This window comes from Nicotiana tabacum, chromosome 21, assembly GCF_000715075.1.
Source record: "Nicotiana tabacum cultivar K326 chromosome 21, ASM71507v2, whole genome shotgun sequence".
Lineage (NCBI taxonomy): Eukaryota > Viridiplantae > Streptophyta > Magnoliopsida > Solanales > Solanaceae > Nicotiana > Nicotiana tabacum.
The window spans coordinates 58,078,372-58,150,460 of NC_134100.1; the positions used below are offsets into that span (position 1 = coordinate 58,078,372).

Below are 72,089 nucleotides of genomic sequence, written 5' to 3' on the forward strand. Positions count from 1 at the left end.
TAGCTGCTTTGGTGTCCGCATACTTTGACTCTCCTCCTTTATTGTCTTAGTTTTATTTATACTGTTCTACCCTCCTAGACAATGTTTCAGACCATATTATTGTATAGATGCTCATGTACTCAGTGAGACCCGGATTTTGAAAATTCTGTGTTGAGTTTCGACGTTTCCTTCCAGTTATTATGAGATTTTATTTACTTAAGCCTATTTCAGCATGTTTTAAATTAAAGATGCCTGTTAAATTGTGAGTTGTCGGCTTGCCTAATATCGCGTTAGGCGATATCACGACATGTGAGATTTGGGTCGTGACAATATAAGGATAAGAATAATTTAATTTTTAAGAAGAGATAAATAATAATGAGAGAAGTCATACTATATGGATCAGATACACATCTTTGAAAATATTATAATAGATAAAACTAAAACAAAAAATATGGACAATTGACATAATTTTAAGAAATAAATTAAAAATATAATAATTATATATTTTAAATTTTTATGTATTTAATTTCAATAAAAAATTAAAAGTCAAATTTTCATATAAATTAAAATAATTCTATAAAATTTCATAGTAGGAAAAATAATATAGAAAGAGGGGTAGAGATAGTGTGATAAAATTTGTACTTTGAATTGATTAAAAAAAAATTATATCTCTTGCTCAATTATTTCAAGGTTTGAGAATCGAGATGTATGATGCATGTAGTTTGGATTTAAATAATTTTAAAGCGATTCTCAAATGAGAATGATCATGGTCATGCAGTTCGATTGGATCAATGGTAAAGCAACTCCAATGATGTTGTAAGGGAGTTAATTCAATCATAAATGTACTTGAAAATAATGGAACTGATGGTAAGTTATACATCAATGTATTTTATGGGTTAATATTTTAATGTATGAAGCTTCTTAGAGATCAGCTGAATTAAATGTTAATTGTGTTATCTTACTGTGTAACAAATTATCTAAGAATTTATAATTTGCTTATATCTTAGTTTTTTGAAAGCAATACATATACTTTTTAGTTTTTCCTATTAATGCTGCAGTTGTTATGCTACAATAAATAGGAATGAGAGTATGGATTTTCTCTAATGGGTCAGGTATGGTCTGTAACTTTTTAGTCCATTGTTAATATTTATGTTCTCACAAATTATTTGTGTAATTTGATTGAGCGGTTATTGGTGTCGATATATACGTGTGAATTAGAATAAAAATAGATTTATACAGGGTGAACATATAAATGAATATAATGCACTATTTGAGGTTGTTATTTACACAAAATACAGCGAATTATAAAAAATTAAATATAAAATTTATTTAATTAATAATTACCAATCAAGATGTAAGAACTCATCTTCTTTTAAGACATGTGCACGTTAGAAGAGAAATATTAAAAGTACGTTAAAAGTTTATTTAATTAAGAATATGTTGATTCTTATAAAATGAATTGCTAAATAAAATTAAAACTCATAAAGTCGTAGAGCTTTATCGAATATTCTTACTTACAAATAGTGACCTGAACAACCGTCTATGTTCCAAAGATGTCATTTAAATTGTTAAAAGCAAAGTGACTTAAATTGTGTGGTTAAAATTGAAGTGACATCACAATTATTAAGCAAATTTCGATCCAACTGTTCTATATGTTGGTAACTCTCAAAAGTAAGAATATTTTAGTTGTCAATAAACCATCATATATGTATATTAGTTTGTCTTTCAATATTAAAATACTGAACGTAATAAATAGTGTAACTTTAAGTTAGCAAAAGTAGTTGTTGTTGCGAGAGGTACTTCTGTTGAGATAATAATAGAATATATTTTTGTAATTTAAATTAAGATATTACTATATACATTCTTATTATTTATTACTCCGTATAGTGTTAATTATTTTTGAATTATATTATATTTTTGTTTGTTTGTATTAATGACTATATGTGGGGTTATAATATTTGAGTTACTGCCAATAGTTATTTATATAATTTATTTTTTCTAATTTATAAAATTTAGCAAGATCACAATATTATCCGCGCATAGTAGCGGGTACTAATACTAATAGGAAATAAAAAGACAAGCAATCCAGGCGTCAGAATGGAACTCCAGAATCAGCCCACGAGGGTCGGTGTTTTTGCTAAGTTTAAAGGAGCAAATTCTTATTTCTAGATTCACTTTGTCTTGTGCTTACTCCAAGTTAAATGATAATATTTTAATATTCTCCTTTTTCTTTGATTTTTTGTTTTGTTTATTTTAATCAACATATTTTAGATTAATTCCATTGTTTTTCTTTCGATTTAACGGTTAGATCATTTATTTTTTTAAGATTAAAACGTCAGAATATGAATGCATATCTGAATATCAAAATATGTATTAAGATTAAGATATTTGAATCTGAATACACATTTAAATATCAAGTTGTGTATTAAGATCTGAATATTAAATAATTAAGACTATTTATTTTTTTAACATCTGAATATATAAAATTTATCTTTATTTAAAAATTAATAAACATAAAATTCAACTAAAATATTAATTAATCTAATATTCTATCAATAATATCTATATACATGATAATTGGTGGTGGTGATAGCTAACGGAGGTGCCTGTGAGTGCCGACTAAAGGCGGTGGTCGTTTATAATTGTGGGTGGTGCTGGCTATGGTTATTGATGGTGATGGGGTGGTTGGTTTGTGGTAGTTGAGGTGGGTGAGTGTGTGGTTATGGTTAAGGATGATGCTGGTGGGGGTGGTATTAGTGATGACGGATATGGTTGAGGATGGTGGTGGCGGCAATTAGTAATGATTGTGGATGATAACATCTTCATAAAATTAAGTCTTGGTTATAAATCTTAATCATACAGACCTTTTCAGATCATTAAGTGTCTGTGAAGTAAAATAAACAAACACACTTAATGATTAAGATCTGAATGATGAAGATTCAGACTTTAAAATCAAACGCCTTAATGTCTAAGATCTGAATGATTAAGATTCAGACCTACATTAAGTTCAAACAAACGAGGCCTTAGTGTTATTTTGAGATCAGCAACACTTTAAGATTCATGGTGTTAAACCAAGTGAAGTTTTTAAATTAAAAGAATTGAGGTGTTTGTGTTTACCCGTAAAATGAATTGAGTTAAATTTGTACGTAGTTCTAAGGGTATGTGGTATAACTTGGCACGAATCGTAAGAATTAATAGAAATATCAAGTGTTGACTATATAGAATGAAAAATAAGCAAAATTCGGAAGAATGTGATTTATAGATTAAGCAAGATAAATCTATTGATAAAGCTAAAAAAGGATAACTCTTTAATGGCGGAGTGTATGATATCTCAGTTATAATGTATGCTAAAATTTGGTCCTTTCAAAATTAATAATCATCCCCTTTATAGTGGAGGAATCCTAGTTTAGATATAATTAAAAATATATAGTGGGAGACCAATGATAAATCAGCTTTTCCATAGTTCCTGTCAGGATTCTCTCCTCTAGTGGGATTGCAACGGCTCTTGTCTATGAGCTCGATATTGATTCGAGCTTGGTATAAACTCGAGCTCTCGATCTTGACTCGAGCTCTCGATCTCGACTCGAGCTCGATTCTGACCCGACTTCTTATATTGATTCGGGGTCAGTGTTGGTCGGTTCCTGCCTCATAAGCTCGATAACTTTACTTTGTATCATAGTTCGATTTGGATTCGAGCTCGATAATGATATCAAGCTCGACATTGATCGGTTTCTAGGGCTCAAAACTTGGTGACCTGACTTCGGACCTCAACTTGATTATGAAGATGCTTCTCCGATCCAGTACATTACCATTTCGACCAGTTCGTACAAAGGACTAACCGGTTTTTACCGTATACAGTTTGTTTGAAACATTTTCAAGAGAAAATTTCTTTGATTGAAAATTGTCTTGATGTACTTCATTTTAAGAAGTTTTTTGAGAACCAGAACAGAACTTTTCAAGAAACGAGTACGAACACTTTTTCTCCAACTAATTATCATTTTTTTAGTCTCGCACTATCAATAAATTTGATTTCGTCCTTGTATTATTTGTCTAAACGCATTTAATCTTAATTTAATTGAGATATACGCTTTTAATCCATCTGCTTGCGATTTTTAACCAATTTAATGAATTACTAAATATTACACCATATAATTATCCATGTATTATGATAAAGTTTTACTATTACTTCATACTCGAGATTAATATAATTCTAAAAATATATTTCCTAATTCATGAGGGCTTCTGGTTTCCCTATCATCAAGTCTAACAACTTTCTTGGCCTTCCAAAGCTAAGTAGGTGTCCGCCCCCATACAAGATCGAATTAATACTAGATAAATAAGAATTAAATGCGCAAAAAACATAAAACTTAATTAACTAAATATTAATTACTTACATATCACAAAGATGAAAAGTGCTAGTATATCCTTTTTTATAAGTATTTTCCAAAATATCTCCCCAAAAAGCTATCCTAGTTGCCATAATTTTCATCTTGACCTGATGAATGGAAAACTGTTTTTCAAAGAATAAAAAGAGAGAAAATTTTCAAAATAGACATGAAAATGGACTGACCCTTGGCTTATTAGCCATCTATTTGCTGTTATTACCTTCCGTGCCTTCATGCATTTCTTAAAGTGGACCCCACTATCCCAATTCATCATATCATGGGGCCCACATGGTAGAGTGCTCAACTCCAAGTCTCCAATTATCTCCATCTCCTTGTAAAAAATATGGCAATATGCTATGGTCCCTTGCTCTCTCTGTATATATTTGTCTTTTAGTGCACCTATATATCATGTCAACATCAATGGCGGCCAACAATCTGCATCTTTCACTAACATAACTTTTTTATTCTAGTATTTATATATAGTACCAAAAAAAACAAGAGGCTAAAATAATACTAGTAGTAAAAATCTATTCTTTTTCTTTTGTTGGTGTACTTCAATTGGGTGGATAATAGTGGAGACTAACTTTCTAGAAAAGTGAAATAAAATACTAATTTAAAATAAAAGAGCATTGCTTTCAGTAACTGTTTTAAGATGCTTAAACTACAATTATTATTACAGTACATGTGAATTGTTATATCCCACATGGAGAGTGGTGGCGTTTCCTATTTTTGATCTTTTTAAGGATTTTTTTCAAGATTCGCATAAAATTGTCTATCTCTGGCTTTAATGAGTGGAGAATCTGTGTTTGTGTCTCATTTCAGCTTAGAATGAGGTTTTGAGCTCTATTTTTGGGTGAAAATTTGGGTCTTTGGTTGCTTGGTTTGACTTCTTATGTAAAATTGAGTTCAAGGTAATTCGTCTTGTTTCTGTGAATCCAGTGAAAGATTGTTGTTTTTTGTGTTTGGGAGCTTACTATAAGAGCTGGGATTTGCACCATACTCAACGTTTGGAGTTTTAATTTGCTTGAAGAATCTTGGTTAGAATTTCTGATTTTTGGTTTGATAATTTGGACTAACTTTGTAAATTTTCATATGATATGTTTTGAGTTAGAAAAGGGTGAAAGTTGAATTTCTTGTCCTTTTCTTTTGGGGGGTTATCTTAGTAGTTAGAATTGAAAAAACTGACCTGATAATGATGAAAAGTTTCAAGCTTTGTAGTTCTTGAAAGTGGGAAACAAAAAGTCGGATATAGAAGAATTTATTTGAAGGGTCGGATTGAACTTTTGTGGTGGTGATGGAGAAACAGATTAGCTTTCGTGGGGTGATGGAGAAACAGAAGAGTTTTCGAAACGGGACGATTGAGAAACAGAAGAGCTTTAGAGGGTTGATGGAGAAACAGAAAAGCTTTAGGATAGCAATGGAGAGGCAGCTGAGCTTTGGTGGTGGTGAGAGGAAAAGGGGTAAGGAATCACCAGGAAAAAGAGGGGATTCTCCACTTCACTTGGCAGTTAGAGCAGGTAACCTAGGGAAGGTGAAAGAAATTGTGCAGAAGCTTGATAATAGCAAAGGCATCAGTGATTTGTTATCTAAGCAAAACCAGGAGGGTGAGACTGCTTTGTACGTTGCGGCGGAGAATGGCCATACCTTGGTTGTTGCAGAGTTGTTAAAACATTTAGACCTTCAGACGGCTTCCATTCTGGCGAGAAATGGTTATGATGCATTCCATGTTGCAGCAAAGCAGGGTCATCTTGGTGAGTCTTCGTGCCCACAGAAAAAGATAAAAAGAGAACATTCTCCTTCCTTGGTTTTGAGTCAATGATTCCTTCTAGTACAGATTGTAATCCTCGTGAGATAATGCGTATGTTTTATTGGTACGATGCACTTGACACTGGTTGATTTTCACATGCTACCTATTGCTTCTGTTAGCCCCCCATTTAGAGCAACTTGCATCCTTGATTTTTTCTTCTAAAACCTTTAAATTAAGCCTGCTCTAGTGCAGATTACTTGTAGCTTTAGTAAAATACTAGATAACTTATCTTAAAAAAATGTTTCCATTTGAAGACTTGGCATATAAAACATGTTCTTCCATAATAGAAAATTAGAGGACAAGACTAAGTTCAGAGCAACCAAAGCTAACTTTCCTGCATTCGGCCACTATCAAATTATGAAAATATTGGGCTGTTAATATCATATTGCGATATTATAGCAGATAGATGCTGAAGGATGCTAATCTGTATTTTCCTTTCATCTGAGTGCAAAACTTTCGCTTGGAGGGGGGCGGTCCAAGTTATTCAAGATTAGTAGTGCAAAGTTTCTCGGCCATTTGATGTAGGATTACTTAGTTCTATTTCTCGGTAGGGGTGGGAAGGTATATAAGTCAGTGTAGTGTGACACAGTGGAACGACTGCTGTATATATCCTGTTAATACATGAAATAGAAAAGCAGCAGTTTTGAAATTTAAAATTAAGAAAGCTGTTAAGAGATAACTATGCAATTATGTCACCGAACAAAATCGTCCTAGGAGAGGGTGAATTTAGCATCTGCACAAATCATGAATTACCTGAAGTGAGCATTTTGTAGATACATAAGGACCTATAGAATAGTGTGTCTTGTGGTGGCATAGAAGTTGAAAGGGTTTGAGTTGGAATTACTTTTATCCATATCTGTAGGAGTCAAAATGGCTTGAACGAGAATCCATCCTGCAAAGATTGTCCAGATCCTTAAAATAAGTTGTACCTTTAGATCAACTACTTGAAACTCTATTGATACAATCATTCCGTAAACCTTTTTCCCAATAAAAAAATTTGAAGCTAAAAATAGTAAAAATATTAATTGAGTTAAAAGTGATACATGTCTATCCCTTAAAAATGATTTCTTGTTAAGAGAAAATAAATAAAAAAATGTCAGAAACCTGAAACAATGATTACTTGTTTAAAGAAATATATAGTTGTTTGATTGGAGAAACATCACAAAAAGTGGATAGTTTATTTTTCTGCAGGAATTAAAATTAAAGATAAATCTTATGGAATGGACATGATGTATCCTTCTGAAACTATTGTTTACACTAGCCCATGAAGTGCAGGATTTTTTCATTCTTTGGGGGCTTTGCGAATCATTTTCATTTAGGTTTCCACAACTATTCTTCTACTCACCAACAAATTCCCAAAATTTGTCAGCTTAACACTTCTTTTGCTGCTTCCTAGTCCTGATTGTCACACCCAATTAGCCATGTCGTTCATGGATGTTACTGCTTTCTGGAGCCAAATGATGCTAAGATTCCTGGCGTCATAACTAGAATCACATCCAATTACGATGTCAACCAACACTGAGTGCAATGAATAACGATGTTTCTTGCCGTCCCTTGTTCACTTAAAAATTGGTTATGATAATTCTTCGTTTCTTCTCTACTGAAACTTGAGGAAATCCTTTTTCTTCGTCCTCGTTTTTAAGTTTCCTATCTATTTGAGTATCTGAATAAAGCGTGAACCTGATAAACTGCCTTGTGAAACTAGACCGGGTTGATCTTGAGCAGCTTGTCAATAGCTTAGCTCCTCAACCCCCCCTCAATAAGTGCTGTATTTTCAGTACAGCTTAGTTTTGATGAACGTTTTTGATCTTTAAGGTTCCTTGCCAAGGGGGTAGCCTCACGATCAGTGGAGTTGGAATGGACCATGGGGGATCAGGGTTCAAATCCTACCAGAGGCAAAAAAAGTTAGATGATTTCTTTCCATCTTTTTAAGGTGGATAGAGTGACCCGATACCTTTATTGGTAGGACCAGGTATCCGTGGATTAATCAAGATGTGCACGAGCTGGGTCATGTTCTACCTTTATCATAAAAGAACGAAGAATTGAACTTTAAGATTACTTGAGCTTGACGATTAAGCTTATTTACTTCATGAGAAAAAGACTCATTAAGCTTAACACTGTTACTCACAGTTTTGAGTTAGGCCATCACTAGTATGATTTAGTTTGTGCTTAGCCTCTATTGTTTAAGTATATCAAAGCTTACAAACTTGTGATGACAAGTGAAATAAATTTAAATTCTTGATTCTGGATCGCTTGTTATTTTCTGAAGCTTGTTCTGAGTAACAATTGTTAAATTGGAATTAGAATTAGAATGCTTCTTTCTTATTTCTACTCTCTAAAAATATTTTCTGGGATTACATTGCAGAGGTACTGAAGGAACTGTTGCATTCATTTCCAAATCTAGTGATGACAACGGATTTGTCCAATTCTACAGCCTTACATACAGCAGCTGCTCAGGGACACCTTGATGTAATGAATCTCCTTCTGGAGATTGACTCAAACCTTGCGAAGATAGCTCGTAACAATGGCAAGACTATTCTTCATACAGCTGCAAGAATGGGACACTTGGAAATAGTTAAATCTCTTCTGAGCAAAGATCCTGAGATTGACTTTAGAACGGATAAAAAAGGCCAAAGTGCCCTGCACATGTCTGTAAAGGGTCAAAATGTTGATATTGTGCTTGAATTAATCAAACCGAATCCTGCTGTATTGGCTTTGGAAGATAACAAAGGAAACAGAGCACTTCATGTTGCAACTATAAAGGGACGGCAGCAGGTTGGTCTCAGTTTATTAACTATTATTTCTTGTAAACTAGTGACTTCCAGAAAGTTTTAAGGTGAACTAGTGATATGTGCTTTATATGTCGACGTCAAATGTATCTGAATTTAGGCAGAACTGTTCATTTTGTTAATCACATTGAAAATTACAACTTCTGTGAAGAAAGAAAAAGTGGTGGGTGAGTTTATGGAGGAAAACTTTTTGTTGTATCGTGGAGATGGTTGCAGATGCTGGATAAGCCTGATATCTGCAAGCTAAGCTAATTTACACAGCTGGTAATTTTGATGCCCCCTGAAAACAAGAAAGCTGACACTAGTTACTGCTTATAAGGACGAAGAGTTTCTTGCTTAGGGGTCGTTTGGTAGGGCACTATAAGAATATTGCAGAATACAGTGTATTAGTAATGCAGGGATTAGTAATGCATGGGTTAGTAATGCAAGCATTAGTTATGCAGATATTATCTCTTATAAACTGTTTGGTGTGGTGTATTAAAAATTATAATGGATTGCATAATTTTTAAGAAAAATAGTTGTTTACAAAAATGCCCTCCATATTCTCTAGCTTTAAGGGACTTTAAGGACAATTTTGTCTTTAACCATACTAATGCATGCATTAATAGCCTTGGTATTACTAATGTCATGGTTTTCTATGCATTACTTATACATAGGCTAATACCAAGTATGATGTATAACTAATGCAAGTATTAGTTATGCATAGGTTGAAAAAATGTACCAAACAAGGTATTAGTAAAGCACAAAGCTAATGCTTGTATTATTTTTTCTAATACCTCCTACCAAATGACCCTTTACTTTCTTAGGATTGACATTTTCTCGGTACTTTGTTTTTTACCCATGAAACTCCTAAAAAAGGTTACAGTTTTTTGAAACTATGCAAACTCAGTTTTTCAAATCTTTTAGAAACTAAAAAATCCAAATCGTTAGTTTATGAGTTTTAGAAAGATTTCAAAACTGAGTTTGGAAGTCTTAAAAAAAGGTTCTCTTTTTCAAGATTAGCTCCAACAAACACTTGCTGCAAAAGCACAAAGACTGAGTTTGCATACTCAAAAATGCAAAAACTTCAAACAAGCAGCACCTAAGAATCAAAGCTACTCGCTTAGAGAAAAAAGGAAAAAAAGATCAAATTACTCAGAGTTTTAGAAATTTATGTGTGAATCTGATGTTCCTCAGGTTTACGTGAGAATTCTTTTGCTTTTGACATAGATTTTGTACCTAGGTTCTTCCATTGACTATATATGCATGCTCAGTATAGTAACCCAATGTCTTATTTAGTGTACTCTGTTTTTAGCATTCATGTTAAGATCTTATAACTGGGTTCTTTCATCGAATACATATGCATGCTCAATATAGGAACCAGACATCTTATTCTGTGCATTCTCTTTTTAGCATTCATCTTGAAACTTAACTACGTATAATTGCAGATGGTACAATGTCTAATATCAATCGAGGGCATTGACCTCAACGCTGTCAATAAGGCTGGAGAAACCGCTCTTGATATTGCAGAAAAGTCTGGATCTCTGCAGCTCGTTTCCATTTTAAAGGAGGCAGGAGCTACCCATTCTAAAGATCACGGGAGACCTCCCAATGCTGCGAAGCAACTCAAGCAGACTGTCAGTGACATAAGGCATGATGTGGAGTCCCAACTCCAACACAGCCGTCAAACTGGCTTCAAAGTGCGGAAAATTGCAAAGAATGTGAAAAAGCTCCACATTAGTGGTCTTAACAATGCCATCAACAACGCGACAGTTGTTGCTGTCCTTATTGCTACTGTAGCTTTTGCTGCCATCTTCACTGTACCTGGCCAATACGTTGAGGACAAAACAGATGGGGTTTCACTCGGTGAAGCACACATAGCTAGGAAAGCGGCATTCATAATCTTCTTCTTGTTTGACAGTATGGCCTTGTTTATTTCCATTGCTGTTGTCGTAGTACAAACTTCTGTGGTTGTGATTGAACAAAAGGCAAAGAAGCAACTCATGTTTTGGATAAACAAGCTCATGTGGGCAGCTTGCCTCTCTATTTCAATTTCCTTTATTTCACTCACATATGTGGTGGTTGGAGACAAGGAAAGAGGGCTCGCTATCTATGCAACTGTCATTGGTAGCACCATAATGCTCACTACTATTGGTTCCATGTGCTATTGTGTGGTTCGACATAGGCTAGAAGAGTCGAAGATGAGGAGCATAAGGAGGGCTGAGACTCATTCACGTTCATACTCGATGTCCGTGGCATCAGATACAGAGCTTTACAGTGAAAGCTACAAGAGGATGTATGCAGTATAGGAAGAAATAAAAGTCAGCTAAATTTCTGCCCCAAGGTATCAATCCTGGAGATGTGTAAATAGCATTATGAGTGAATATATGCAGATTCTAAACCCTCAAGTCTGATGAACTTGTAGCAATGGCATCAGATAACAAATTGTGTGAGGAACAGAAGGGTCTATGCAGTTAGGAACAGATGAGGAGAAACTTTAAATAGAGTGCAATAATGACGAGGCGATCCACATCTGCACAATTCTCTAACTGCTGCAGCCACTAAATTGCTTACCATCTGAGGTGACATATATGCTTGGAAGTTCAAGATGAAACTTTAGCAAATCCTTCCCATGAATTTAATAGGTTGAAGGCAAACTATCATGGAGTTTACTACCTACCTACAATTACTACTACCAGACTGCGACTGGATGACAAGAAGGTGCAGATGGCTGATATTCAGTTGCTTTTGCCTATACATAATCCACTCCTTAGAAAAATGTACTAAACAAAATTTGTTATTATATAATTCATCATATCTATTTCCTGTGGTAATGAAGTTCCATCTTTTTCCAGCTTTTATTTGTTAGGAATTTTATGTCGGCTTCACGAAAAGCATCAATAGTGAGCTAGTTCCATAGTTTCCTTCTTCCTGATCCACAGTAACCTACTTCTGGATATCAGGTTTTGATTGCTGCGAAAATAAGGCATCAGAAGAACACTATATTATGTGATTCCGAAAAGCTTAACCAAAAATCAAATTTACAATACAAAATTGGTAACACTAAAGTCTTTTCTCAAGTCTTTTGTGCTCAACTATAACAAACAAATTGTCCTCTTGGTGAAGCACAAACAGATTTCCAGTGATCACAACGGAAAATTGATCATAAGTCTTCAGTCAAAGATAAGTATTATAAACAGTATTTAGGACCTGATTCTAACAAAAAATGGATGAGCAAATCTTATACTTTTTGGCAGCATTCTCTGAGCCGGAAAACAAGCTTTTATACTAATTGTGTATGAGTATTTACATCAAGATCCTATCAAGTATTGACAGCAACGAAAATCCAAACTGGTTGGAATCCTCTGGTGATGCAATTGTATTTGTAGCTTCTTAGGTTTTCATGTAGCTATCAAGGAACCCGAATGTTTTGATGGTCTTTCATCTTATTCGAGGTACTGCCAACATGTTTTAGTGCAGACCTATGATGGGAGCTTCCTTGGTTACTCCTACTGTTCTTTGAGTTCACGCAAACTGCATCAGGTGTGAAGCTGTGGCGCACATGTACTTGATGTGTTCTGGCCTCAGTTGACTGACTCGCTTTAATACTGATCATCAAAACTACCTCCTTGTCTTTTGTATCCTCAGACCACCAGCTTTGAGGAATGCCATCAACAGAATCTCCTAATGACTGGCTATCCTCATGACGAACTAAGATCTCAGCGGCTTGATCAGGTTTGACAATGCCAGCCGCAGGTGTGACCTGAATCAGAGAATCATTAGGTGGCATTTCTTTCAGTAAAGGCCCATTTTCAGTTCCAGAAAAGTTTATGTTAAAGCGAAGGAGACTGACAAAGCATTAGATAGATTAAGAATCAACTAAGAGAAAATGGACTTGCTTGGCTGGTCAGATTTGATTAATGCTTTCTCCATCAGTTTTCTTTCTAACTATGTGCATATCAGAATGAAGGGACACCCTTTCATCCAAGTTCTCTATTTTAGTCTCTTTTAGTAACATCTTAACTACCTAACATATCCTGTATGACTAGAGAAGAGGTAATACTGTTCAATATTTCCATGAGCATCCATTTGTTGCTTCATGTAGGATGAGAAAGTATAAACCCAAATTAAGAGCATCTAGGAAATGAAGTATCACCTCAAGCCACCTGGGAAAACCAAAGGAACCTCTGGGATGATACTCTTATGCTTGCCCATCCTCTTTGGCAGTGGACTGACCACAGCAGGTCAACTGGAAGAGAACTTTGTCTTCTCTACTTCTGTTGGAAATTTTTAAGCTGAATGTGTCCTGATTCTGAATAACAATTTGGGTGGTGCTAACATCTGTCTCTGGGATATAATGTAGTTCTTCCAGTATAGACTTGATTCTATCATTGTTCTGGAAAATATTCCCAAACTCTTGTCTCCTTACTGATCTATCAATATGAGCAAGTTCAACATCAAACTTGCACCTTACAGGTTTATGATCACTTTCTGTTACTTCCATGCAACCCTCGTACCTATCACGTACCAGAGAAGTTTCAAGGTGGAGCGAGAAAAGTAAATATGAAGAACGCCCCGGAAAAAAAAAAGACCTACTGTATAATGGAGGCAACAACAGGGCACCCTAAACTGCACTCCACGGTAGTACTTGACCGGTTGTCTCGATACAATACTCGATCACACCAAGCTGGAATTCGTTTCTTTTCTCCAGAATCATATCCTAAAGTGGAAAAAGGAAAGTATTGTCAACGCTTTTGGTTAGCTCATGCATTATGTAGGACTATTCAAAAAGCACAATCTTAAATTGGTCCTTGAAACAAACCCTTGTCATCATTATCCTTAACAAAATGAAAGAAAAAAAAGTTCAGTCACATTCTATATCATTACAAATATGCCTCACCTCCTAATCCTGGTTTCCCCCTTTCAAACTTGTAAGTTGGAGGAAATTTGATGATTGCTTCGCGCATTCCTTGGAAAACTTTTCCAGATTTCATTTCTGCTCTTAATTGATCTCTCTCTCGAAGCCAATCAAAGCTTCTTTGCGAGACAAAGTCCCTTGCTTCGTCATAAGATATCCCGAAAAGACGATAATTGAAATCACCAAAGAAAATCACCATGTCAGCTTCAGCAAGGTCAAGCTTTCCCTCAGCAGAATTAATTGCTGCAGCCTGTTGTAGATGAGAAGGTGTCACTTGAACTGAATTAGACTGTAAAATCACTTGAAAAACAGAATAGGAATTGCACATTCATACATTTGTACCACGAAGCATTTGAGCAGCAGATGAAACGCCAACTGCAAGAGAGAGGACCCATGACAAGCCAGAAGAGTAAAGCAGCCATAGTAAATATGTGGAGAAGACAACAGTGCAATAGAAAAACAGGTATCGCAGCATACCAGCAGCATTGTTGAGAAGGTTAGAAGACCGAGTGAAGGACATTGTTCGATATATATGGTCAAAATCAGCATTGCGACGATTTACTGCTTCCAAATGAGCGGCCAAGTGACAGTTTACAAAGCACATTATTCGATCAAATACTCTTAACCTCAGACCAACGCCACCCTGCATTGTAAGTGTGTAACATGACCGAATTATGCAAGCCATTTCATTGTTCCCCTTATAAAGGCAAGAAATAATAATTTAGTAGAGCAAGCAGCTTTATGTCTTGAGCATCAGTGGTATGAGTTCTAGAGTAAACAAACCAACATGGCCCAGCGTTATCGAGAAAAGGTTTTGTTTCCTTAGTCTTTCTTGTGCACTTGTTTTAGTCTATTTAGTCTATCTGAGTGGGTTTGGTTGGCAGGGTCAGGGTCTTTCGCATTCTTAACTAAAAAAGAGTAAGAGGGTGGTTCCCTCAATTGTGGCATCGCCTTCATCATCCCTCGGACAGGTTGATGAGCTTTTGGACAATTCGATATGAGCGAACTCCAGAAGCATCAGACTGTCTGTTATTTTTTATACAAGTTAAACAATATCAGGGAGAAAGGTACCTTGTTACCAATTGCACGTCCTAAACCGCATGCAACTGCTCCAACATCAAGGTCTCCAACATGTTTTCTGAGAGATTTTCTCACCCTGAGTTAAATATTATTGATGCAGAAAATGAGTAAAAAAGTACAAATAGGTTTAGAGCTTGAGGGAGAACTATTTCACCCCAATTCAGCTAGAAATATGATGCTTTATGAAAGGATGCAGTCCTTAGGATGTATAGTTGGGACTTCAGCTTAAAAAGAGAAAACAGATCACTAAAAGATACATTCACAAGCTCTTACCAGATAGCAATAAGCAATGCAGCTAGTTGCCTTGATCCTACACGTTCGAAAGTTGATCCTTCATCCAATGCCTTCCCTATTGCGTCCTGCCACCATTGCCCCATTGCACTTCCTTCCAATCCTACCTACAGTTTGACATGAGTGGTAATGCTGTGCACATGACACAAGACTAGGAAAGTATCAGGCTACACTATCCGCATGTGCGCCAGATTATGTATTCCCTAATATCAATACTATCATAGCAAAAGTCAACAAATGATTGACTTGGAAATATCAAAAGTGATGCAAAGTGAGTAAACCTACACCATTTCTTTCAAATTGAAGTCAGGCATTAAAGACATTTAGTACACAACTTCTTTAGTCAGTAATTGTTTTATAAAATGCACAAGTTCCTTCTGTGGATCTGGAAATTTTACTCACCAATCAGACACAGGAAAATACATCTATGGTAGAGCATCTTAGTGTTAGCTATTTTGTGCCCTCCAATCTCTTGATCATGTTTCAGGGATTAGCTGAGCAAGTAGAGACACAGCGTCAAGGAGAAAGATCAACGAAAGCGCAGAACTACTTGTAGATTGCAACACCTTATCATTCTCTCATGAAAGTAAAGCCTGTTAACTCTTTAAGCTACCAGGATTCTTGACTTCTTTTCTTCTAAATAACAGACTGATCAAGTTCTCTATTTTTTTTTTGTTTCCGGGTCCATTTTCGCCAAATGGCACAACTACTAGTTGCATACGGCTTTAAAATTTCTTATATAGCTGGACCTCCTGTAACATGTTGAAGGTGAAATAACTTACAGTTTCTTTTGCAGCAGACATTGCAAGAAAACCAGCTCCCATTTCGACTTCTTGCAACCCAACCACTACTATTTCAACATCTGAAACTGCCGAACCAAGCCAAGCTGCAAGCGCTTCCTGCGAAACTCTTCCCTGACCAACATTCCAGGTACCAACTAAAATCCTGAAATTTTCTTTTCTGGTGTACAAATGTTCTTTCTCAGCTAACTCTGGTCGTATTATGTTATCAATAGGTCCTGGAGAGGCAAGACTCCATCCACGTATACCACCGTGAGTAGCCAAGCTGAAGAGATAGTTATCCCCAACTACCATTTTTACTACAGGCCCGTTGTGAGCAACCCAACCAGCTAGCAAGTTTCCTTCGAGATCCAGCATCTGTACCATGCCACTTACATAGCCAACCCATATTCGAGAACCATGAATGCATAAGCATAAAATAGGACAAGGATGGTGATGGAAATCTTGCAAACGGTTTCCATTTCCATCCCACTGCACAAGTAAACCATTTGAACACCCACTCCAAATCATTCCATCAGCTGCAATCACAAGGGCTTCTGTTTTCTTACTGTCTTCTGCAAATGCTCCTGCCCCCTTTGTAGCAACTCGGCGAACAGCTTCTGCTGCTCCCATTATAGCATTACGTGACCGCTGCAAAAAGCTACTTCCTTGTGACTTTTCCTTTTTAGATTTTGGTACAAACTTGGCATTCATCTCATCTTCTGTTGCTTGGTCTTGCACTGATGACATGTCAACTCGATTTTCAATTTGACCTTCTGCATTGTAAACTTTAAGGAGTTCCCTTGTATGTGCATCCCTGCAGTTTCCCAACTATCAGGGTAATTAGGAGTGATGATTTATTAGCAAAGGAAGTCTTCGCCTATTCTCTTAACTAACTAATGAATAAGAAATGCACACATAATCATTCAGATGGAAGCAATAAAGAGGAACCTACCATAACGAGAAGGATGCTGATCCCGCTGCCCACACTTTTGCTCTTATATGATCAGACAACAAGCACTTCACATCAGAAGATGAGATGTTACAGACACCATTAACTGTAACTTGGCTCCTAAGGTCAATGAATGACCTTTCCACAAGTAAAGCAGCCATGTGTTTTTCTTCCGGTGATAGAGAGAGAGATTTTTCAACAGATTCCCATGGCCAAACTCTAATGTTACCACCCTCGGACCCTGACCATATATCACCTGGATATGCAAGTAAACAGTCACAAAAGCCGTCTACAAAGAAAATTAGGAACAATATATTCACCATTAATGTGATCTTACAACTGAGGTTCTCAACTACCAGTAAGACGAAATAACACATAATCAATGATGTAGCCGCAAGCCGGCAACTAATGAATAAAAGTTCCAGAGTATAACCTGGGAAATTAAATTTCAAAATAAGCATTCAACAAGTGTTCTTGATGATTATTGTGAGACTTCATGTACAAAACTTACAGCTACAGAGAAATTATGGGGCAGAATGACAAAGCGACCTTGCGTGCAATCAGCAAAAAAGGACAATTGAAGGTCAATTAGCGGTCCAGGTAACTGGCTGGTTGGTAATCTCAGACGCATCGAGAAAGACACTTGGCCTAGAATTATTTTCGATGTCAAAGTTACTTAAATGCCCAAATGAAACTTCCTGTCATATGTATCAAATAGTTAGGATTCGAGAACCTTGTCTTGATCAACATTGTTACCACAAAGGAAATGAAAGATTCTTACTCTCTCTTTACAAGCAAACAAGCTCTTTATTCTTCTCCTATGTCCTAATTTCCAAGGGCTGCTAACTAGAAATGATTTAACCCAACCATAAGCTAACAGAATCTAGGAGCTTACATATTTTAAGTTCAAAGGTGCACAAACAAGAATTTCAATAGGCTGATTAATCATAAACATTGATCGGGATCACAGTTTTCTTTTTCAAAAATGAATTACGAATGCTAGCAAGGAAAGGTTGGTATTACCATAAGAAGACATGACCATAGAAAGAACAGAACCACGATGAGCTTGCCAGGAGAGGCCTTCCTTGAAAGGAGATTCATCAGCATTTGATTGGTCCATCTTCCAGGACCTAATCTTGCCATCTTTGTGTCCACTCCATATCAACCTACTCCCACTATCAACCATCAAGCATAATGTGGGTGTTGTATTTGTCGACTCGTGAAATGGTGCGGCATCCTCATCTCCTCTCCTTGCCCTTTCCCCAATTCCCATTCCTGGCTTATACTGATCTGAAAAATTCCATACTCTTATCCCACATTCTAGTCCTGCCCATAATTGTGTCTCTGTACAGGCTATCGTCCTCAAAAATTTTCCAACCTGTATTCAGGTTAATTTTTGTTACTATAAATTGGGAAAAGAAAGAAAAACATTTTTAAACACACAAACACAGAATGAAGAATGCTAAACAAAACACACACGCTTTATACTTCTGATTCATCTAACAATCAAACAAAAATGACATCAAACTTATGGAAAGTTTTGCTCAGCAGTAGTGTTTAAGAAACAAATGAAATCTAGCTTCATCATTGCTCTTCTCTTCCATATCCTATGTCATTTCCTCGACAAATAATAAAAAAGGGATGGATAATTAAGACTTCAAATGTATTATTATTTGGGTTTTGAAAATAGAAACAAGTACAACTTGCATCAGTTGAAATTATAGTTTCGACTATTTTAATTAACCTTAACAAGTTTAACTATGTTCCATTTAGTCCTAAACATCAAACAAATTGATAAATTAAAAAGCTCTAGAAAGAAAAGAACATCTTGAAAATAAGCAATTTTTAAGACTACTTTAGCGCCTAGCATTCGAACATCGGCTCAAGTCATTTCCTCTATGTAGGCTAACGCTGAAAAAGAAAGGACACCTTACGTTCTTGAACGTGTAACCATCTCTCAACTAACCTAGCCTCCTACATCCCTGTGGTCCGACGAGGATTGGAGTAGTAAAGGAATTGCTGGTAAAACGGTATAGTTAAAGTTATACTTATTTACAAAATTAATTGTATTCTGAAATAATAATATAATTGAAGAAATATATAACACTTAGCCTTGATAGGAAGACGAAATGACAGAAATAAAGACACTGATAGTGAAGCCTCGACACGCAACAGTAATAAGAACAAGAATATAAAATAAGAAGATAAAATTGAATAGAACTTTGAGTATATTGTAATATTATTCATGTCCTTACATTGATAACAGAGCTCACTATTTATAGCTACGTCTAGGAAATAAGGTCCCCTTTTTTAATGTCAATTATGAGGGTCATTGATTAAGATGTAACGGTGAGCATAAATATCAAATTCCTTGTAACGGGCAACATACTTAATGCTGTGGAATATTCTCCATTAAATGCTACCGGGCAACAACAACAACAGCATACCAGTATTATCCCACACTGTGGGGTCTGGGGAAGGTAGTGTGTTGTAACACCCCGGAAAAATTCGAAGTACTTAAGCGCTATTAAGAAAGTTGATGTGCGCTAATTATATTATTTTATGTGCGGACGAGGACTATTAATATAATGGCTATTAATTTGATATGATAATAAGTGTACGAGGTATATTATAAGTGATGTGGGGTCTAAGGAGAGCCCTAAGTCCAAGTCAAGTTGGAAATTTCATAATAGACTAAAGTTTCAAGTGAGTTCGCACAAGACCTAACTTCAAACGCCCATACCTATTGATATGAAGATTTATATGGTGTATTATATATCAAAATAAAGGTCTATGTGTCTAGTTTCTAACGCTTCAAACCGTTCGTCATTTGGACACTCCTACAAAAAGTTATGACCAAATTACCAAAGGCTGGCAAAATGCGATTCTGCGACCAATTCTGCAATCGCAGAAGTGGTTATGCGATCGCAGAAATGGTTATGCGACCGCAAAACGGTCGCAGACCTGGCCAGCGCAGTCCAGTTTTGGGCATCGATTCTGCGGTGCATTGTGCGACCCGCATACCCATTCTGCGGCCCATTAAGCGACCGCAGACCTAATTTTGGAGGGTTAATTTTTTTATTTTTATAACTCGACCCTATTTTGATAAATAGGCTTTGGGGCTTTATTTTGGGGCAATTATCTGAGGTTTTTTTAGAGAGAAGTGAGAGTGTTCTAGAGAGAGAAAGTAGATGAAGTGTTTTGTTCATCAAAATCTTGCCCAAGCTTTGAAATCCAACAAGGAAATCTCACACGATCTTCATCTAAGAGGTAAGGTTCCATACCCTAATTTTCAATTTCGAATTTGGGTAAATGATGATTGATTTGGAGTATGATTCATGGGTATAAGAGTATTATTTATACATGCTTGTACTAATAAGGTTTGTGGGAAGACTGTTGAGCTCAAATAAGTAAAGATTGGATTGTGGAGTGAAGGAAATATTGTAGAAGAACCTTGTAGTTAAATTTGCACACCTAGTGTTTGATAAAATGCTTAAATGAGTTTAGACCATGAATATCTTCCTAATAATGGTTCAATTTTGTTATGTCTCAAAATAGATTGAGATTGCTAGAATTTTCGGAACGTTGTAGTAATTTAAGGAAAGCTCAAAGCAAGGTATGTTGGCTAAAGTACTCTCTTGGAATTAAATTCTATGATGTTCCCGTAAGTTTCAAGTATGGTTGTATCAAGTTCCTTATTCTATGTTCCGAGATATTCCCAATAAATTTGATTGTCCCGAATAAGCAAAGTGTCGAGAATTAAGTATTCAAAACGTGTTCCGAATGTTCCTAACAAATTATATTATCCTTTCGGAATGTGTTCAAGAATGATATGTGTATTAAAATGCTATGTCTTTGAGTCGTGTTTCAAATGAAGGTTATGATGCCAAATTATGTGAGAAAATCCCAATATGCTTAAGATTCTTAATTGCTCATATGTGTACCTAAAGTCTTGATTGAAAATGTCTTATTGTTGATAATCTATAAAGATGGTTGGAAGTGAAATAAGTGAATTGAGGATATAAAGTGTGGCCAATGTGCAAGAGCGAAAGTTATACTTGTGGTCAATGGTACTAATGGAATTAAAAGATGTGAAAGAAGTATGAATAAAAAATCATGTGAGTGGCCAAAAGAGCCAAGGAAATATTGTTGTTGTTGTTGGTTAAAAATACTAGTGGAGATTCATACAATGTGAAAGATGATGAGGTAAATATATTTGTACCTATGTTATTTTTGTGAATTATTCCTCTTATTTGAGATGAGATTGATGTGATAAAATTATTCCCTTTATTTGGGATGAGATTGATGTGATAAAATTATTCCCCTTAATCGGGATGAGATTGATTGATAGAAAAGGATGATGTTGATCCACACGACATTGTGGTGAGATAGCCTAGCCGATCGGGTCGTGATCGGATACCATGCCGCACACATGGTGGTGATTGTGCTGGAAATTATAATTAAAATTGTGATTGTGGTTGATGTCTCTAATGAGATAGCCTAGCCGATCGGGTCGTCATCGGACTCCGTGCTAAAATATGATGGTATTGGTATTGATAGTTATTGTGGTTGATGTCTCTAATGAGATGGCCTAGCCGATCGGGATCGGACTCCGTGCTAAAAGTACGGTGGTATTGGTATTGTGAATATTAGTATTGTGAACATTGGTATTGTAATTATTGGTATTGTGAATATTGGTATTGTGAAGATTGGTATAGTGATTATTGGTATTGTGAACATTGGTATTGTGAACGGTGATATTGTGAACAGTGGTATATCAGTGCTAAAGATCTCCCAACCAAAAATAATATTATAATCATATTTGATTATCACTTCACAGTGTTATCTTCATATTTTGGAAATTATTATGTTTTAACTTGGCATTTGAATATCATTGACTGATGATTGTTGTTTCTATGGTTTTCCCTTTTCTTACATTGGTATTCTATTTTGAAAGATGACAGTTAGCTTTACATATTAGTACTATTCCATATGTACTAACGTCCCTTTTGCCGGGGGCGCTGCATCTTCAATGGATGCAGGTGATTCATCAGCGGTGCAACTTTGGTCCTCATTAGCAGTCACTCTCTATTCAGTAGGTTTTGGTGAGCCCTACTCTATTCCGGGCTTTATGTCATATGACGTTGTATTTTGTACTATGAGGTATAGCCGGTGCCTTGTCGCCGGCACTTCCATTCTCCACTTCTGTTGTACTAAGAGGCTCCGTAGACAAGTTGTGGGTGGTGTTTGATGTGGGAAATTGAACTAGAAATGCTGGTATTTTGCAAACATGTTTTTCATTATAATTATGAACTTGTAATATTTTGGAAATCGTAAATAAATCTCTTTTGAATAATGGAATTGGAAAAATTGGGGTTGTTAATGAAATCCCCTCAGTGTTTAATTAATGAGATATACTTTCTCTTTATTCATGGATGAGTTTGGATAGAAGAAAATCTAACAGGCTTGCTCGGCCGGGTTTACTCGGTTGAGCGCCGGTCGCGCTTCCCGAGTTTGGGACGTGACATGTGTACGCAGACCTTACTCCTACCTTGTGAGGATAGAGAGGCTGTTTTCAATAGACCCTCGGCTTAGAAAAACATAAGCACCACATTAATAAAAATATAGACACGAAGGGACAGTACCATAAATCCATATAAAAGTAGAATAAAAACAACAAGATAGTAAGGTGTTCAACAATGAAAGCAAACAACGGTTAGTCATAAACCTACTACCAGTAGAAAGCGAGACTGCGTGCCAATACTACTGTTATGAACACTCTGAACTACCTACTCTACCACCCTAATACTCGACCTCCATACCTTCCTATCAAGGGTCATGTCCTCGGTCAGCTGAAGCTGCGCCATGTCTTGCCTAATCACCTCTTCCCACCTATTCTTTGGCGTACCTCTACCTCTCCGTAAGCCCTCCAATGTTAACCTCTCACACCTCCTTACCAAGGCGTCTGTTCTTCTCCTCCTCACATGACCAAACCACCTAAGCCGCGCTTCCCGCATCTTGTCCTCAATAGGGGCCACACCCACCTTATCGCGAATAACCTCATTTCTGATCCTATCTAACCTGGTATACCCGCATATCCATCTCAATATCCTTATCTCTGCTACCTTCATCTTCTGGACATGAGCGATCTTGACTGGCCAACACTCAGCCCTATACAACATCGTTAGTCTGACCACCACTCTGTAGAACTTACCCTTAAGTTTCGGTGGCACCTTCTTGTCACACAAAACACCGGAAGCGAGTCTCCATTTCATCCATCCCACCCTAATACGATGTGTGACATCTTCATCAATCTCCCCATCCCCCTAAATAATAGACCCAAGGTACTTCAAACTACCTCTACTAGGGATGACCTGATAGTCCAGCCTCACCTCCCCTTCCCCTCCTCGAGTCTCGCCACTGAACTTACACTCTATGTATTCTATCTTGGTCCTGCTCAACTTGAAATCTTTAGATTTCAGGGTCTGCCTCCAAACCTCTAATTGCATGTTCACACTGTCTCGCGTCTCGTCAATCAATACAATATCATATACAAATAACATGCACCACGGCACCTTCCCTTGGACGTGGCGCGTCAGTACGTCCATTGTTAGAGCAAACAAAAAAGGGCTGAGTGCCTACCCCTGATGCAACCCCATCATGACCGGAAAATGGTCTGAGTCCCCACCCATCGCCATTAAATGCTACCAGGCGAAGAGTATTTATTGCATCCTTATGAGCGTTATTCTTTCCGGTGACAGATGAGACTGTTGCCTTCGGTTTTGGCTATCACCCGTCTTAGGTTCCACGTGTCCTTCTTTTGGACGGCCACATAGCATAGCATATTTTACCCTATATAGATAGTCCCTCTGCTTTTTGGTGACATAACTTTGTGTCACCGGGAAGTTGGTAGATATACTTTTTTGGAGGGAATTACTATGATCCCCTCTAAAGGCTTTTGACGGTTGATTAGACGCACGTCTCTCCGTATTTAATGCCCTGAACATGTGTCATCCCATGATTCAGCACAGTTTTGCCGATTATCGAGGTAATCATGGTCATAAATTTAGCCGCAAAAACTTTTACTTATACACATCAACCTTCTCCCCTTATACTCCATAATTTTCCAAGTTTTCTAAAACATTTCTTGCTGTTAATAAACCTTTCTTTAACTCACTTCAAACAAAAAAGTTTTTCTTTCATCCAAATCGCTTCTTCTACAAAGAACGTTAGCTCTTCAAAGGGCAAGAACAAAGCCGAGGATGCTGCTCCTCCAACGGTGGATTCCATCATTCCTAGAAGTCTTGTTACAACAAAAGACTTCAAAGAGAAATTCCCTTCGGCTCTCCCTCACACATGGGCTGTTGGCAGATATCCTTCTTCTATCCATTCTTCTAGTATTCCTGTTGTGAAGGAAGACTGCTGCTGCCATGATTTGGATATTGTTTCTCCTAATCTATTAGAGCGAGTGACCCTTCCCAAGGAGGTTTTTACATATTTTTACATGTATCCCTTTACTTTGGGTGCATTCTCTTTGAGTGGAGAGCTTGACTCCATTATTACGGAGTTCTGCCTTCGCTATCAGGTATGTTTGGCACAAGTAAGTCCTTTTGTGTAGAGGACAATTGCCTGTCTTTGGCGCTTGTGCCAAGAGACGGGAGAAGAGCTATCTTTAGCTCATGTGATGAATCTTTATTCCTCCAAAATCTTCCGCGGGGGAATGATAAATTTCAGCAAATGTGGCCACCATGCTCTGTTATCTAGCATAGATGATGACAACGACCGTGGGTGGATGGAACGGTTTGTTATAGTTGCCACCAACAATATCATTCCGGCAATGGCTTCATCCTTTCCGAAAGCATGGAACCGCACTCGTAAGCTCCTTGTTTAATATTTCTTTTATTAGGTATTCTTCTATACTAGTATTGATCCTCCATCTTTCGCCTGTTTCAGCAACTCGATGGGTCCCACCGATGGTTGAAGGCTTAGACCAATGGGTCCAGAAGAACTTGGATGTCACTATGCCTGAAACCCGCACGTGGAAAGAACTTGCCCTTAAATACGGGTGGAAGGCCATAAACCATGGTAACTCAGACTCACCTTGTTTCAGTTTTTTATGTGAAGAAATTGATTGACCCCTTCTATCTTTTCTCTGAAATCAGGTCTACCCGCAGGCTCTGTTGTTGTCCTCGAGGAGGACATTTTAGCTGATCCTGCTGACGCGGCGAGGCTGCTTTAGGAGGTGCTTACTCGAATAGGTGTCTCCGAACCTGCTTCGGGCAGAAGTGTTTCTTTACAGAGTCCCCAGCCGTAGGACAAACAACCAAAAAGAAGATGATCCTCCGGGGCCGGGGGAAAGAATAAGAGGGCGAAGACTGTTGCCCCCGAGTCATAGACACTGTGATGATCGATGATGATGGAGAAGCCAGTGATGTGGGAGCTTCTCTACATAGAAGGCGACGATCCTCATCAACTCAATAGAATACTCAACTTGTCGAGTTAGTTACACCATCCGAGGATGATGTCTCGGCGCTCTGGGGGGAATATGATATGGTGGAAAATGCCAACTCCCACTTCTATGTCCCAGTCGCAACTCCCGGTATTTTGGGGCTGAGTACTAGGTCCCTTCCATCCTCGGCTGATGAGCAACCAACAACCAGCACTGCATTTGCTGCAGCTGCTTCTCACTCTTCAACTCCATCAACTTCATCTCCACCTTCACTAACACCAGCAATTGCTACATCATTTTCACCTTCATCCACTCTTCCACCAACAACTGCTACATCATCTCCACCGGTCGCACCTGACTACGAAGAAGGTGTTCCTCTTCCCCAGTCCCCAGTTCATGGGAATTTGGGGCAAAGTTATGCTGCCCCTTCTGAAGATCCACAAAGGAGGAGGAATGTTACTCTTTCGGTCTCTACCAGATACAACTTGCTATCTAGGCCGGTGAAGCTTGCTAATTATCTAAAGCCTTTGGCTTCAGAGAAAGATTGGTAAAATATTCAAGCATTCTCAGGAGAGTGTTTGTTGAACAACACCATGCCCAATGCCGCAGCGGTACATTTCTTTCTTCATTTATTATTTCTTCTATTTTTGCCTGAACATATCCTGAGTTTTGCCTTTCTTGCTTTGTAGGCCAACTTTCTTGCTTCCCAGGTTGATTTGTGAGAAGGAAGAAATTACCTCCGCATAGGATCAACTTTTGGCAGAGCGGGAGCAAAGTGTCACTCGCCTCTCAGAACTGGAAGCCAAAGCCACTGAGGTCATTGTATTGGAGGCTCGTTTGCAGCAAAGCGAGCAAGAAGTGGAGACCCTTAGCCAAGAGATTGCCTCGCTAAGGGTTAAATTTGAAGAGGCTAAGGCCAAATGGATTGAAGTTCATAATGCCGTTCTTGCTGTATCCGATCGTGAGGTTGCCTCCGCTGAAAGATTGACTAACGTAGAGGCAACCTTGAACTCCAAAACTGACGAGCTTACTGTTGCAGGGGCGAAACATGCCTAGCTGGAGGAGAAGTATAAGAAAACCATTGAGCATAATAGGCTCTTTGGTTCAACTGTCCATGACCTTGATGTTAGCCTCAGATCCGTTAGATCGGCCCAGGAAAGCCTTTCCGCCGAGGTAACCAACTCAAAGAAGAACTTAAGCGCTGAGCGACATCCCTCGTCGTTGAGAAAACTTACGCTATGTACAACATGAGGAGAAAAACCTTGGAAGAGGCCAAAGCTGGTATCATTGACTTTGATGCTGAAATTACTAAGGCTTGAGAGCCTGCTGCTTCCAGTTCTTCCGGTTTCGGTTCCGAAACTTCGGGAACTAAAGAGGAAACGGAAGACGAAGATGTTGAAGGCCAAACTGGAGAAGGCCAAAATGTTGAGCCATCGGCGGATCTATACACTTCCCCTGGGGGCGCAGACACTTCTCTTCCTCCGGGTAGTGGAGATGCTATAGTTTAGCTTTTCTTTTTATTTTTCCGATTCTTGCATCTGCGCCATTTTGACATGTTATTGTAAATAAAATTATCTTTTTGCTCAAGTATTGTTTGATTTTTTCTTTTATTTGAACATTTATGCAAGTTTTAATCTTTGCATTCTCTTCTTTTTGCTTAAGAGTTTTACACAAGTTTACTGTTTGCGTCTTATTATGTGAAGCCTTGGGTGTATTTTTTCCGAAAGCATTTTGATTACGGGCATGAGTTCTTCCGAAATCAACCTTTTTACATGAGGATTTTTATAAGATAGGGCCCTCTAATGTTTACGGTACTCTTGAAGAGGACGTCTCCTGTTTATTACGGCACTAGTATTTGAAGTACTTGTTTAACTTTCAAATGACAAAGTTAATTCATCGTTCAGACAAGAAACAAGATAAAAATAAAAGGATTTTATTTTATTCCTTCTATTTTCAAAAAGTACATAAGCATTTGTTATGCTGAAAAAAGAAATTGCCATTACTTGTGGCTAAATGAAATTGCCATTACTTGTGGCTAACTTGTACAACTTGTTTCTGCGGGGCTGGCCGCGCAGTCCCCAGTCATGATGATACAACTATTTTTTCGATTTTCGCTTCTCGGTCGAAGTGGCAGTCATTGTTGTCGTATCCTCATATCGTTCCCCCCTAATGTTCGAATGCGAAGAATGCGAATTAGAACACTGGAAGCCTTGTACCTTTGAGGATCCTACTAATGAATTGCTAGATAATCCTTAACTCGATAACACACTTTACTTACCCTCGAGAATTCATGCTATCGAGCGAAGGACTATCTAACAACCCTCTAGTGGTTTGTACTTGTGAACGGTCGGGTAACCTTTGCTCGATAGCAAACTTAGCTTCCCTGTGGGAATTTTGCTATAGAGCAAAAGATTATCTAACCGTCCTAGAGTGGATCTTTGCTTGTGTGCCTTGCTATTAAAGGTCTTATTGCTGCTGTTGGAGCTTTCTTCATAGTATGCTTTCTATTGCTGCCTCGTTACAAACCTTGACAGAAAAACCCAATTGGGACAAAATTGGACGAAGAGAAAAAGAGTGCAGCACATACTTTCAGCTCAGGTGATGTTCATAAGAAATAATATCTTTTGAGGTGTGCCACGTTCCAGTTGCTGGGCAACTTTTCTCCATCTTGGTTCTCTAATTCATATGAACCTTTCCCAGTGACTGCTGAAACCCGGTAGAGGCCTTCCCATGTTGGACCTAGCTTCCCTGCGTTGAGCTCCCGGGTGCTTTGAGTTACTTTCCTTAGGACCAAGTCTCCTACTTTAAAATAACAAAGGTTGGCTCTTCGATTATAATACCGTTCCATTCTCTGCTTTTGGGCTGCCATTCTTACATGCACCAAGTCCTTGCGCTCATCGAGTAGCTCAAAGTTGACTAACATTGCTTCATTATTTGATTCTTCAATCTGCTTGGAAATATCTCAAGGTGGCTTCCCCTACTTCCACCAGGATTAAGCTTCTGCCACGTACACAAGGGAAAAAGGAGTTTCTCCTGTGTTCGATTTGGCCGTTGTTCGGTATGCCCATAAAACTCTAGGTTATTCCTCGGGCCAATTACCTTTAGTCGCTTCCAACCTTTTATTGAGGTTTTGTATAATCACTTTGTTCGTTGACTCCACTTGACCATTTGCGCTCGGATGGTAAGGTGAAGATGTGATCCTCTTTATTTGTAAATCTTCGAGGAACTTGACTTTTGCACCGATAAATTGTGGCCTATTATCGCATGCTATCTCTTTTGGTATTTCGAACCTGCAAATTATATTTTTTTCACAAGAAATCCACCACTTCGCACTCGCCGAACTTCTGATAAGGACCTACTTTTACCCACTTAGAAAAATAGTCAGTCAAAATAAAAAGAAATCTTACCTTTTTGGTGGCCGACGGAAATGGCCCGACGATGTCCATCCCCCCATTTCATGAACGACCACGGGGACAAAACCGAATGCAATGGTTCTGTCGGTTGATGTACCCGTGGTGCGTATAGTTGGCACTTATCACACTTTCGTACGAAAGTCTTTGGCATCTTGTTCCATGCGGGGCCAATAATATCCAGCACTTACCAATTTTAGCATTAAGGAATCTGCGCCCGAATGATTGCCGTATATCCCTTCGTGGACTTCTCGCATAACATAGTTAATTTTGGATGCCCCCAAGCATCGGGCCAACGGGCCTTGGAAAGATTTTCTATACGGTTGTCCTCTCTTGAAGTTATATCGCGCTGCTTTGGCGCGCAACGTCCAGGACGCTTTGGAGTCTTCGGGTAACTTCCCGTGCTCGAGATAATCGATGATTTCGTTCTTCCAGTCCCAAACCAAATTAGTCATATTTACCTTATAGTAGCTATCTGTATCCAGGACCGAGTTCATCAGTTGTACTACCGTCCCGGACTCCAATCCCTTTATTTCTCTCGATGATCCAAGGTTAGATAATGCGTCCGCTTTTGCGTTATCTTCCCTTGGTATATGAGTAATCGACCACTCTCGAAATCATGCCAACAGGGCCTGGACCTTTACCACGTATTGTTGCATGCGCTCCTCTTTGGTTTCGAATATCCCATATACCTAATTTACCACCAGCTGTGAGTCGCATTTGATTTCGATGACCTTGGAATTAAGTCCCCGGGCCAGTTCGAGCCCTGTAACCAAAGCCTCATACTATGCTTCATTGTTAGTTAAAGGGACCATTCTGATGGCTTGCCTTAGGGTTTCCCTCGAAGGCGTGATTAATACTATACCAAGCCCGAACCCTTTTATGTTAGAAGGGACCATGCGCTCCTCTTTGGTTTCGAATATCCCATATACCTAATTTACCACCAGCTGTGAGTTGCATTTGATTTCGATGACCTTGGAATTAAGTCCCCGGGCCAGTTCGAGCCCTGCAACCAAAGCCTCATACTCTGCTTCATTGTTAGTTAAAGGGACCATTCTGATGGCTTGCGCTCCTCTTTGGTTTCGAATATCCCATATACCTAATTTACCACCAGCTGTGAGTCGCATTTGATTTCGATGACCTTGGAATTAAGTCCCCGGGCCAGTTCGAGCCCTGCAACCAAAGCCTCATACTCTGCTTCATTGTTAGTTAAAGGGACCATTCTGATGGCTTGCCTTAGGGTTTCCCTCGAAGGCGTGATTAATACTATACCAAGCCCGAACCCTTTTATGTTAGAAGTTCTGTCCGTAAATAAGGTCCAAACCCCCGATGTCGATTCCGATACCATTACTGCCTCTTTGGTTGCCAGAGGTAGTAATCCCGGACTGAAATCGGCCACAAAATCATCCAAGACTTGTGACTTAATTACAGTCCTTGGTTTATTTTCTATGTCAAACTCACTCATTTCGACGGCCCATTTGGCCAATCTGCCCAAGAGCTCGGGTTTGTGAAGGATGTTTCGCAAAGGGAAAGTGGTCACCATGGCTATCAGGTGACATTGGAAGTAGGGCCTCAGCTTTCGAGCGGCGACTACGAGAGCTAAGGCTAGTTTCTCCAAATGTAGGTAGCGAGTTTCTACTCCCGTTAAAATTTTACTAACGTAATAAATGAGATATTGCGTACCTTCGTCCTCACGAACTAAAACTACACTTACTGTGACTTCTGAGACCGCAAGGTAGACTAACAATATTCCACCTTCTTTTAGTTTCGAAAGCAACAGAGGGCTTGAAAAGTACTTTTTCAAATCTCTCAAAGCCTGCTGGCACTCCGGGGTCCATTCGAAATTATTTTTCTTTTTGAGCAGTATGAAGAAATGGTGATAGTTTTTTGATGATCGGGAAATGAACCTGCTCAAAGCTGCCACTCTCCCTGTGAGCCTTTGGACTTCCTTCACGCTTGATAGTTGGTTCGGGATGTCTTCGATGGCCTTGATCTTATCGTGGTATACCTCAATTCCCCTTTGCGATACCAAAAATCCCAGAAACTTACCAAAACTGACCCCGAACCCGCATTTCTCGGGGTTAAGTTTCATATTATGCTTTCTTAGGATGTCAAAAGTTTCTTGTAGATGTTTAAGGTGATCACCTGCATTTAAAGACTTAACGAGCATATCGGCTATATAAATTTCCATAGTTTTTCCTATTTATTTTTCAAACATCTTATTCACGAGCCGTTGATAAGTGGCTCCGGTGTTTTTCAACCCGAAGGGCATCACATTATAGCAATATGTACCAAAATTCATTATAAATGAAGTCTTTTCCTGATCCTCTGGGTTCATCTTAATTTGGTTGTACCCGGAATAAGCATCGAGGAAACTCATTAACTCGTGCCCGGCCGTAGCATCAATCATTTGATTGATATTTGGCAGTGGGGACGAGTCTTTCAGGCATGCCTTATTCAAATATTTATAATCTACACACATGCGAAATTTATTGTTCTTCTTAGGAACTACTACTACATTAGCTAGCCAGTCTGGATACTTTACCTCTCGGATCGAACCGATATTAAGTAAGCGAGTTACCTATTCCTTGAAGAATTTATTCATGGCTTTGGCAATATGGCATTTCTTTTGTCTTACCGGAGGTATGTTGGGATCCAAACTTAACTTGTATATGGCTACCTCCGTCGGGATACCTGCCATATCCACATGCGACCATGCGAAATAATCACCATTAGATTTAAGAAATTTAATAAAGCCAGACCTGAGCTCGGGGTGCAGTCATGTCCCCAACTAGAATTTCCTTTCTAAGAACTCTTCAAATAACGCAACTTGCTCAAGATCTTTCGTTGTGGATTTCGTTGCATCTGTCTCTTCTGGAACTTGGAAATACCTCGGCACCTGATAAAATTCTGACGTTTCTGCCCCCGGGCTAACTTCATCTAGTTCAGGAGTGGGCGCCAGTTCATGTAATTGCTATGCTGCGTGTTCCTTTCCTTTGCTACTGGAGATCGAAATTGCATTCATCTCCCTTGCCGCCGGTTGGTCACCCCTTATATGTTTAACTCTCTCGGGCATTGGCAACTTCAGCAATTGATGATATGTTGATGGCACAACTTTCGTCTCGTGCAACCATGGCTTTCCCAGAATAATGTTATATCCCATATCACCATCTACCACTTCGAAAATAGTTGTTTTCATTACTCCTTCGGCGTTTATGGGTAACAAAATCTCTCCTTGAGTTGTCACGCTCGCGAGGTTGAATCCGACAAGGAGTTTTGTGGTTGGAATGATGCTTCTGATGAGTTTAGCTTGCTCCAATACTCTCCATTGTATGATATTGGACGAACTTCCTGGATCCACTAGAACACATTTAAAGAAATTACCAGTGCATCGTTATGCGGCAGCAGCAATCCATCTGCGTCCTCCTCTGTTAAAGTGATATCATCTTCGGCAACTTCCCGGAGCCTTTTGCTATGGGTTATTGATACTTTCGTCTTTTTTGCTGCCGAAAAGGTGACCCTATTGATCTCGTTCCCCCCGAAGATCATGTTGATCGTTTGGCGCGGGGGATTTTCTCTTACTTTCGAGGGTTCCGCATTGTCTCGGTTACGACCATAATTGTTCTTAGCTCGGTCACTCAAGAATTCTCTGAGATGACCATTCTTCAACAGTGTTGCCACTTCTTCCCGGAGGTGTCAGCAGTCCCATGTCCGGTGGCCATTCGTCCCGTGGAATTCACACCACAAGTTAAGATCCCTCTGGCTGGGATCAGATATCATTGGTTTTGCGAACCATGCTTCTTTGATGTTTGTTATGGCTGACACCAACTCTACTACACTGACGCTGAAATTGTATTCTGACAGCTTGGGGTAGGAAGGATCTCGCGCCCCTGGCGCTTCTTTATCCTGCAATGATCTATTATTCCGACCGCGATCAGTCCTTTTATCGATGACGAACTTGTCCGCTGACTGGAAGCCTCTACTGCTGCCTTCGATCCATTCGTAGGGCAAAAACTGGCCCCTCGAAGACCGTCTGTCTGTGTCGAAATTGTCTTTTGATTTTTCTCTGTTCTTCTCCCGTCCTTTTGTCGACGATGGAAATCCAACCTGATCATATTCGATCCTTATCTTTGATTCGTACTGGTTGTGGACATCCGCCCAAGTATTTGCTTGAAACTCAAGCAAGCTTTCCTTCAATTTTCGGGAAGCATCTGAACTTCTCGGATTCAGTCCCTTGGTGAATGCTTCAGCCGCCCATTCATCCGGGACAGCGGGAGAAACATTCTCTCCTTCTGGAATCAAGTAAGGAACTCTCGTAGAAACTCGGACTCTCCTTGCGCAATCCTGAATATGTCAGCCTTTCGGGCCTGTACTTTCTGGCCCCGGCATGAGCCTTAATGAAAGAGTCCACGAGCATCTCAAAGGAGTCTATGGAATGCTCGGGTAACAGTGAATACCTAAGGCTCCCTCATGAGAATCTCTCCAAATTTCTTTAGCAAAACAGATCAATTCCGTGAGGAGTTAAATCATTTCCCTTCACCGCCGTTGTATAGGCGGTAATATGCTCTTGAGGGTCTGAAGTTCCGTCATACTTTGGCACATCAGTTATTTTAAACCGCTTCGGGATTAATTCTGGTGCCGCACTTGGCTTGTATGGCAATTGAGTATACTTCTTTGAGTCCAGACGTTTCAGCACCTGTGGTGCGCCTGAAATTTGGTCCAGGCGGGCATTCACTTCCCTCATAAATCGTAAGAGTTCATTCTTGAAGGGATCATTTTCGTTATTGGGGCCGGATCCGCTCCCCTAACCCCATCAGAGCCAACTTCGCCCCTGGGGGTGTTGTTGTCGACCCTCTACGTTGTTTGATTCGTGGGAGCACCGGGAGGAACCAGATCTCGTCTATTCGCATTATTCTAAGCCCCCAACAGCGCCTTCTTCAACTCCGTCATAACATTATCCTGTCGGGTGAGGTGGCCTTGAATGATCACCTATTGTTCTTGTAGGACCCTTACCGTGTCAACGACATGTTCCTCCTCAGCATCATCGGGAGTTATCTCCCTAACATGTCGAGGATATTGCCTATCATGCACCAGCGTGGCGTCATTTCCCTCATTGTGGGTGTCATTGATTGAATCCTCGAAATGAGGTTGATCCCCTCGAACCTCGGGATTGTGTGTGTTGTTAACACCATTATCTACCATTTCTTATGATTTTTTCTAAGACAAAATAATCAAAACACGTTAGTGAAAAAGGCAAGGATCAACTTAATTACACGACTGTCTAGGCCCCACGGTGGGCGCCAAATTATTTACTCGTAAAACGGTACAGTTGAATTTATACGTAATTTCTAGACAAGTGAATTAATTCGATCCTGAAATAACAAGATAATTGAAGAAATATATAACACTTAGCCTTGATAGGAAGACGAAATGATAGAAATAAAGACTCTGGTAGTAAAGCCTCTAAGCGCAACAGTAATAAGAACAAGAACAAAAAATAAGAAGATAAAATTGAATAGAGCTTTGAGTAGATTGTAGTATTAGTTTGCTAGAAAATTCGTGTCCTTACAATGATAACAAAGCTCACTTATTATAGATACGTCTAGGAAAAGAGGTCCTAGAGTCGTGCCCTTCTTTAATGTCAATTATGAGGGCCATTGATGAAGATGTAACAGTGAGCATAAATGCCAAATTCCTTCTAATGGGCAACGTACTTAATGCTGTGGAATATTCTCCATTAAATGCTACCGGGCGAAGAGTATTTATTGCATCCTTATGAGCGTTTTTCTTTCCGATGACAGACGGGACTGTTGCCTTCGGTTTTGGCTATACCCCATCTTAGGTTCCACGTGTCCCTCTTTTGGGTGGCTACGTAGCATAATATATTTTACCCTATACAAAGAGTGCAGCCTATTGGTTAATGAAGTGGGTTGAGAACCATCAAGTCTCGGTTCAATCCCACTTGAGACAAAAAATAGTAGGTGATTTCTTCTCATCTATTCAAGCCTTGGTGACAGAGTTACCAGGTACCTGTTGCTATTGGGAGGTAGCAGGTCAAGGTGTGGGCAAGCTGGCCCCGACACCACAGCTATTAAAAAAAAGTGTAGTAAAGGAATTTTCACCCGTTGTCCATCGACCAGACCTTTAAGTCCTGACACACCCTCCGTGGACGAATGCTTAGGTTTTCGGGGCACTGGGTTCTGATCACCAATATTGTTTGCATTACTCAAGCTCAAAAGGAAAATGAATATTGAGAATTTATATCATGGACAAAACTCCGACAAATTTGGGATTAAGGCATACACATCTAGCAGTAGTAGTTGTTGTAACATGTAATTTCCTCACCTGGGTTTCTCTTAGGGGGTGAGGTCTGAGTTCATAGCAAGATGGACGAGAGGGATGAACAGAAGCACGAGTTGGCACTTTGAAAATTTCAGCTCCACCACCACCTCCAACAAACTCCAACAATGGCTGTTGATGATCCGACGATGGCAGCACATTTGCCATGGTCAGCCCGATACCTGCATCAAACACCTACCCTGACGTTGAAATATAAGGATAAAATTCTTCATCAGAATCGTCCTCATCGTATATTAACCCATGATTATTATTGTTGATGAGGTTAGTGGGAATGTCAAAGCTGTGATGTCGGAACTGGTGGTAACGCTTGTGGTGAGTTTCGGTGTTGGTACAGAGCTGGTGGCTGTATGAATGAGCTTTTTTATGCGGTGCTGGCTCCACGCTCAGACCTTCCAATGCATGTTTTTCATCATCCTCAAATTTTTCTTCGTCCATGGAATTAATTATAAGGGAAAAGCTTTATGAAATTTTCTAAACGTGAACTATTTAAGACTGAAGAAAATGGGGATATGAGAGAAATGTGTGTGAAGAAGAGAGAGCAAATGTGGGGGTGTGGAAGAGGAGGACAGGTGGGTGTAGGGGACATGCATGAGAAGAAGAGAGAAGCGCGCGGAAGGTAGTTTTGAGGAGAATGGCGAAGCTTTTTATTGGTATTGTACGAACAAGAATATTTTGTAGTTTGCGTATTTTCTAAGCGGCATTTTGTTGCAAGAAGAATTTATATTAGAGTTTAATACTCCTAATAACTGAAGTAGAAAAGATTTGAATTAGAGTTTAGTGTTGACGACATATAAAATACTTGCATAATCCTTTAAATTACATTGGACAAATTAAGATTGTTATATTATCAACGTAATTTAACTTGTCATAGCAATTTTGTTACTACTATATTTGTTTAGATCAATTAATATTATCATAGCGATTTAACTGTAATTACCGTATAGAGTAATTAATTTTATTGTATAAGCATTTTGTAAACTATTAGGGGTCGTTTGGTAGGCACTATTAGAAACTGGCGAAAATCCGTTCAGTAAAACCGGTCGAAATTGATCGGTATATTAGCAAAACCGATCGATTTTCGACCGATTTTATTTCATCGGTATAAGCATGATTGGCAAAATCATACCAATCAAAATCGATCGTTATATCAGACCTACAATGATCCAATGGTTCAACCAAAAGTTGACTACCTTTATTTGACATTCAACATTGGGAAAATCAATATACCGATCAAAGTCGGTCAGAACTTAAAAAAATATTATTTTTTTTGTAAAATAGCGACCGCTATTGGTCACTAAGTTAAATTTAAATATTCTTTAAAAATGTGAAATACTGACTGATTGGTCGGTAGTGTTACAATATTCTTACGTAAAATTTGATTTTTCGACCAATTTCGATCGATATTTTTAATATTCGGGGCTTGAAAATTCCATTTATCGACGGTCTTCGGTCGAAATTATTAATTTTTGGGTTTTGCCTAATGTGTTTTTCGACCGACTTTGGTTCGAAGGTGGATGGTTTTCTTGAAAGAACTGGCAGAATATGGTTGCTTTAAAGCTACATCACCTGCAAAAAACAACCAAGCAACCTAATGCAGCACTATATTGCTGCCAATCAACCATAAAATATCAAAATAACGCGTTCTAATATTAACTGATCATAATACACCAATAACAACGCGTTCTAAAATTCAATCAATTCAACAATACAAACTTTAAGTACAAATTTCCAATAACAAACAATATCAACAATATATATAGAGTTATTTGCAACAATTCAACATCAAATTATTCACAAGTTCAAGAAAGAGTTTAGCAAACAAATACCATTCAATGAGTGTTTTGTCCTTAAACCCCACTAGCAAGAAGATTGGTCAGCTGATCCTGAAGGCTATGAAGCTGTTCATCTCTCTTTTCTTCTCTAGCCTTTGCATGTTCAAGCTCGGCAAAAACTGCATGATCTTCTTCTCCATAGACAAGAGAGTCGACATATCAAGTGCCTCGCCCTGTGCAGAATGATTAAAAATAAATATTATTGCATATCATTTTGTTTCACTTATGAGAATCTATAGTTACGTATGACGCGCGTTGATGCTTTATTCTCACTTGATCAGTACTTCGCTCGAATACTTGATCAGTGGATAAATTGGAAAACCAATTATATTCGATTAACCTAGAATATATTTTTGGTTACTTTATTTAACCTAGGACATGCATCATTAATCTTGAGTTTAAATGACTAGATGCTCCGGTATAATAAGTGACTTAGTAATTCTTGAGGCAAAATGTGTAATCGATCGAGTCTCAGTATCTGTGTCCGTATCCAATATCCTAAATCACATTTAGAAAAAGTTTATAAAATGCACCCAATTTTATTTTACTTATGAGAATTTACACTTATGTATGACACGCTCGGATGCTTTATTCTTACCTGATCAGTACTTTGCTCGAATACTTGATCAGTGGATAAATTAAAAAATTAATTATATTTGATAAGCTTAGGATATATTTTTGATCACTTTATTTAACCCAAGACATGCATCATTCTTGATTTTAACTGACAAGACGCTCTGGCATGCTGAGTGCCCTAGTAAATCTTGAGTTTTAATGTGTGATGGATGGAGTCTATGTATCCGCATCCAACACGCTAAAACACATTTAAAAATAAAATATATAGTGCTAAAGGATGTAGTGATATATTAAGACTTACACACACACACACACACACACACACACACACACACACACACACACACACACACACAAATATATATATATATATATATATATATATATATATATATATATATATATGATATTATATATATATATATATGATATTAACTATATGTAGATTGTAAATTATAACGATCCGTAAAATGTTTGACCACAAAACTGAATGACTTCGGTTGGTTATATCAATATTTGTTTTAAAATTATAATTATTATGAAAAAAAGCAGTTGAAAAGGGCCGAAAAAAAGCAAATTATAGATACCGACAGAAATCGGTCGATAATATGGAAAAATAATTATTCAATATTTTTTCCTACATAATAAGAAAGTCTGACTAGCATTTGGTCAAAGAGTGACTACCTTTCCGACTGACTTCGGTCGCTATATTCAAACATGTCAGAGAAAGCATTTTTCAGATATTTTTGGGCCATAGTTATTGATCAACGCTGGTCCGTATCTTTATTTTGAATTATTGCTTTGACTTTTGCGACCAATTTGTACCTTTTTCGACCGAGTTTGTTCGGTTTGTCATACCGTCCAATTTTGGTCGATAAGCCCTGGACCCGCCAATTTCTAGTAGTGAGGACGTATTAGAAAAAATAATACATGTATTAGTTTTGGTATTATTAATCTCTTGTTAGGTAGTGTAACAATCCGATAGATTGTTTTAAGTTCCAGCACTCCGTTTTATGATTTGAGACCTTGAATAGTTTCATTTGACATTTTATGACTTATGTGCATGGTCCCTTTTAATTTCCGAAAAGCTTAGATGTGGTTTGAAAGAAAAATTCAAATTCTTGAGTTTTTATATTGTTGGAGTTGAGCACGATTAATATTCTAGGTAAACAACCACATATCGGTATTTTGACGATTCTTGTAGGTTTGTATGATGATTTTAGACTTGTACGTATATTTGATTTGGTTCCCGGGGTGATTCGAGGCCATTTCGGCGCTTATAGGTAAACGTTAGAAAAATTTGAACTTGTGAACTTTAAAATTTTGGTTTGATAGTTGATTCTTAGTTGTTGATGTTATTTTGGTATTTTGAGCTTTCGAGTGAGTTTCTGTAAGGATTATATACTTGTTAGAATGTTTGGACTGGGGCTCGAGTGAGTTTCAAATTGGTTTCAGATATTTTTCATGTGTTTTGCTGTTGATGAATCTGTAGTTATCGCATATGCGATGACCAGGTGTTGATACTCAATTTTGTTCTCTTAAATCCTATTCAGCTTCTTTTGGTAATTCATATTTTTATAACATTTAAGTACTATATATATTGTATTTTTTCGTGCTATTACTCTATATTGCATGTTTAAAATAATAATTTTATTATTACTTGATAGCATTTTAAAATGATCACTGCAGTAGATTGGTATATAAATAATTTTGTTATATATTTTATAAGTATTTTAATAAATAATTTATTGATTTTACAATTTTATAAATATTAAAATAATTTATTTATTATTTTTAAATCATTTATTGTTACATCTCGTATTTTCATAAGTTAAATTATGTCGTAAGCTAGTCGGCGTGAGCTCGAAGCGTAAGAGTATCTTTGAGGATTGTCAGTATTTATACCATGTTTAATAAGTGTTAAGTATATGTTAGAAGAGTTTAGAAGTTAATCAAATCGAAAAGAATAAGTTTCGGCAAATTTTCACGACTTATGGAGTGACTTACAATCGTACATTGGAGGTACATGCCGATGTTATAAACCGTACTTTTGGGGTAATACTAGGAGTTTTTAACATGATACGAAGGTTTTGTGATAAGGTATTTGAATCGTATAATAGTCGTATGATAAGTATTGAAGTCAAGCAAGTTGTAAAATAAAAGTCGGCAAAAGTTATCACAAGTTACATTCTAAAGTTTACTGAAATTTGGGTCTAATGTTACGAAAAATTTCTTCAAATATACTTGAATTTATGGGGTGATCCACCACTAAATTGCGTTTCTACGTGTCTAGTTTCTAACTCATTAAACCGTTTGCCGATATGATGTCAAAGGAGAGAGATATTCACGTTTTTGTGAGACTGCGCATGCAACCCCTTTGGAACCCACTTGAGGCGGTGCAAAAAAGTGTATATATTCAGAGGCTTCTCATTTTAATCTTATTTATCACTTTTTCCAGATCCTAAACACTTATAAACTATCTCTAAAACTTCTCATATGATCCAGGAGAAAAAACCAAGGCAAACAACGTGAATCTAATGTTGGGAATCTCGTAGTGCTTGTGAGATTGTTGTTCTTCTTATGGTTGATTTTGAGAATTCTTCAAAGTTAAGTAACCTTAGATTTGGAGTTTTTCCGGTGGTTTAAGGTAAGATCATGTCCCTTCTACATGTATTTGAGCTTGTAGAAATCATAGCTAGCTTGTACGGCTGAAAACCCGTAAAATAAAAGTCAGAAATCGTAGTTGTGTCGTTGTTTCTTGTTGAACTATTTTGAGAATGTTCTTGTGGTATTTTATGGCTGGAAATTTATGGTATAACCTGATTGTATTGTTGTTATTTTTGACAAGTATGTGAAAAAAGAAAGGGTTTGAAGGTATAGCTTTATTAGTAGTAAATCGAGCTTGCCGCTAGTTGTATCATTGTTTTAGGTTGCAAGCTTATTAGAGAATTGTTGGTTGTTTGGGTTATTTTTGTGACTATTATGAACTTGAGGAATGTGGAAAAAATAGGGGAGATGCTGCCCATTTTGTTATAAAATAAGTTTATCGTTTGATATTCGATAGTAGTACTATTTGTAGTGTGACGACAACGTCATTTTCATTGTTGTAGATTAAGGAACGACGAGTTGAGCTTATCGTGGTTGTTGGTAAGATTACTTTGCAAGGTATGTAAAGTCTATTTCACTTCTTTCGATGGCATGAATCCATAGTTAAGTAAGTTTCGAACATAGTATACTCAAGAAAAGTAATTCATAAAGATCCCATGTTGTGTTATTCCATCTTGCTTGTGACGTAGCTATCCCTTGTTCGTAACTCCTATTAAGTTTAGCATTGTTCCATGTCTAGTTGAGAAATAAAGAGTATACATGTGTTAATTACTGTATTACTATATGCCTACGAGGCTAGACAGATGCGTGCCATGCCTTCGGGGGCTAGACATATGCCTTCAGGGCTATACATTTGACTACGAGGCTATATAGTTGCCTACGGAGCTATACATATATACACCGAGCCCTGTATGAGGCCAGATAGTTTATTTCAGTATTACTTATACGATATGATCCAGGGACAGGTAAGTATATTTACAGATTATCATTGACTCCTTAGATTACATTCAATATATTATGTACATCAATTCAGTTTCGATTTTAGTTATTCAGTTTTCTTACATGATCGATACATTATTTCGTACTGATGTCCCTTTTGCTGGGGGCGCTGTATTTCATGCTTGCAGGTCCTGACAATCATAGAGATAGACCTTTGCAGTAGGCGCGTCGGTGTACAACTTGATTGGTAAGCTCCATATCATTCGGAGTTACTAGGTCTAGAGTTTTGTTGTATATTCAGACAGTATAGGTAGGTCGTGGCCCTATCCCGACCACAATATAGTTATGTTCTCTTTAGAGGCTTGTAGACGTGTCCTGCATTTTTAGTATGTCAGCATTGTGGCCTTGTCGGCCTATGTTAGTATTTCTTGTGTTGCAGATTGGACTTGTCCACCCAGATTGTTGTATATGTTTGGGTTATATGAGTTACAGTTGGTACGCTCAGGGTCAAGTAAGGCACATGGTGCCAGCCACTCCTCCCTTGATTTGGGGTGTGACAAACTTGGTATCAGAGTAGGTCTGTCCTAAGGAGTCTACAAGCCGTGTCTAGCAGAGTCTTGTTTATGGGTGTATTGTGCACCCACTTATTATCAGGAGGCTACATGACATTTAGGATTGTCACATTTATCTCTTATTCTAGATTATGCGATAGAGCTGAGTCGTAAAAATTCAACTCCTAATATCTGTTTGTTTCGTAATATAGCGATGCCTATGACTAGAAAGAAGACGGTTAGTAAGAAATTGGATGTTACTGCGGGAGAGCTGAGTCACAAGAACTTCATTTTGGCTCATAATTATGATGAGTAAATGTGCAGTTCTTTTCAGATCATGCGTGTAACAGATATGCAAGTTATGTTGAGAGCCCTAAGTTGTGAATATATATCCCACCATGCATGTAGAAAGTTATGAGAGCATCAAAAGGTAGTGTACGAGTTCCAGAAAGTAAAATATGCAAGGTAAAAGAGGTACGAGATACCCAAGTAGAGCAGATTGTAAAGTAGTTGGAGTTCAGACAGGGGGAAACAAGCATTACAATTTCATTTTCAGCAGTGATAAAGGTATAGTTACTTGAACCCACCCACCTTAAGACTTATAGGCACCAACAGATGTAGCCTTGAAAAAGAAAGGAAATTCAAGGTCTAATATGGGTTAGAGTAATCCTAGGCAATGGACATATTGTTCGAACTAGACGACATTTTTGAATGGCATTACGAATATGTGGATAGTTCCTTTTTACGAGGCACATAAGTGGTGTACTCTAGAATTAATTTGGAGTTTTCTCAGCTTGGCCGATTATTATCGTCGCTTCGTAGAGAGTTTCTCGTCCATTACAGTGCCTTTGACCAGGTTGACCCAGAAAGGTGCTCCATTCAGGTGGTCGGATGAGTGTGAGGAGAGCTTTCAGAAGCTCAAGACTACCTTGACCATAGCTCCAGTTCTAGTTTTGCCTTCAACATCGGGTTCTTATACAGTATATTGTGATGCTTCTCGGATTGGTATTGGGCGTGCCTTGATGCAGGAGGGTAGAGTGATTGTTTATGCTTCACGCCAGTTGAAGCCTCATGAGAGGAACTACCCCGTTCATGATGTGGAGTTGGCAACCATCGTTCATGCATTGAAGATTTGGAGGCATTATATCTATGGCGTATCTTGTGAGGCATTTACAGATCATCGGAGTCTTCAGTACTTATTCAAGCAAAAAGATCTAATTTTGAGGCATAGGAGATGGTTGGAGCTGTTAAAATACTATGATATTACCATTTTGTATCATCCCGGGAAGGCCAATGTGGTGGCTAATGCCTTGAGTAGAAAGGCGGTGAGTATGGGTAGTCTTTCATATATTCCCGTTGGTGAGAGACCGCTTGCAGCAGATTTTCATGCCTTGGCCAATCAGTTCGTGAGGTTAGATGTTTCGGAGCCTAGTCGGGTTCGAGCTTGTGTGGTTTCTTGGTCTTCTTTATATGATTGCATCAAAGAGCGTCAGTATGACGACCCCCATTTGCTTGTCCTCAAGGACACGGTTCAACACAGTGATGCCAAGGAGGTTTCTATTGGAGATGATGGGGTGTTGCGGATGCAGTGTCGGATTTGTGTGCCCAATGTGGATGGGCTACGTGAGTTGATTCTTGAGGAGGCCCACAGTTCGCGGTATTCCATTCATCCGGGTGCCGTGTATGAGGACTTGAGGCAGCACTATTGATGGAGGAGAATGAAAAAAGATATAGTGGAGTTTGTAGCTCGGTGCTTAAATTGTCAGCAGGTGATGTACGCGCATCAGAGGCAGGCAGTTTGCTTCAGAGGCTTGAGATTCCTGAGTGGAAATTGGAGCGTATCAACATGGACTTCTTCGTTAGGCTCTCATGGACTTTGAAGAAATTTGATGCTATTTGGGTGATTGTGGACTGGTTGACTAAGTCTGCATATTTCATTCCAGTTGGGATTACCTATTCTTCATAGCAAATGGCTGAGATCTACATCCACGAGATTGTTCGCCTACACGGTGTGCCGATGTCCATTATTTCAGATTGGGGCACACAGTTCATATCGCAGTTTTGGAGAGCAGTACATCGAGATTTGGACACACGAGTTAAGTTGAGTACAACATTCCACCCTCAGACGGACGAACAGTTCGAGCACACCATTCAGATATTAGAGGATATGCTACGTGCTTTTGTCATGGATTTTGGGGGTTGTTGGGATCAGTTTCTACCACTTGCAGAGTTTACCTTCAACAACAGCTACCAATCGTGTATTCAGATGGCTCCGTATGAGGCCTTGTATGGGAGGCAGTGTCGGTCTCCGGTTGGTTGGTTTGAGCTGGGTGGGGCTAGGCTATTGGGTACTGACTTGGTTCAGGATGCTTTGTAAAAGGTTAAGTTGATTCAGGATTGGCTTCGCACAACATAGTTTAGACAGAAGAGTTACTTCGATTGGAAGGTTTGTGATGTTGCCTACATGGTGGGGGAGAAGGTATTGCTCAGAGTTTCGCCCATGAAGGGTGTTATGAGGTTCGAGAAGAAGGGCAAGTTGAACCCTTGGTATATTGGCCCTTTTGAGGTGCTTGAGAGGATTGGAGAGGTGGCTTACAAGCTTGTATTTCCACCTAGTCTATGGAGTGTTCATCCAGTGTTTCATGTTTCCATGCTCCGAAAGTATTTCGGTGATCCGTCTCATGTTTTGGACCTCAGCACAGTTCAGTTAGATGGGGATTTGACTTATGATGTGGAGCCGGTGGATATTTTGGATCGGCATGTTTGAAAGTTGAGGTCAAAGAATATAACTTCAGTGAAGGTGCAGTGGAGAGCTCAGCCAGTCGAGGAGGCTACTTGGGAGACCGAGCGGGATATACAGAGCAGTTAATCCCACCTATTTGAGACCCCATGTATGATTCTAGACTCGTTCAAGTACGAACGTTTGTTTAAGAGGGGGAGAATGTAACGGCCTGACCGATCATTTTGAGTCTTGCAGCCCCGTTCCCCCATTTATTGCTTTTTTTTGTTATGTGACTTGCGGGGGTGATTGATTTGATTCCGGGGATGTTTCGAAATAAATTGGGACACTTAGTCCCAAGGTTGGAAGCCTAGAAAGAGTTGACCGGATATTGACTTATGTCTAAATGACTCCGAAATGGAGTTTCGATGGTTCTGATAGCTCCGTAGGGTGATTTTGGACTTATGAGTATGTACGGATTTTGATTTGGAGGTCCTTAGGTCATTTTGGCTTGAATTGGCGAAAGTTGGAAAGTTGAAGGTTTGGAAAGTTGAGAAGTTTGACCGAGAGTTGACTTTATCATTACCGGGCTCGGATTTTGGTTCCGAAAATTAGAATAGGTCTGTTGTGTCATTAATAACTTGTGTGCAAAATTTGAGGTCAATCGGAGTTGGTTTGATATGTTTCGGCATTGATTGTAGAAGTTAGAAATCCATTTGTTTCTTTAGGCTTGAATTGGAGTGCAATTCGTATTTTGATGTTGTTTGATGTGATTTGAGGCTCTAGTAAATTCATATCGTATTTTAGGACTTTTTGGTATTTTTAGATGGAGTTCCGGAGGCCTCGGGTATGATTCGGATCAAGTTTGGCTTCCTTTTGGACTTTGTGGGATTGTTGATGTTCAGGTCTAGTTTCCTTATTCGCAATTGTGAAGGCTAATTTGGGCAATTGTTGAAAGTGTTCTACGCATTCGCGAGAGTTGGTCCGCGATTCCGGAGCTTTGGTCAGTGGTACTACGCGAACGCGAGGGTGGTTCCGCGTTCGCGAAGAAGAAAGGGAGAGGTCTTGAAGCCCGCGCGTTTGTTTTTCGCGATCGCGAGATGGATTCCTGTGCATTGCGTTTGAGGCAAGAGTCCCGCGTTCGCGAAGGTCAATTATGAGGGCAAAATTCTTTTGTTCTTCGCGATCACGAAGAGGAACCTCTTGGCAGCAGATATTAAATTTCAAAATCGAGGGTTTGAACCCATTTTTCATGTTTTGATCTAGAGACCTCGATTTTGGGTGATTCTTGAAGGGATTTTCAAGGAGTTGATTGGGGTAAGTGATTCTAACTCGGATTTGGTTAAATTACATGAATCTATCATTGTATTTACCATTTAATTAGTTTTTTGGGTTGGAAAATTTGGAAAAGATTTGTTAAACTTCATAGACCATATTTTGGGGATTTGTAAGGCGATTTGTGGTCGGAATTGGATGATTTTGGTATGGTTTGACTAGTTGTTGAATGAGTATTCGGATTTTGTAAATTTTGTGGGATTTCGAGATGTGGGCTCGGGGTTGACTTTTTGGATTGTTTTTTTACTTTGGTTAAAGATCTTAGCTTTATCATTTGGAATCAATTCCTATAGCTTATATTGATAGTATTACATTATTTTTGGCTAGATTCGAGCCTTTCGGAGATCGATACGCGTGGGAAGGGCTTGCTAGCAGAGTGATTTGATTTGCTTAAGGTAAGTATCTTAATTAAACTCGGTTGAGGCAGTAGTTGCCCGAATTATTGTGATATCTACGTGCTATTGGGTGCGCACATGCATGGGGATGAACCCATGCACATACACCAGGGTTATTTGTTCATGTTCGGGTTGTGCTCGAGCTCATATAAGCCTAGAATTTGATGGTTAAACCTTAAGCTATGATGCTTCGCACATTTGTGACATTGTTGTGAACTATTTGAGGCTACATAGGGGCTTGATCCCTGAATGAACTGATAAATGTTATTCTTTGTTGAAATTGCCGGTTTGAGTTATGATAGTACACTTGCACATGCCTACACTTTAGCATGTCGTTTATACCAGTCCAGGAGCATGATCTTTGTTATTCACTCGTTCCATACATGTATACTTGTTTATTTGCTCATGTATGATATGATTGGACTGGGTGCCTATGACCACGCCTGGCGGATTGTGTTGTTATGCCTGTGACCATACCGGGCGGATTGTGTTGTTGGCATGTGAGTTGTCCGTGCGGGTTATATTATTAGAACGTGAGTTGTCTGTACAGTGCGTGGATATAGATCCATCCCCCTAGGGTCACCCTTTTATGTTTCTCTCTTGATGGTATACACGCGGTTATTGAGAATATTGATCAGTGGTTTGGAACAAATATGGAAAAGTTGAGGGAATCTGGCCAGTGGTTTGTTGGATTTTGTATTTCATCGTTACTTGCAATTTCCTTGATCATTTGTCTGATTTAACTGAATATCACCTATGTATGACAAGATATTGCCTGAGCAGAGTATTTGAGAAATTGTACACATACACACACAGACGTTTTTCTTACTAAACTTTATTATTTGATTTCAATATTGTTCTGCACTAGTTTAAAGGATGAAATTACACATGTTATAGCTCGTATCATTAATAATTAGTGCTACTCTTACCTTGCCGTGTTTATTTACGATACTTATTGAGTGCATTGGGTCGGTTGTACTTATACTATACTCTGCACTTAATTGTGCAGATCCAGGTGTGAGGATCTGTTATCAGCAGTAGGTTGCTTGTTGGACAATCTGCTAGAGGCGAGGTAGAGTTGCATCCTTGGTTGTAGTTTGACTTGTCTTTTCATTTCATACAGTTGTTATAGTTCAGACAATATATTTATTATTCAGTTTCAGACTTGTACTCCATTGTAGAAGCTCATGACTCCGTATTTACCAGTTTCTGGGGGGATTTACTTTGTATTAGCAGTTTTATTGCATTGAGATCTCAGACTTATGCCATTTCTAAAAATTTTGTTATTATGTTGCCTTCGTTATCATGTTTCGGCTTTCCTAGTTGGTGTGTTAGGCGCCATCACGACATATAGGAATTTTGGGCCGTGACATTATATGTTGAAACATGGTTGATATTTTGATCATATTCATGTTTCTTAAAACTCCGCCTTGTATTTTTAATGAGTTGTTAATTGAATTTGACATGCTATCATATGCCCCCACTTCTATTTGATGGTTTGTTGACAAAGGTGGATTCTTCTATGTTGAGGTATTATCACATGTTCTAACAAGATTGTTGATATTATTTTCCATTATATATTATGTTGCCAGTTATTGATTTATTCAATAGGGTTATTTGATTAGCGAGTATCACATGACTTGAACCTCGTCACTACATCACTAAGGTTAGTCTTGATACTTAGCGTCAAGCTTTAAGCATACACGATCGCGTAGGTGTTGTGCGTTCGCGGAGAGTCGGGTCTGGTAATTATCATGTTCGCGACTGGTTCTTCGCGTTTGCGTAGGCTATTTTTGGAGGGCAGTGATTTTGTTCTTTGTGATCGCGAGGGGATTCCCGTGATCGCGAAGAGGAACCTCTCGACGACAGTTATTAAATTTCAAAATTGAGGGTTTGAACCCATTTTTCATATTTTGAGCTAGAGACCTCGATTTTGGGCGATTCTTGAAGGGATTTTCAAGGAGTTGATAGGGGTAAGTGATTCTAACTCGGATTTGGTTAAATTACATGAATATATCATTGTTTTTACCATTTAATTAGTGTTTTGGGTTGGAAAATTTGGGAAAAATTTGTTAAACTTCATAGACCATATTTTGGGGATTTGAAAGGCGATTTATGGTCGGAATTGTATGATTTTGGTATGGTCCTACTCGTTGTTGAATGGGTATTCGAATTTTGTAAATTTTGTTGGATTCCGAGACATGAGCTCGGGGTTGACTTTGTTGTTTTTCTTTTCTTTTTTTACTTTAGTTAAAGATCTTAGCCTTTTCATTTGGAATCAATTCCTATAGCTTATATTGATGGTATTACGTTAGTTTTGGCTAGATTTGAGCATTCCGGAGATCGATACATGTGGGAAGGGCTTGCTAGCAGAGTGATTTGATTTTGCTTAAGGTAAGTATCTTATCTAAACTCGGTTGAGGCACTAGTTGCCCGAATATTTGTGATACCTATGTGCTATTGGGTGCGCACATGCATGGGGATGAACCCATGCGCAGACACCGGGGTTATTTATTCATATTCGGGTTGTGCTCGGGCTCTTATAAGCATAGAATTTGATGGTTAAACCTTAAGCTATGATGCTTCACACATTTGTGACACTGTTATGAACTATTTGAGCCATGTTTAAGACTACATAGGGGCATGATCCCTGAATTAACTGATAAATGTTATTCTTTGTTGAAATTGTCGGTTTGAGTTATGATAATACACTTGCACATGCCTACCCTTTAGCATGCCGTTTATACCAGTCCAGGAGCATGGGCTTTGTTATTCACTCGTTTCATACATGTATACTTATTTATTTACTCCTGTATGATATGATTTGACTGTGTGCCTGTGACTACGCCGGGCGGATTGTGTTGTTATGCCTGTGACCATACCGGACGGATTGTGTTGTAGGCACGTGAGTTGTCCGCGTGGGTTCTATTAGTAGAACGTGAGTTGTCCGTGTAGCACGTGAGTTGTCCGTACAATGTGTGGATATTGATCCATCCTCCTAGGGTCACCCTCTCATGTTTCTCTCTTGATGGTGTACACACGGTTATTGAGAATACTGATCAGTGGTTTGGAACGAATATGGAAACATTGAGGGAATCTGGCGAGTGTTTTGTTGGATTTTGCATTTCATCGTTACTTGCAATTTCCTTGATCATTTTATCTGATTTAACTGCATATTACCTCTATATGCAAAGATATTGTATGAGCAGAGTATCTGAGAATTTTTACACATACACACACAAACATTTTTCTTACTAAACTTTATGATTTGATTTCAATATTGTTCTGCATCGGTTTAAAGGATGAAACTACACAGGTGATAGCTTGTATCATTAATAGTTTGTGCTACTCTTACCTTGCCGTGTTTATTTACGATACTTATTGAGTGTATTAAGCCGGTTATACTCATACTATACTCTGTACTTAATTGTGCAGATCCAGGTGTGAGGATCGGTTATCGGGAGTAGGTTGCTTGTTGGACAATCTGCTAGAGGCGTGATAGAGCTGCATCCTTGGTCGCAGTTTGACTTGTCTTTTCCTTTCATACAGTTGTTATAGTTTAGACATTATATTTATTGTTCAGGTTTAGACTTGTATTCCATTGTAGAAGCTCATGACTCCGTATTTACCAATTTCTGGGGGGATTTACATTGTATTAGCAGTTTTATTGCATTGAGACCTCATACTTATACCATTTCTATAATTTTTGTTATTTTGTTGCCTTCGTTATCATGTTTCGGCTTGCCTAGCCGGTGTGTTAGGCGCCATCACGACGAATAGGGATTTTGGGTCGTGACATTATATGTTGAAATGGGATTGATATTTTGATCATATTCATGTTTCTTAAAATTTCGCCTTGTATTTTTAATGAGTTGTTAATTGAATTTGACATGCTATCATATGCCCCCCACTTCTATTTGATGGTTTGTTGACAAAGGTGGATTCTTCTATGTTGAGTTGTTATCACATGTTCTAACGAGATTGTTGATATTATTTTCCATTTCATATTATGTTACCAGTTATCGATTTATTCAATAGGTTTTGATTAGAGAGTATCACATGACTTGAACCTCGTCACTACTTCACTGAGTTAGTCTTGATACTTACTGGGTACTGATTGTGGTGTACTCATACTATACTTTCATACATTTTTGTGCATATCCAATCTTGAGAGTGTGAGCTTGCATTGCTTGTGAGGATTTTTCATATGTTAAGTTGAGTCACAAGCTTGCCAACATCAGCTCGAAGGGTAAGAGTGTCTATGAGGCTTATAAGTTCTTATACAATGTTTAATAAGTGTTAAGTATATGTTGGAAGAGGTTAGAAGTTAATCAAATCGAAAAGAATAAGTTTTGGCGAAATTTCACAATTTATGGAGTAACTTACGGAATGTACATTGGAGATACATGGCAATGTTATAATACATACTTTTGGGGTAATACTAGGAGTTATTAACATGCTAAGAAGGTCTTGTGATGAGATATTTGAATTGTATAATAGTCGTATGATAAATATTAATGTCAAGAAAGTCATAAAATAAAAGTTGGCAAAAGTTATGTTTGTAACGACCCAATCAGTTGTTTTGAGCATTTGCATTTTGCTCAGTAGTTTACGGGCATGATTAGCTTCGTATGATGTATTATAACTTATGTGAATCATCGGTTTTGATTTTTAGGTTATTCAGAATCGAATTGGAAAAATGAATTTCATTGTTGAAGCTTTAAAGTGGGAGAGTTGACCAAGTTTGACTTTTTGTAAATTTGAACCGAGAACGGAGTTTTGATGGTTCTGGTAGGTCCGTTGGGTGATTTTGGACTTAGGAGCGCGTCCGGATTGTGATTTGGAGGTCTGTAGTGGAATTTGGCTTGAAATAGCGAAAGTTGGATTTTTGAAAAGTTTGACTGGAAGTGAACTTTTTGATATCGGATATGGATTGTAATTCTGGGAATTGGAATAGCTTCGTTATGTCATTTGGGACTTGTGTGCAAAGTTTGACGTCAATCTGACATGATTTGATAGGTTTCGACATCGGTTGTGGAAGTTTGAAGTTCAAAGTTCATAGATTTCGATTTGAGGTGTGATTCGTCGTTTTGATGTTGTTATGTGTGTTTTGAGGCCTCAAGTAGGTCCGTAATGTGTTATGGTGTGATCGCATCTGCGGCTGGTTTGTGCATGTGCGATGGTCGCAGAAGTGACAGAGGAGTCGTAGAAGCGTGAAGGGGAGCTGGGCGTGAGGATCGCAAGTGCGGGTACTTGGACGCACCTGCGCAACCGCAGATGCGGTTCAAGTGTGCAGAAGCGTCTTAAAGATCGCAAGTGCGAGGGATTGCTAGGTCAGTTGCTTTCACAGAAGCGAAGTTTTACCGCAAAAGCGGTGGTCGCAGATGTGACAAATTGTCCGCAAATGCGGAATCGCTGGGAAGAAGCTATATTATCTAGGGTTTTGGTTCTTTCTTCATTTTGGGAGCTATGGAGCTCGGATTGAGATGATGTTTGGAGCAATTTTCATCACAAGGATTGGGGTAAGTGTTCTCTACTCGATTTTTGTTATATTTCATGAATCTACCTTCGGTTTTGGTAATTAGATTGTGAATTTTAAAGAGAAAATTGGGGGTTTTGGCCTAAAGTTTTATAATATGATTTTTTGAGTTTTGAACATCGAATTGGAGTCGTATTTGAATGAAACTAGTATGGTTGGACTCGTAATTGAATGGGTTGTCAGATTTTATGAGTTTTGTTGGGTTACGAGGCGCGGGCCCATGTATGAATTTTGGCCGATTTTGAATTTTGATTAAAGATTCGATCTTTATCATTTGAAATTGTTTCCTTGGGCTTTATTTGATGTATTAGAGTTGCTTTTGGCTAGTTTTGAGCCGTTCGGAGGTCGCTACGCACGTGATGGCATCGTTGGAGCATCGCTTGGCTTGCTCGATATTGGTATTGGCTTGTTTGAGGTAAGTAACTCTTCTAAACTTAGTGCTGAGGGTATAAAATCCCGAAATACGCGTTATGTGATTTGTGTTGAGGTGACGCACATGCTAGGTGACGGGCGTGTGGGCGTGCATTATGTGAATTGGGACTCTGTTGTTTCCATGGAACTGTATAGTGGTCCTACTTTGTTGATGTCCGTGTTTTCACCATGTGATAAAATAATTGAGCTGTCAATCATGCTAGATGCCATGTTTAGGCTTTATGACAATACTTCTAGGACCCATAGTGGTCGTTTCTTGCTGTCATTCTACTGATTTCATTGATATTTCATACTCAGTCATATTCATGCATTCATATCATATCTCAGTCTCAGTTGTTATTCATTGATACATCATATCATTGTTGTCGGGCTAGTTTCATGACATTGTGAGCCCGTGATTGAGAATGGAGAGATTGATGACTGAGTGAGGCCGGGGGCTTGTTTGTGAGGATATTGATACTATAGCACGTGAGTTGTCCGTGCAGCATGTGAGTTTTTTGTGTGGATCCAGATATTAATACTATAACACGTGAGTTGTCGGTGCAGATCCAGATATTTATATTATGGCACGTGACTCGTCCGTGCGGATTATAGCACTTGGGCTGTAGGAGCCCCTCCAGAGTCTACACACCCCCAGTGAGCGCAGTTGATTATATATATGTATATGGATCGGGTTGCACGCCGCAATGAGCCTTATGGACTATATATATGTGGATCGTGTTGCACGCCGCAATGGGCCTTATGGTCATATGTGGATCGGGCTGCACGCCGCATCAGGTATTGTACAGTGCTGAGCGATTGAGTGTGCTGAGCATTGAGCATAGTGAGAGGGAATGCGAGACAGTGAGATTAAGTACTCTTAGAGTGTGAGTACATGAGCTCATCATTGAGATGCATTACATTTGACATGCGTACTTGAGATACATGCATAGAGATGCATTTCCTTCTGCTACCCGATTTTGGGGACATTTATGATTTTACCTGTATCTTGACATGTAGGCGTAGAGAAGTACAGTTTTCAAACTTACTCGTATTTTGGCATCTTTGGTAAAAGATTTGGGTTTTCACTGAGATACTTGAAAAGCAATGCCTATTTTCTGGAACTGTGAATGAACTGAGCATTTTATTTCTGAGATACCTCTTTTATTACTTGTACTATGCTGTTATGAACTATTGTGGAATATTGGTGTTGGACCCGGCCTTTGTTCTAGCTCGTCACTACTTTCAACCTAAGATTAGGTTTGTTACTTATTGAGTACATGGAGTCGGTTGTACTCATACTACACTTCTGCACCTTGCGTGCAGATATTGACTGCTGATGTTGCTGTGATCGATGGGAGACGGAATTGAAGATGTACCTGCATTCCAGTTGTAGCTGCTTCTTGTTCATGATAGCCTTAGATCTATAAAACTCTGTTTATGTACTTTTCAAACAGATGATGTATTTACTTCATTTTAGCTTTGTAAACTCTATTCTTAGAAGCTCATGATTTGTATTACCAGTATTTGGAAAATGTATAAGATTCAGATAATTTCTTATTAAATATCAATTGGAACTGGATAGTTATTAATTGGCTTACCTATCGGGTTGGGTTTAGGTGCCATCACGACTTGTTGGATTTTGGGTCGTGACAATCGCAGCTTACGTTCATAAGTTTACTGAAATGTAGGGATGATTGTCAATAATTCTTTATCCCAACATACTTGGATTTATGGGGTGATCCACCCACCATATTTAAGGTATATGAGTCTAGTTTATAACGCATTAAACCATTTGTTTATACGATGTCAGGATAGAGAGTTATTTGCATTTCGCGAGACTGCGCAGACAGCCCTTTTGGGACCCACTTGAGGCGGTGTAAACTTCTAAAAGTGTATATATTCGGGAGCTTCTTATTTTAATATCATTTTTCAGTTTTTCTAGATACTAAACACTTAGAAACCCTCTATAAAAGTATTCAAATGATCCAATATCAAAAACCAAGGCAAACAACGTGAATCTAACTCGGGAATCTCGTGGTGCTTGTTGTTCTTCTTCTTGTAGTTGATTTTGAAACCTTTTCAAAGTAAAGTAACCGCATATTTGGAGTTGATATGGTGGTTTAAGGTAATAACATTTTTCTTCTACATGTATTTTAACTTGTAGAAGTCATAGCTAGCTTGTACGGTTGAAAACCCGTAAAATAAAAGTCGCAAATCATAGCTGTGTTGTTGTTACTTGTTGAACTATTATGAGAAATTTCTTGTGGTATTTTATGGCTGGAAATTTATGGGATAAACTAAGTGTGTTGTTGTTGTTGTTGACATATATTTGAAAGAAGAAAGGGTTGAATGTATAGCTTTATTAGTCATAAATTGAGCTTGCCGCTTGTTGTATCTTTATTTTGGGTTACAAGCTTGTTATAGCATTGCTGGTTGTTTGGGTTGTTATTGTGACTATTATGAACTTTAGGAATGTGGAAGACACATGGAAAATTCTGCCCGTTCTTTTATAAATAAGTTTATTGTTTGAAATACGACAATAGTACTATTTGTAGTGTGATGATAACGTCGTTATCATAGTTGTAGATTAAAGTGCGGTAAGTTGAGCTTATCATGGTTGTTGCGAAGATTATTTCACAAGGTATGTAAAGGCTATTTCTCTTCTTTTGATGGCATGAATCCATAGTTAAGTAAGTTTCAAACATAATATACCCAAGAAAAGTCATTCGTAAAGATCCCATGTTGTGTTATTCTTTCTTGCTCGTGACGTGGCTATCCCTTGTTGGGAATTCCTATCCAGTTTAGCATTGTTCCATACCTATTTGAGAAATAGAGAGTATATGTGTGTCATTTTCTGTATTACTATACGCCTACGGGGCTAGATAGATGCATGCCATGCCTTCGAGGCTAGACAGATGCCTTCGGGTTAAACATTTTCCTACGGGGCTATATAGTTGCCTACGGGGCTATACATATTCACACCGAGCCCTATATGAGGACAAATAGTTTATTTCTGTATTACTTATATGATATGAGTCAAAGACAAGTAAATGTTTTCATATTATCATTGAATCCTCAGATTACATTCAGTATATTATGTACATCAATTCAGTTTTAGTTTTAGTTATTTAGTTGCCTTACATGCTCGGTACATTATTTCGTACTGACGCCCCTTTTATTAGGGGGCAGTGCATTTCATGCCTACGGGTCCTGGGTCAGAGAGATAGGCCTTTGCTATAGGAGTGCCGGTGTGCAGTTTGATTGATATGCTCTAAATCATCTGCAATTACAAGGTTTAGAGTTTTTTGTTGTATATTCAGATAGTAGTAGGTTGTGGCCCTGTCCCAACAACAGTACAATTATGCTCTCTTTAGAGGCTTGTAGACGTGTCCTGTATTTTCAGTATGTCAGCATGGTGGCCTTGTCGGCCTATGTTAGTATTTCTTGTGTTGCAGATTGGCCTCGTCAGCCCAAATTGTTGTTGTATGTTCATGTTATACGAGTTACAGTTGGTACGCTCGAGGTCAAGTAAGGCACCGGGTGCCGACCACGCCTCCCGTGGTTTATGGTGTGAGATTTATGATTGACCAATTGATCAAAGTATGATTCTTGGGTGTAAGAGTATTATATATATATATATATATATATATATATATATATATATATATATATATATATATATTATAGTATTTTAAATAGTATTTTTATAATTTTACCATAATTTATATTATTCTTTGCATTATTGATAATGATATCCTATTTTTTTAATTAATTGCATATTTTTACTGCTTTTCTTGTCCAAATAATATTTTTTATATCCTAGTTCTGTGTATTGGTATTATTTTATTTCATAAAATAGTACTTTGTACCCTTATTTATTATTTTATAAGTTAAGTACAATTTAATTGCATATCCTTTTAGGTTTAGCCCAAATAAAGGCCAACTACACATCAAAAGGTTGATTTTGCAAATAAAAGAGCCCAAAATCAAAATCTCAAATCCAGCAGCCTGTTGGACCCATTTGACCTACCCAAGACCCGTTTGACCAACCCACTTTCCTCTCTAAAGATCCCAGTCGTCCAATTTCCTTGATCAAACAGCCCCAATTCCTCCTCCCTTCTTAAGTAATAGCCCTAAAACCCTAACCCCTCCCCCTCTCACAGAACCTAACCCCCAATTTCTAAAGATCTTCCTTTTCTTTCCTTTCTTGCTCAAATCCCATAACCTCTTGCCGTTTTGGCTCACATTCTCTAATATTCGTTTGCTTATGGTAATTATAGCTGAGATTTATGAACATAGCTTCTATTCGAGATAGATTCATGGTGTTTCGAGAAGGAAAGGATCTTCAGATATTTTAATAGAAGGAAAATCCAATTCTCCTTTCTTGATACTTCAATTCGCGGTTCAAATTTTATATTCTTTAGTCTATATTTGAGTGATTTGTGTGAATTAGGGTTCCGGCCAATTTACCCTATGTTGATTGCATGTGATTTATTTATTTTTCATATATATTTACCGGCCTAATTCACTCTAAAACCCCTCCGTTTTTCCTTCTATCGGCAGACATTCACACATTATTCTCACGGTCACTTACAAAACTCACTGGTTCACTGCACAATATTTGGATCATCTGCCCTGTTCTATGAATCGCTATCATTATTTGCTACCTTCTGGGGTCATTTTTATTTGCTTATAGTGTAGTTCTTATCCTGCTGAAAGCCAATGCCATTTGGATTCTTATTCTCTAACTATTCTTCTACACTGTAATGACCCGATAAGTTATTTTGAGTACTAGCGATCCATTTTATAATTGGAGACCTTTCATAACACTATTTGATGATTTATGACTTGCGTGCGTTATCCGTGTTAATTTACAGAAAGCTTAAATGTGATTTTTTAAAACAAACTTGATTTTTAAACTTGAAAATAGCTAGAGTTGACCACAGTCAATATTTTTGGTAAACGTCCTTAGATCGGTATTTTGACAATTTTGGTAGGTTCGAATGATGATTTTAGACTTCTACGCATATTTTGTTGGTGTACCAGGTGACCCGAGGTCGTTTCGGTGCTTTATGTGAAAAGTTGGAAATTTAAAGTATGCACTTTGAAGTTCTTTGGGTTTTGGTGTTTGATTCTTAATTTTAGATATTATTTTGATGATTTAGTTTACGGGCGAGTTTGTACGATGTTATTGTATTTATGTTGATGTTTGGATTGGATATTTACTTTCAAAGATGATCTAATTTTTGAGCATACATCAACTGACTTACAACGTACTTTTACGTACGAAAACATGGGGTGTAATATCATTCACCCCTTTTGGAACATTCATCCTCGAATGTTGACTGATGTGATTAGGGGTGGGCATAATACCGGCCGAACCGAAAAAACTGGCCGAACCGTGAATTTTGATTTTTCGGTTTCGGTTTAATTGGTTTTTCGGTGCGGTTTACGGTTTTGGTGTTTCGTTTTTCGGTTTAACTGAAAAATCAAAATTTTGGGTATTAGTTATTACCCATTTTAGGCTGAAGCTCAATACCTATTTGAACTTTGAAGCCTAATTTAGTTTGCCCAAACCCAAACTTACTGATAGTCTGTCTAATACCCAAACCCACTAAATCACTAATAGTCTAATACACTTAGTCACTTCCCAATTCACATTTCCCAAACCTAAATAAAGAATTAGATTTAGGGTTCTTCGGTTCTTCCTTCTTTCTATGCGACTGCTGCGACTCGTCGTCACCGACTGCTGCGACTGCGAGCTTCTTAACTTCACTCTGCTGTGACCTTATTCGTATTGTAAGTTTTTGTAGCTTCAATGTATCTCTAGTCCAACTTTAAATGATTCCTCGATTGAGTTAAATCATATGGATCCGTGTGTTGTTACAGTGAATCCTGATATTCAAGCTAAACATAAAAGCAAAGGTGGTTTGATAGCTGCAATTGTAGCAGGTGTTTTTGCTGCATTTGTTTCAACAATTATCGCTGTGTTAATCAAAAGACAACATGCCAAATACCAAAGCATCTTATCATCTAGGAAACGTTTATGTAAGTTCTCTCATTTGATAAGCTTTACCTTTACTTTATACGAATATGTTTCTTTCGACTCTTTTCTGCAAAACTGACGAAGCTTATAAAGTTTAATATGTTAATTCCAGCCTCAAGGCTCTCTATAAAAATGGATGGCATTAAAAGCTTCACTTTAAAAGAAATGAATGTTGCGTTATGTGAGGGTACTCCTATTAATGTTGAAGAAGATTTGGAGTTTCTTGAGCAAATTCAACTTGGTAAGATTTTGCGTTATACGAGTGTTTTAGTGAAAATTAGTTTACTTTGTAAGTTTAAATGACACACTTTATCAATTTATATTTAGATATGGCAACGAGCGGAAGAGAAACTTGCATTGTTGATGCATAGTTTGAACAAGTGGTAAGTTTAAAGATTTGCTTGTTTTATGATATTCTTTTGTTATTTATAATTAAAAATATTTTATTAACTTGTGAACTTTTTTTTTTTTTTTGGTAGGTTCAACTATGCCTCGTGGTCCTAAAGCTAGATCGCCTATTTGGAAATATTTTGAGCTAGTTAAAGTAAATGAAGAAGCCCGCAAAGCAAAGTGTCTTCATTGTGGTCGAGTTTATAATTGTCATCCAAAGTATTATGGCACTTATGGCTTAGTGAAGCATATTAAGAAGTGTCTCATGCCTCATCCAGTGATTTGTATTTAAGACTTTAAGTATCATTTGCTAGACTTACTTTGTGGCTTGTGGGTTGTGACTAGTTTGCCATTGTTTTGTTATTTGGTGATGGTATTTCTAGACTTATTTTGGACTTTGGTAGCTGCTAGATTTTCCACTGTGTTAAATTGTTTTGGACTAGTTTGCCACTGTTGAACTGTACGGTGTTTTGCTACTTAGGTGTTCTGTTTGCACTGAAGGCCTCTCTGTTCTCTGTGTGCTTGTTCTCTATAGTCTATTCTTAGTTTCATTTATAGTGTAGTTTCAAATTAGAGTGTTATTGTCAGCAAAACTTGTGTTAGACTGCCGTTTGCCACTGTCTTTCTCTGTTGCTGGGCTGGACGAACATCAACTAAATGACAATTTGCTGGGCTGTCTTTCTCAAAAGTCAAAATGACAATTTGCTGGGATGGATGAACAACAAATAAAATCCAGCCGTATTTATTGATGTTCCTACAAACCGTAAGTACTTGTTGTTCCTACAACCATTTAAAACCGAAAAAATAAATCGAAAATAACCGAACCGAACTTTGAAAAAACTGCACCGAACCGTAAATACTTTGATTTGATTTGGTTATTAATATTACAAAATCAAAAACCGATAAACTGAACCGTACTTTCATAATAACCGACCGAACCGAGCGACGCCCACCCCTAGCTGGGAATGTTCGCAATTGCAAAGTTATGACCAATTTTACGAAGGGTGGTCCTTCATATTTGCAAGCACATTGGTCGCATTTGCGACACATGAGAGTAGATGGGCATTTTGCGAAGCTTTGTTCGCTTTTGCGAGGGGTGGGTCCTTTGCAATTTCGAAGGCTTTATCACATTTGCAATATGAGGGGGCTCATGGACTGTTTGATTGTGTGACCAGTTGTTTATTTTTACGAACACCGTAATTGCGATACCTGCAGTTGGGTAAAAGATTGGGATTTCAGAACTTAGCTCATTTTATTCCTCTTTGAGACCTAGTCTCCATATAGAGGCAATTTTAGAGAGCAATTTCTTCCCAAGTTCATAGGTTGTCAGCTTTAACTTGCTTTTGTTCAATTTTCATCACTTTTCTATGGATTTTTACTATTAAACCTAAGATTTTATAGAGTAGAAATAAGGTTCTTGGGTCAAAATTTAGGATTTTGTATTTTGAGATTTAGACCTTGATTTGAGGTCGGATCTAAAAATAAATCACATATTTGGACTTAGGGATAAATGGGTAATCGGAATTTGGTCTTAATTTCATAATTCGACCACATAGGCTCGGGTTGACTTTTTGTTGACTTTTCCAAATAGGTTAAAGATCGAACCTTTTTGATACTCATGTAGTTTCTAAAGCTTTTTTTGACTTATTTGAGTAATATTTGACTAGATTCGGGTGGTTTAGAGGCTTGTTCTAAAAGGAAAGTCGTGTTGGGTTGTTGCTCTTATTGCGGAAAGAGTTAAGTGTCATGGTTAGCCTTGATTTGAGGGAATTAGGGTGTAATTGGGTCTATTTATTATGTGATCTATGTGTTGGGGGCGGCGTAGATGCAATGTGATACGATTCTATATGCGTTTTGCCATGGAATAAATATGCGGGCAGAGTTAGATTTATTTGTACCATGTTACTTTATGTATTATGTCTTCCATGCACTAAATATATTGTGAAACTCTTTGACTTGTCTTATCCATGCTATTATCTATGTTGAGCTTATTTAGAAATAGAGCGTTCAGATTATTGAATTATTGATTTGGCTATTAGTGCAAAAGTGTTGGTAAATTCTCATATGGCGAGTTATTTTTAATTACTTTTCTTAATGTTGTTTATGCTTCCTACCTTGCTTAGTATTGTGTTATATGTGATGCTTGGTGAGGAAGAGTGAATTCCACGAAGGGTATTTTCGTGTTTGTGAAGAAGATGGCTTGTGCACGAAGGGTGTTTCCCTCGTTTCTTCATATGTCAATTTCATTGCACAAAGGGTGTTATCGTGCTTGAGAGAAAGAGAGGATATTCACAAAGGATGTTTACATGCTAGCTATTATATTGTGTTTGCGAGGATAAGCGTAAAAACACGAAGGGCGTAACTGCGCTAATTGTTGGTATGGTTTGTTCTTGTTTTACGATACAAATTGAGGATTTGTCTATGTTGCTTCGTAACTTTCTTTGAAAGGTTTGTTTGGAATTGTTTATAGAAGCGTAAGTTGTGTTTTACTTTAGTAGTACCTTCCTTTATTTTCTCATTCTATATTTCTTTACTAAAATACTTTTTAATTCTCTCACATGTTATTATCTTGTCATCTTACTTGATATTTTACCTATCACCTCATTATTTCTCGTTGCTTAACTGCATAGATTTATATATAGGTGTCTTGTCTTAGCCTCATCACTACCTCGTTGGATTAGGATTGACAGTTACGCAATATATTGGGTCGGTTGTACTCATACTATACTTCTGCACTCCTTGTGCAGATTCAGATATTGGTACTAGAGGAGTCCCAAGATGTGCTTAGCAGACACTAGATAGGCGACTCAAGGTAGAGATGCAAACCGTTCGCATGACTTAGAGTCATCTTTCTATTTCTTATGTACTGTTTCCTTTTTACCCGACAATATTGTACTTCTTTGTAGATAATGTATTTAGTAAACTCTAGTAGCTTATGTACTAGTGACTCCACATCTTGGGATGGTTGATCATCAGTGTTCTTTAGACTTAGTAAGTATACTTCTGAGTTATTTTTGCTCTACTATATCATTGTGCTATTACTGTTAGTTTCTTTTCTTTCGTACTTATCTTTATGTGTTGGCTTGCCTAGCAAGCAGTGTTAGGCACCATCACGACCCTGTGAGTTGGGATTTTGGGTCGTGACAAATTGGTATTAGAATACTAGGTTACATAGGTCTCACAAGTCATGAGCAAGCTTACTAAAGTCTTGAGGATCGATACAGAGATGAATCTTCTAGAGGCTATAAGGCTTTAGGAAACTTCACTTTCTTTCTTTGTCCATCTTGCAACTTTGTTCTATCATAAAGTTTGAATCTTTCTTCTCTTATTCTCTCACAAATCGTAAAGATACATGCTTTGTTCATAGATGATCAGGAGCCGGTTCCCTAGATTGCAACCACTACCAGGGCCAGGGGTCGGGGCAATGGTAGAGGCGGAGCTAAGCCTATAGCACGCGCATCGACACCCGTAGTCGAGCCTCATATAGCTTAGGAGGCGAGATATTAGTTCAGCTCGAGCCATTAGGATCGACTCAGGTCCTAGAGGGGTTCATTGCTACCCCAGTACTTTAGGATGTCTTGGTCCACATGGTTGGCTTCATAGAGAATATGGCTCAGGCCGGTGTGTTTCTTGAGGCACTAGCCACTTCTCAGGCTGGGGAAGGAGTTTAGACTCCCGTTACTCATACCCCAGAGTAGATGTCCCATGGTTATCAGATCCCAGGAGTTCTACTAGTTGGGTTGGTTTGGTCTATGGTTGCTACATAGTCCGGGGACAAGCCCGTGATGTCAGCTGATGAGCTGAAGAGGCTGGACAAGATCACCAAGTTGTTTCCCCCTCACTTTAGCGGTGCACTTCAGAGGATGCCCAGGACGTTTTGGACCATTGCCATGATATTTTACGCAACTTGGGACTAGTTGACTCCATTGGAGTGGATTTCACCGTCTTTCAGATGCATGGGTCATCCAAGAGGTGGTGACAGGTTTACGAGCTGGGCAGGCTAGCGGGATCACCTCATGTCACATGGGCTTAGTTCTCACAGTTATTTTTGGAGATCTTTATTCCCCTCACTCAAAGAGATGATTTTCGCAGCCAGTTCGAGTATCTTAAGTAAGATAACATGACCGTTACTCAGTATATGACTAGATTTGTTGATTTGTCTTACCATGTAGCTATCCTGATCCATACTGAGAAGGAGAAGGTGTAGAGGTTCATAGAGGGTCTTACATATGGCATCAGACTTCAGATGGCCAGAGAGGCCTAGACTGAGACTTCTTTTACTCAAATAGTGGAAATTTCCAAGAGGATTGAGCGCATTAGAGGCCAAGCGAGAGAGACGACCTTTGATAAGAGGCCCTATCATTTTGAACGATTCAGTGATGCCTCGTTTGGAGGCAAGGGTACCTTTGGTAGAGGCCATCCTATCAGGTAGGTACGGTCAACACTACAGGTCACACATGGTACATCAGGCAGCCATAGTGTTTATGGACCTCGTTCCGAGTAGCTAGCATATCGTGCACCTCCAGCTCTCGTAAGTGCACCTCCAATACAAAGTTACCATAGTGGTTATTTGGGTCGTCAAGGACAACTCGACATTTAGCAGCCACGCCAGCATAGGTCTTGTTATGTGTGTGGAGATGAGGCACATCGTGAGGTTTTTCCCTAGGTCATAGAGTAGCATGCCACAACAGGGTACTCGTGCCATAATTTTGGCACCAATTTCTTCACCCCCCGCCTAGCCAGGTAAAGGCGAGGGTCAGGTAGCCAGAGGTAGAGGCTAGCCATTTAGAGGTGGAGGCCACTCAGTGAGAGGTCGTCCTAGAGGTGGAGGATAAGTTGGTGGGCTCAACCTCGTTGTTATACAATTTTGGGTAGGCCGGAGGCAGAGTCGTCCTATTTAGTTATTACAGGTATTATCTCAGTCTGTCATAGAGATGCTATGTGTTGTTTTGTTCGGGTTCTACATATTCTGATGTGTCTTCATATTTTGCTTTGCACTTGAGCATGCCTCGTGATTCTCTTGATGTTTCTGTTTCCGTGTCTATACCGATCGGAGATTCTATAGTAGTTGATTGGGTGTAACGGTCTTGTGTTGTTACTATGAATGATTTTGATACTATAGTTGATATTTTGTTGTTGGATACAGTGGACTTTGAGGTCATTCTTGGTATGGATTGGTTTTTCCCATATCATGCTATCTTGGATTGTCATGCCAAGATTATGACTTTAGCCATGCCTGGATTGCCTAAATTAGAGTAGAGAGGGACACTTGGTCATTCCGCTAGCAGGGTGTTTTCATATTTGAAGGCTCAATGTATGGTTGAGAAGGGATGTTTAACGTATTTGTCTTACATATGTAATTCTAGCACAAAGGTTTCTTCTGTGGATTTAGTGTTGGTGGAGTTCCTAGAGGTGTTTCTTGCAGATTTGGCGTATATGCCACCTGACAAAGATATTGACTTTTACATTGATTTTGTTCCGGGAACTCAACCTATTTCTGTTCCACTATACCGTATAGCTCCAGTCGAGTTGAAGGAACTGAAAGAGCAGTTGAAAGACTTGCTTGATAAGGAATTTATTAGACCGAGTGTTTCACCTTGGGGTGCGCTGGTGTTATTTATTAATAAGAAGCACCGATCGATGAGGATGTGCATGGATTATCAACAGTTGAACAAAGTCACCATCAAGAACAAACATCTGTTGCCTAGGATTTATGATTTATTTGACCACCTTCAGGGTGCCAAGGTGTTTTCCAAGATTTACATGAGATCGGGATACCATCAGGTGAAGATTAGGGCATCGGATGTCCCTAAGACAACTTTAAGGACTCGTTATGGTCATTACAAGTTCTTGGTGATGTCATTAGGTTTGACTAATGCTCCAACAACCTTCATAGATTTGATTAACCGAGTGGTCAAGCCTTATTTGCATTCTTTTGTGATTGTGTTCTTTGATGATATTTGTAACACCCCGAAAAATTTCAAAGGACTTAAGTGTAAGGCCTAGTAAAGTTTGCATAGAAAATAATGTTTCATGGTGCCGGATTAGGCTTACGTGTTTGAGGATTATAGAAATTCTTCGCGGCGAGCTTGCGCGCGCGCGGCTCAGACTTGTTGGGTTGAACAATGCACGGGAACGAAAAGGAAATTTTTTGGCAGAAAAGTACATTTTTGCGGTCCATTATGCGATCGCAGAACCACTCTGCGGACCGCATAATGGTCGCAGAGTGAGGCAGTTAATTAGGTCAGTTGGAAGCAACTATGCGGTCGACTATGTGACCGCATAACTGTTATGCGGTGCATTATGCGGCCGCATAACAGTTATGCGGACCACATAGTGACCGTATACACAGACAGTTCTTTTGGCTATTTTGTAACTAACTATGCGACCGATATGCGGTCCGCATATCGGTTATGCAATCGCAAACCTTGTTCCGGAGCTCCATTTTTGGGTTTTTAAAACCCGACCCTATTTCGTTAAATACACTCTTTGGACCATTTTTGAGACATAATCTGATATTTTAGAGTGAGAGAGAGTGCCCTAGAGTGAGAAGATGTTCTTCAATAATTTTTCTTCAATTCTTGCTCAAGTTTTGGAAGATTAAGAAGGGAAGCTCACTAGTTCTTCATCCTAGAGGTAAGATTCTACACCCTAAACCCTAATTTTGAAATCTTCTGAAAATGGGTAACTAGAAAGATAATTTTTGGGCATGAGAGTTATTTATTTTACATGTATGTGTTATCAAAGGGTGTAGGAAGATTGTTGAGCTAAAAATGGTAAAGATTGGGTTGTGGGATGATGTAATCCTTCATAAAAAGGGCATTGAAACCTTATGCACACCTAGTGTTTGATAAAATGCTCAAGTGAGCTAGAACCATGATCATCTTCCTAATTTTGGTGCAATTTATTATATTTCTAAAATAGATTGAGGTTGCTAAGAATTCCAGAACATTTAGAGTGTAAGGAAGCTCAAGTGAGGTATGTTGTCTAAACCCTTCTTTTAGAATTGAATCCCACGTTATTCATGAAAATTATGTAAGTCCTGAGTGATTCATTATGAAACTGGCTATTCCGAGTAAGATTGAGTTGAAAGATATATGTTCAACAAGCATCCCAAATGCTTTATTCATGTGATGTTACCAATTGAGGATGTGTTAAAATATGGGTTGTGTATTAATAATGTTTCGACTTTAAGTTAAGTTCAAATGAAGGCTATTATGCCAAATTTTGTGAAATATCTCTATGTGCCTTAGACTCTAAATTGCTCACATATGTATTACACACCTTGATTTGAATTGTATTTATTGTTGATGATGATAATGATATTTGAAATTGATAAGGTGAGCATGAAATACTGAATATGGCCAATGTGCCAAGAATGATCTTATAATTATGGCCATTAGTGCCAATGAAATGGAAAGATGTGAAAGTAATATGAAATGAGATGATTGATGTAAAAAGGTTGATGTCTCAAATAAGACGGCCTAGCCGGTCGGGTCGTGATCGGACACCATGTCGCACACATGGTGGTGATTGTGCTGGAAATTGTAATTGAAATGGTAATTGTGGTTGATGTCCCTAATGGATAGCCTAGCCGATTGGGTCGTGATCGGACTCCGTGTTAAAGACGGTGGTATTGATATTGAGAGAAATTGTGGTTGATGTCTCTAATGAGATGGCCTAGCCGATCGGGTCGTGATCGGACTCCGTGCTAAGAGTACGGTGGTACTCATTTTGTGAATAATGGTATATCGATACTAAAAATCTCCCAATTTGAGATATGAAAATTAATTTGAACACTGTCTTGATCCTAAATTGAGGTTTGACGTTGATTAATACTTTCATTGATATTATGATAATCTTGTTTGTATTATTTGTCATTCTATTGAGAGGGTGTTTTATACATACTAGTGCTATTCGACGGTACTAACGTCCCTTTTGCCGGGGACGCTGCATCTTTAAATGGATGCAGGTGGTTCCACAACAGGAGATATTGAGTAGTGATAGCAGTATACCTTCTTCCCAGCTGACTTGGTGAGCCCCACTTCATTCCGGGGTCATATATCTTTTGTACTTTGTGTATTCGTTTGAGGTATAGCTAGGGGGTTGTTGCCGGCATTATCATTTTAATCTTCTTTATCTATAGAGGCTCTGTAGACATAGTGTGAGTTGTGTATTGGTGCTGGGAAAGACAAACTATGTTATGTTGTGGTTGTATTACTTGTCCATTTGAGACTTTAAAAATGGTGAAACTTATGGTAAGAAATTAGTAATTACAGACATGACCACTTTATTGTTTAATTAAGGAAAACATATATTCTCTTTATTCATGAATGAGTTTGGGTAGAAGGAATCTAACAGGTTTGCTCGGTCGGGTTCACTCGATTGAGCGCCGGTCGCGATCCTCAGTTTTGGGGCGTGACAAACTTGGTATCAGAGCCTAAGGTTTAAAGTGTCCTAGGATGTCTCGGAGCCGTGTCTGGTATAGTCCTTATTATCGGTGTGTTGTCGACCACATGTATAATTAGGATGCTGCATGGGCATTTAGGAATAATACCCTTCTTTCATGTTCTTGATCGTGCGATAAAGCTGGTTGTAAGATTGTTCCTTCTTTAACTCCTGAGTTGCTCTAATTTTTAGTACATGACACCTAAGAAGAAGGCAAGAACTGGCCAAAGAGCCAATGTCACCCCAGGAGTGACAGTTTATCCTATAATTGATGATGCGAGTGAGCACCCGAGGAGTGAGAATATTTCTCCAGCTACTACACTGCCTGACTTTACTACAACTGATCAGACTGCACCTGTCCTTACACCTACTGAGGGTGCAACGGTCTCTCCAACTGATATACCAGTTCCACCTCCAGTTCCAGCTTCTGATTCTGGTGTTACTGATGTTGATCTTAGGGGAGCCATACAGATATTGGCTCAAATAGTGGCTTCCCAGACCCAGAGGTCAAATGTTGCACCCACTTCTTCCAGTCAGCCAGGGGATTCTACTGGTTCCAGGGTGAACAAATTTCTCCAGTTGGATCCTCCAGTGTTTAAGGGTACTAACCCAGAGGAAGATCCCCAGGATTTCATCGATGAGATGCACAAGACTCTCCGAGTCATGCGTGCTACTGAGACAGAGGCAGTGGAATTGGCCTCCTACCACCTGAAAGAGGTAGCATATTCTTGGTTTGAACTATGGGAGGAGTCCCGTGGAGAAGGGAGCCCTCCGGCGAGGTGGGGTGAGTTTGCCAATGCCTTCATTAATCATTTCTTGCCTGCCGAGACTAAGGCAGCCCGTGCTGCTGAGTTTGAGAACCTGAGGCAAGGTAGCCTGAGTGTGTGGGATTACCATATGAGATTCACGTACCTGTCTAAATATGCTATTTATATGTTGCCCACTATGGAGGCTAGAGTTCGCGGATTTGTACAGGGCCTCAGTCCCTTGGTAATTAATGAGGCTGCTATAGCTGCCTTGAATTCTGATATGAACTATGGAAAGATAGTGGCATTCGCTCAAGCCACAGAGACCCACAAATTAAGGAACAAAATGGAGGGAGAGGGTAGTAATAAGGTCCGGTCTACATGCAACTTTGGTGGTTCTTCTGGTGGCGGAAGGTCAGCCTTCAGAGGAGGCTCGTCAGGGCCATCACAATCCTTTGCTCAGTCTTCGGCTAGTGCACCGCCATTAGGGCCTAGTTAGCAGCAACAGTGGAGTCGTTTCAGGCCCAGTCAGGGCAATAGGGGATCCAGTCAGTAGGGTCGTCATGGTGGTAGATTCCAGCAGCAGAGGAAGCCCACATGCCCTAGGTGCGGAACGATGCACCTAGGAATATGCTACATGGACCTACCTATATGCTACGGATGCAGATTGAGAGGTCACATTCAGAGGGTGTCGTTCGTCCTGCCAGTGTACGGGCAGGGGCATGGTACAACCAGCCAATTCTGTAGCCACTACATCCGCAGCACCTCCTCCAGCTCGAGGCACTCCAACACCCGAAAGGTGTGGTGCAGCTAGGGGTGGAGCACAGAGTTCGAGAGGATCTGGCCGTTTCTATGCTATGAGGGGTCGCCAGAATTCAGAGGCTTTTCCAGATGTTGTCACAAGTATATTAACCATCCAATCTCATGATGTATATGCTCTTATTGATCCCGATTCCACATTGTCATATGTCACTCCTTATGTTGCTATGGAATTTGGGATAGAACCAGAACAGCTTCATGAGCCATTCTCTGTATCAACTCCAGTTGGTGAGTCTATTTTGGCCGTGCGGGTTTATAGAGATTGTGTTGTAACGTTGCATGGTCGGGGCACCGTGGCCAATCTTATTGAATTGAGAATGGTCAATTTTGATGTGATAATGGGGATGGATTGGCTTTATTCTTGTTTTGCCAATCTTGATTGCCGAACCAGAAATGTTAGGTTTGAATTTCCAAATGAGCCAGTTATTGAGTGGAAGGGTGATGATATAGTGCCGAAGGGTATGTTTATTTCATACATTAAGGCCACAAAAATGATCAACAAGGGATGTATTTACCATTTGGTCCGGGTTACGGACACCGATGCTGAGGCACCTACACTTGAGTCCGCGCCTGTTGTGAATGAATTTCCGGGAGTCTTTCCGGATGAACTCCTTGGGATCCCACTAGACAGGGAGATTGATTTTGGGATTGATGTGATGCCAGACACACATCCTATATCTATTCCACCCTACAGGATGGCACCGGCAGAATTGAAGGAGCTAAAGAAACAATTAAGAGATTTGTTAGAAAAGTGTTTCATCCGGCCGAGTGTGTCGCCTTGGGGCGCACCGGTCCTTTTTGTAAGAAAGAAAGATGGGTCACTGAGAATGTGTATTGACTATTGGCAGCTTAATAAGGTAACAATAAAAAATAAGTACCCACTACCAAGGATAGATGACTTGTTTGACCAATTGCAAGGTGCTAGGTACTTCTCCAAAATTGATTTACGATTCGGGTATCACCAATTGAAGATCAAGGAGCGGGATATTCCGAAAACAGCTTTTAGGACCCGGTATGGGCATTTTGACTTTCTGGTGATGTCTTTTGGGCTAACAAATGTCCCAGCAGCCTTCATGGATCTTATGAATCGAGTTTTTAAGCCATTCCTCGACTCTTTTGTGATAATGTTTATTGACGATATTCTTGTATATTCACAAAGTCGAGAAGACCATACCGATCATCTCAGGGTAGTTCTGCAAACCCTGCAGCATCACCAGTTATATGCTAATTTTTCAAAGTGTGAATTTTGGCTTAAATCGGTTATATTCTTGGGTCATGTAGTCTCTAGTGAGGGAATTAAGGTTGATCCTCAGAAAATTTCAGCTGTGAAAAATTGGCCGAGGCCTACAACTCCAACAGAGATTAGCAGTTTCTTAGGCTTAGCTGGATATTACAGAAAGTTCGTGGAGGGATTTTCTATTCTTGCCTCTCCATTGACTAAATTGACACAGAATGCAATTAAGTTTCAATGGTCAGATGCTTGTGAAAAGAGTTTTCAGGAATTCAAAGCAAGATTGACTATGACACCAGTGTTAACTCTAACAGAGGGTATAGATGGAATTGTGGTATATTGTGATGCTTTAAGAATTAGTCTTGGATGTGTATTAATGCAACATGGAAAGGTGATAGCTTATGCTTCTAGGCAACTAAAGAATTATGAAAAGAACTATCCAACACATGATTTAGAACTTGCGATGGTGGTATTTGCATTGAAAATTTGGCGTCATTATTTATATGGGGTCCATGTGGATATATTCACGGACCATAAGAGCCTACAATATATTTTCAAACATAAGGAATTGAATCTGAGGTAGAGAAGATGGCTTGAATTACTCAAGGATTATGACATTAATATTTTATACCATCCAGGGAAGGCTAATGTTATGGCGGATGCTCTTAGCCGAAAATCTATGGGTAGTGTAACACCTCAAAAAATTTCAAAGTACTTAAGTGTAAGGTCTGGTAAAATTTGCAAAGAAAATAATATTTCATGGTGTCGGACTATGCTTACATCGCGGCTCGGACCTTTTGGGTTGAACAATGCACAGGAAAGTAAAGAAAAATTTTTGCCTAAAAAGTGTGTTTATGCGGTCCATTATGCGACCGCATAATCACTCTGCGGGCCGCATAATGGCCGCAAAAGTGAGCAAGAGAGGGCTATTCTGGAAGCAGCTATGCGGTCGACTATGCGACCGCATAACAGTTATGCGGACCGCATAGTGACCGCATACACAGGCAGTTCTTTTGGCTATTTTGTAACAAATTATGCGATCGATATGCGGTCCGTATAACCATTATGCGGTCGCATATGCGACCGCAGAACCTGTTTCGGAGCTTCATTTTTGGATTTTTAAAACCCGACCCTACTTCGTTAAATACACTTTTGGGGCCATTTTTGAGAAATAATCTAACATTTTAGAGTGAGAGAGGGTGCCCTAGAGTGAGAGAGGGTGCCCTAGAGTGAGAAGGTGTTCTCCAATAATTGTTCTTCAATTCTTGCCCATGTTTTGGAAGATTGAGAAGGGAAACTCACTACGTCTTCATCCTAGAGGTAAGATTCTACACCCTAAACCTCAATTTCGAATTTTATATGGAAATAGATAATAAGCAAGATAATTTCTGGGCAAGAGGGTTGATTATTTTACATGCATGTGATATCCGTATCTTTTTACCAGTCCATGTACATTTCTATGTCCGTTCGAAGACGAACATTTTTTTTAGGTGGAGAATGTAACGACCCGGTAAGTTAGTTTGAGTACTAGCTCCCCTTCTTATGATTTGAGACTTTTCATAGCGCTATTTGATGATTTATGGCTTATGTGCATGGTCAGTGTTAATTTTCGGAAAGCTTAAATGTTAATTTTTAAAGAAAACTTGATTTTTGAACTTGAAAATGGCCTGAGTTGATCACTGTCAATATTTTTGGTAAACAACCTCAGATCGGTATTTTGATGATTTTGATTGGTCCGTATGATAATTTTAGACTTGTACGTATGTTTGGTTGGGGTTCCGGGTGACCTAAGTCCATTTCAGCGCTTAATGTGAAAAGTTAGAAATTTTTGAAGTATTAACTTTGAAGTTCTTTGATTTTTGGTTTTTCTATCTTTATTTTTTTGTGTTACTTTGATAATTTGAGCTTATGAGAAAGTTTGTATGATGTTATTATACTTGTGTGGATATTTGGATTAGAGCCCGAGGGGCGCAAGAGAGTTCGGATGAGTTTCGGGCTGTTTTGGCAAGGCTGGGATTGCTGGTTCTCCATACCTTGTATTTGCGAGGGTCTGTTCGCAAATGCGAGTGTTAGCTCACATTTGCAATATCGGGGGGGGGGGGGAGCTAGGCATATTCACAATTGCAAAGTTATGGCTGCTTTTGCGAAGGGTGCGACACTAGAAAGAAGATGGGGAGCTTCACATTCTTTGCTTTTGCGAGGGGTGGGTCTTTCACAATTTCGAAGGCTTTATTGCATTTACGACATCAGGGGGCTCAAGGACTATTCGTATTTGCGACCAGTTATTCGCTTTTGCAAATATTACAATTGCGAACAAGAGTTCG

The 72,089-nt window shown here is 38.8% G+C and overlaps 2 protein-coding genes and 1 long non-coding RNA gene across 3 annotated transcripts; 2 read left to right on the forward strand and 1 right to left on the reverse strand.

Moving 5' to 3' along the window:
* The first annotated feature begins 4,873 nt into the window (after positions 1–4,873).
* LOC107763856 (ankyrin repeat-containing protein At5g02620-like) lies at positions 4,874–11,773 on the forward strand. Its single transcript, XM_016582362.2, has 3 exons — positions 4,874–6,115; positions 8,537–8,946; positions 10,388–11,773. Exons 1-3 carry the CDS (start codon positions 5,659–5,661, stop codon positions 11,246–11,248), a joined length of 1,728 nt encoding a protein of 575 aa, XP_016437848.2. The 5' UTR covers positions 4,874–5,658; the 3' UTR covers positions 11,249–11,773.
* A 383-nt stretch (positions 11,774–12,156) lies between these two features.
* Positions 12,157–35,464, reverse strand: LOC107781887 (type I inositol polyphosphate 5-phosphatase 12-like). Its single transcript, XM_075242209.1, has 12 exons — positions 35,164–35,464; positions 17,983–18,337; positions 16,963–17,215; positions 16,011–16,824; positions 15,211–15,335; positions 14,929–15,013; positions 14,335–14,500; positions 14,192–14,232; positions 13,840–14,107; positions 13,536–13,659; positions 13,096–13,456; positions 12,157–12,702 (listed from the first exon to the last, which is right to left on the reverse strand). Exons 1-11 carry the CDS (start codon positions 35,323–35,325, stop codon positions 13,141–13,143), a joined length of 2,709 nt encoding a protein of 902 aa, XP_075098310.1. The 5' UTR covers positions 35,326–35,464; the 3' UTR covers positions 12,157–12,702; positions 13,096–13,140.
* A 21,982-nt stretch (positions 35,465–57,446) lies between these two features.
* On the forward strand, positions 57,447–59,040 carry LOC107781888 (uncharacterized). The gene is made up of 5 exons (XR_001647098.2): positions 57,447–57,884; positions 57,975–58,133; positions 58,244–58,372; positions 58,459–58,514; positions 58,611–59,040. It is a non-coding gene; the product is annotated as an uncharacterized LOC107781888 (long non-coding RNA).
* Positions 59,041–72,089: the final 13,049 nt, after the last annotated feature.

Bases quoted from the DNA above. Each gene is read 5' to 3' on its own strand.
- LOC107763856 (XM_016582362.2), top strand. From the start codon at position 5,659: ATGGAGAAACAGATTAGCTTTCGTGGGGTGATGGAGAAACAGAAGAGT. The intron at 6,116-8,536 runs GTGAGTCTTCGT...ATTACATTGCAG, and splicing joins AGCAAAGCAGGGTCATCTTG to AGGTACTGAAGGAACTGTTG. The intron at 8,947-10,387 runs GTTGGTCTCAGT...GTATAATTGCAG, and splicing joins CTATAAAGGGACGGCAGCAG to ATGGTACAATGTCTAATATC.
- LOC107781887 (XM_075242209.1), bottom strand. From the start codon at position 35,325: ATGGCAAATGTGCTGCCATCGTCGGATCATCAACAGCCATTGTTGGAG. The intron at 18,338-35,163 runs GTGAGGAAATTA...ACCTGAATACAG, and splicing joins ACCCCCTAAGAGAAACCCAG to GTTGGAAAATTTTTGAGGAC. The intron at 14,233-14,334 runs GTATGCTGCGAT...TCTCTCTTGCAG, and splicing joins CCTTCTCAACAATGCTGCTG to TTGGCGTTTCATCTGCTGCT.